This window comes from Megascapheus bottae, chromosome 16 (assembly GCF_031878675.1).
Source record: "Megascapheus bottae isolate mThoBot1 chromosome 16, mThoBot2.hap1, whole genome shotgun sequence".
In the NCBI taxonomy this organism is placed as follows: Eukaryota; Metazoa; Chordata; class Mammalia; order Rodentia; family Geomyidae; genus Megascapheus; species Megascapheus bottae.
Genome location: NC_143524.1, coordinates 28,156,259 through 28,228,347, shown reverse-complemented (window position 1 = coordinate 28,228,347; position 72,089 = coordinate 28,156,259). Strand labels below are relative to the sequence as shown.

Here is a 72,089-nt window from a genome sequence, read left to right as displayed (position 1 = left end):
ATGAAGGAGATAGCATGCATACCAACTTGGTAAATTATATGTATACGCATACATGCACACACAAAGATATCTACATAGGTTCTATCCTAGCCTCAAAACGGATATATTTTGAGTTTAGTTCTGTCCTCATTTCTGTCTAAAATATGTTCTACTGTCCATTTGAACAGTAATAAGCAGGAACCAGGAAAACCTGTACATTCCAATACCCAGATGAACAGCTTGGAGTGGTAAAGATCACCTGCCCCACCCATTCAAGGTAGGAGTCAAATTCCAGCCTCAGCTTTTGAGGAAAAATCTAAAGCTGTACCCTATAACTGAGAAGGTGCAAAATCAAAAGGACACTTAGATGGCATGTGATTCAGTATGTACACATTATTAGTGTTTTTATACATGTACTAATCTGTATATGAGAAATAAATCCTCAAAGACTTCATTATCCCCCACTTCCCAATATTATTGCAAGGGAGATTATAGCTGCAACATATGAAACTGGAAAGCACATTCAACGCATACTGTATGTAATGAAAATGGCAATGTATCTAAATGATGAATTGCATTTTATCTTTTTTCTAATGTTTTGATTGTGATATTGTCATTGTAGAGGATTCTTTGTTTCTTCTATACTCAGTTTTCAACACAAAATGCCTATAAATATCCATGCTTACCAATTATGCCAAAATACCTGTTAAATTATTGCAAAAATAATTTCAGTGTCATAAGCTATATTCATTAATGGCTTTGTTAAATGACAACTCCTTTGTAAACTACTTACTAATAGATAATAATAGAAAGAAAAATAAAAAGATACAGAATATATGATCCACTTTACATATATTCCCTTTTTTTAGCTTTTTTATTGTCAGGATAATGTTTAAAGGGGTTACAGTTACATTTGTCAGGAAATGGATGTGTTACTTCTTGAACCTTGATACCCCTTCTTATGTTGTCTCTCTTCCCCTTCCCCAATCCCCTCCCAATCATCTTGTTTTCCCCCTTCCCTTCCTTATTTCAAATAAATAAACATGTACAATAAACCAGGTAACAAAAATGCAGAAAAGTGTTTGAAATAGAAAAGAAATATTCACTTACTGAATGTGTATTTGTCTAAATCTAATTGTGTAACAATATTAGAATTTGAGGATATGTGTATGTTTATCTTCCCTTGTCCTAATGAATAAAATTGATAGTTGTTTTAAAATGACCATAATGTTTTACATGAATATGACAAATTTTGTAAAAAACTGATGTTTTATTAACAAAGTAAGAATGTCAAGCATGATAAACTATGACATAATTCTATAACAAAAATCACAAGTTCAAATGTTTGAATTTTAGAAATGCAGTTTTCTTCTTATATATATATTCCTCCAACTACTACATAGTGAAACAAAATATAAGGCTAAATGTGGTGGTTAACTCACTTATTTGGCTTGAGGCTAGCCTCATGACAAAGAAGATGAGTATGTTATTAGATGCCTGTGATCATGGCTAGATAGTATGTGTGTGTGTTGGGGTGGTTCTAGAGAGTTGCTTGAGGCTGGCACCTGTATAATATGTAAGATCTTATCTTAAAAAAAAACAAAGAAAAGATTATTGGAAATATGGTTCAACTACTACAGAATTTATTACAAAGCATGATTAAAATCAAGTACCAAAATCAACAAAGGAAACAAAATCTGTAAGTATATATTGGCATTGGAACAATGCATACTTGAAGGGTACCAAAAAATCTGCAAATGAATTAAGCATTTCAGTTTCTCTCTCATTCTACAGAAACAAGAGTATATTTTATGGAATAAAACAGGATCAGATTTCATTTCCATTTTATGAAGTTGTTCTCTCAATCTGAAAAGCTACTAGAATGTTAAAAATGAAAACACTTTAATGTGGCTATAAACTTTAGTTGCCTTTTTCTCTGTTCCAAAGAACCACCAGTCCCAAGTCAATTAAAGTCAGCCACCTACAGACCACAGAGCAAACCTACAAGAGGAGTCCTGAATGCCTTGGAGAGCGCAAAGACGAGTTACCACATATATAAATAATCAAAGTCCCACACAAAGCCCAAAGGGAAACAACAGTGAAGGGACCAGAGAGATGTCACCATCCCAAGTAATGACACCTGAAGAGACATGATATATAACTCTATACAAGGAGATGTTTTTTGAAAATGACCAAAGAAATTAAAGCAGAATTCCAAAAACAAAAGCAGGAAATTACCAAGGAGCTCTTCGAATTCAAAAGAGAAGTGGAAGAAAAGTTCAATACCCTCTCAGCAGACATGATCAGCTCAGTGTCCACACTTCAAGCAAAAATGGAGGCATTAAGCAGCAGATTGATGGAGCAGGAAAACAGAACATCAGGAATGAAAGATAAAACACAAAAGCTGGAACAGAGAATCATCAGCCTGGAAAGATCAGTCAGAATCCACCAGAGAGAACTCCAGGACCTGGCAGATGCAGCCAAGAAATCTAATCTTCGTATAATAGGGATTGATGAGGGCGCCGAATTCCAGGACAAAGGAATGCAACCCTTATTCACCAACATCATAGAAGAGAATTTCCCCAACCTCAAAAGGGAAAATACTCACATTATGGAAGATTTCATGACTCCAAACAGGCAAGATCCTAGAAGGAACTCATCTAGACACATCATAGTAAAGACACTCAACCCGAATACCAAGGAATTGATCTTAAATGCTGCAAAAAAAAAAAGAGAAAGAGCTGTACTATAAAGGGAAAAAATTAGACTTACAGCAGCCCTCTCCACTCAAACCTAAACGCAAGAAAAACGTAAAAAAAATCATTGATGTCCTGAAGACCAACAACTGCCAACCCAGACTGATATATCCAGCAAATCTAGCATTTACATTTGAGGGAGAAACAAGAATATTTCACTCCAAAGAGAAGCTACATGAATACGTGCCCACTAAACAAACATTACAAAAAATATTAATTAATCGAGAACACATTGTAGAACATCAAGAACCCCCATCAAGAAGCAATTAGCTATAATTCACTAAACACAAAAGGGGGAAAAAGAGAGAGAAAGATACTTAAAAGTAAAAATAAATAATGACAGTGGACACTGACTACTTCTCCATAATTTCTCTAAATGTGAATGGGCTGAACAATCCAATCAAAAGACACAGAGCAGCAGACTGGATTAAGAAACACCACCCATCCATATGTTGCCTCCAAGAGACTCACCTCACCGCCAAAGACAGAAACAATCTCCAAGTGAAAGGATGGAAACAAATTTTCCACTCCAATCACCAAGCAAAAAAGCAGGAGTAACAATCTTAATCTCCGACAAAATTAACTTCTCAGTAAAATCAGTATATAAAGATAGAGACGGCCATTATGTATTAGTAAAGGGTACAATCCATGCCCATAATATTACAGTTATAAACATTTACTCCCCCAACACGGGAGCACACAAATTCGTCAAACAAACTCTCTTAGAATTGCAGAACAAAATAGACTCAAACAGAATCATAGTGGGAGACCTCAATACACGACTCTTAACAAATGACAGATCAACTCAACAAAAGTTAAGCAAAGATACCATCGACTTAAACGACACCATAGCCCAACTGGGCTTAACAGATATACACAGAGTCTTCCACCCAATTGCAAAACTTTTTACATTTTTCTCAGCAGCACATGGAACACGCTCCAAAATAGATCATATAATACTTCATACAGAAAACGTAAGCAGATACAAGAGGACTGATATAATCCATGCATTCTATCTGACCACAGTGGAGTCAGACTAATTCTGAACAATGGAGTCAAAGTCAAAAAACATTCAAACACTTGGAAGCTGAACAACATGCTTCTGAATAACTCCTGGGTTACAGATCAGATCAGAAAAGAAATTCAAAACTTCCTTGAATGTAATGACAATCAAGAGACATCACAAAGGAACTTATGGGACAAAGCAAAGCAGTTCTAAGGGTCAAATTTATCATACTAAGAGCACATATTAAAAAGACAGAAGAAGAGCATGTAAATAACCTAAAAAAGAAACTAAAACACCTGGAGGAGCAAGAAAAAGTTAATTATATAACAACTAGAGGGACAGAAATAACAAAAATAAAATCAGAAATATCAGAGACTGAAATAAGATCTACTATACACAAAATTAATAAATCAAAAAGTTGGTTCTTTGAAAGAGTCAACAAAATATACAGACCCCTGGCAAGATTAATCAAAAGGAGGAGAGGGGAGTCTCAAATAAACAAGATTAGAGGCACCATGGGAACAATCACAACTGATATCCAAGAAATTCAGTCCGTAATGAATGAGTACTACCAGGCCCTACAGTCAAAAAAACAACAAAATCTAGTAGAAAAGGATGATTTCTTAAATGAATATAGGCTATCCACACTGAACAAGGAAGAGGTAAACAAACTTAACAAACCAATTTCTTACAATGAAATTGTGGAAGCAATCAGGGAAATGTCAACCAAAAATTAGCCCAGGTCCTGAGGTTTTTCACTGCGGAATTCTACAAGAAGTTTAAAGCTGAAGTAACACCTATACTCTTGAAACTCTTCCGAGAAATAGAACCAAAATGACCAATACCAAACTCATTTTATGAAGCTAATATTACTCTCATCCCCAAACAAGGGAAAGACCCAACAAAAAAAGAAAATGACAGACGTATCCCTGTAATGAACACAGTACAAACTCCTCAACAAAACATTAGTCAAGAGATTCCAGAAACAAATTAAAAAATATATACACTATGATCTAGTAGGCTTCATTCCACAAATGCAAGGCTGATTTAACATTCTCAAATCAAAAAATATAATCATATCAATAGAGCTAAGGATAAGAATCATATGATAATTTCTCTGGATGCAGAGAAGGCATTTGACAAAATACAACATCCATTCATGTTGAAAGCACTAGAAAAAATAGGAATAAGTGGTACATTCCTTAAAATAATTAAAGCCATATATGACAAACCTACAGCCAGTATTATACTAAATGATGAAAGACTGGAACCATTTGCCTTAAAATCAGGAACTAGACACTTCTCTACTTCTCTCCACTTCTCTTCAATATAGTGCTGGAACCCTTAGCCAGAGCAATAAGGCAAGAAAAGGATATCAGAGGGATCCACATAGGGAAAGAAGAAATTAAACTATCCCTATTCACAGATGACATGATCCTCTACTTGAGTGACCCAACAAACTCCACTCCCAAACTCCTAGAATTAATAAACCACTTTAGCAAAGTGGCAAGATACAATATTAACCTCAGAAGTCAGTAGCCTTCTTGTACACCAACAAGACACAAACAGAAGGACAAATCAAGAAAACGATCCCATTCGCAACAGCCCCCAAAAGAATAAAATACTTAGGAATTAACTTAACTAAAGATGTAAAGGAATTATTTAATGAAAATTATAAAAGCCTAATGAAAGAAATTAAAGAGGACACTAGGAAATGGAAAGACATCCCATGCTCATGGCTAGGGAGAACCAGCACAGTTAAAATGGCTATGCTGCCAAAATTGATATGCAAATTCAATGCAATTCCCATCAAAACCCAAAGACATTCTTTACTGAAATAGAAAATATAATCCAAAGGTTCCTATGGAACAAGAAAAGACCTAGAATGGCCAAAACAATTCTAGGCAAAAAGAGCAATGCAGGTGTATTCCAATACCAGACTTCAATCTCTACTATGAAGCCCTAATAACAAAAACCACTTGGTATTGGCACAAAAACAGACCATAAGATCAGTGGAACAGAATAGAAGACCCAGAAATAGATCTTCATACCTATAGTCAATTTGTATTTGATAAAGGAGCTAAACATATACAGTGGAACAAACACAGTCTATTCAATTATTGGTGCTGGCAAAACTGGGCAGCCACATGCAGAAAACTAAAAATTGAACCTCGCCTTTTGCCATGCACAAGCATTAACTGAAAATGGATCAAAGACCTCAATGTTAGATTGGAAACCATGAAAATGTTACATGATAGAGTAGCAGAGACACTGGAACTCATAGGCATGGGCAAAATATTCCTGAACAGAATCCCAGGGTCACAACAGATTGGAGAGAGACTCAATAAATGGAACTACATAAAAACAAAATGTTTCTGCACAGGTAAAAGCATAGTCACAAAAGTAAAGAGAAAGCCAACCAACTGGGAAAAGATATTCACTAATAATACATCTGACAAGTGCTTAATATCCAGTATGTACAGGGAACTCAAGAAATTAATCCCCTCCAAACCCAACAAACCATTCACTAAATGGGCAAGGGAACTAAAGAGAGACTTATCAGAAGAAGAGATTAAAATGGCAGAAAAGCATATGAGAAAATCTTCATCATCTATGGTCATAAAGGAAATGCAAATGAAAACAACCCTAAGATACCACCTTACCCCAAAAAGAATGGTGAAGATTTTGAACTCAGACAATGACAATTGCTGGCGGGTTGTGGAGAAAAAGGAACCCTACTACACTCTTGGTGGGATTGTAAACTAGTTCAGCCACTCTGGAAAGCAGTGTGGAAGTTTCTTTCCTCACTCTTTCTGAGTGTTCTTGGTGTGTTTGTCTCCTGTTTTTCATGTGTTTCTGGTAGCATTAAAGCTAATGTACTATTGAGTTTTTCTGAACTTATATTTTCTTGGGATGGGGGAATATTTTTCAAATCAAATGATATACTGTTTTGTTTTTTTTTAAATCTGAGAAATTGAATGAATGAACTATTAGCATGATGTAATAATCTAGGAAAAACAATGATACATTTGCTCATAGAAATAAAAAAATCATGTAGAAATTACATCTTCTGTCAAACTTCTATACCTACACTGAAATTAATGAAGTTACTTTAACTTGTATGCTCACTGTATTCTGATGTTTCAGCTCACTTAGTGAAGAGTCACAGTGGTGGGAGGCAGAGGGAACAAAAGCTGGAATTGTTGAAGAAACTTTCTAAAGTTTCACCTTTGATTGTATTTCCAGTTAAAAGGTGTCATTATTTCCTAACATTTCTAATTTATATTTTTTGTTGTTGCCAGTCCTGGGGCTTGGACTTTGGGCCTGAACACTCTCCTTGGGCTTTTCTTAAGGCTAGCACTCTACCACTTGAGCCACAGCACCACTTACAGCTTTTGCTATGTATGTGGCAGCAAGGAATAAAACCTGGTCTTGGTGCATCCTAGCCTAGTACTCTACCACTAAACCTCACTTTAGCCCCATTTTCTAATATTTCTTGAAATAGAATTCTCACAAAGCCAAATCTGCAATAGAGAGAGTCTGCATTTTACAAGTTCTATAAATACCTGGCTCCTATCTATGGTTTATAAACACATACACAATAAGTTTAATGCAAACGAAGAAAACTTTCTTTTCCTTTTACCGTAAACATATTTAAACAGCACATACTGGCTCATATAATTTCTACTACGTTCAAAATAGCATCATAACATAAGTATTTAGAATATGCACTTTTTTGAATTATAGAGCTATAGCTAATTCTAAATTTTCAAACTCCTAGATACAAGAGACTCGTTCAATTACAAAAAATTTTTGCGAATGTTATGAGTTAGAAAACTCATAAATTGTTTCTTAATTTGAATGTTAAAGAGTATTATAACCCCCAAAGGTTATAATTATTGCTATTTAAAATGTTTGATTAGTTGGACTGTTCCATCTCATGTTTGACAGTGTATGCTATTCCATTCACTTAGACAAGAAATTGGTAATAATGCCATAATGGTGTTACAGTGCTGGATATTTAACTTCATAGCTGAGGTTGAGGCTAACAAGAATCTCATCAGTTAAACACATTTTTTGTGTGTAGTAATTGTTTCCCAGAATGGCAAATACATGATGGGTTAATTTTATGTGTAAAAAGGTGCTTGAAGATAAAAGTAGTACACTAAAGAACATATGAAGACTGACCTTTACAGAAATTTTCTTTTCCCTAATATTTCCTTTAAGATAAAAGAGAAGGAAATTTTAAATTGTACTCAATGAAAAGAGAGATTAGATGCAATTCTCAAATTGAGGTAATCCTGAACATTTCCATCACTTTCTATCTCCATTGAAATGTGTATCTCCACTGAAGTCAGATGACTGACAGCCTGAAATAATGCTAGAAATAAAATTTAACAACAATCAAAAATTTTTAATTGAATTACTTAGTGTAATGATTGCTAGGTACAGGTGGCCCATAACTGTAATATTATCTACTCATTAGGATGAGATCTGAGGATCACGGTTTGAAGCCAGCTGGGGCAGAAAAGTCCATGAGACATAAAATTACTCAGAATATGCAGGTAGTTTCAATGTGGCTAAAGTGGTAGAGTGCTAGTCTTGAGCAGAAAGAACCTCAGAGAGAGTGCCAACATCTTAAGTTCAAGTCCCAGTATGAAGCAGGGTGGGGTGGGGGACAAAAAACAAAAAGAAAACAAAAATAACTGAAGCAAAATGGTCATAGGAATTCAAATGATTCAACATGACTATCAGTCACATCATTTGAAAACATTTATTGTATATTCATATAAATTTGAGCTTGTGTTTAATGTGTTTTCTAAATATTCACAATATGATGTTCTTCTCCTATAATGTCCAAGGTGAAAATGTATAGATTTCTAACTTCTGAATAATCATGGAAATATATGAATGCATATCACTGAAAGAAAATTTTTCTAAAAGTGATAAAGATATACTGGAGACTAAATGTATTTCTTTTTTTTTGTTTCTTCAAAAGTTTGGACAAGTGAATTATAATTTAACATGTCCATCTAAGTGCTTATCTCATCTTGATTAGCCAAATCCTCATATCTCTTCCTCATCCCTTGTGTCCTTTTTCTTTTATCTCATGTACACATTGAATATTCTAGATATATCTGTCAACGGGTTCCCTCACTTTTCATTCATCTACCCACTCCATCTCTGTGAGTTCATTTGAATATTAAATGAGTATGCTATGACAAGTTCAGATTTTACTTCAATTTATTAAAATATTAGTGTATGCCTTTCAGATCAAATGTTTTAGCTTTCTCAAAGTGTAAGAGAGAGCTCAAATTTCAGACTTGACAGTTTCATAGCATTTCAGAACTGACTAAAGCTTAGAAAAAATGTGGCATCTCATTCTCCTTGAGCAAATAAAACATACTCAGCAGTTTTTGTATGAGGAAACGATATCTCAAAGTATATTTTAAGAATAAAAAAATACTAGATTTAAAGAAGCCACCAAGTCTACTGACCAGTAAATTTTTTTAACCAAGTTTTGCAATTGCTCCATCATTGTCTTCTGTAAATCTATATCAAATTAATTTCTGTATGTGATGGCTTGTCTGTCTGCTTAAAAATATTGTTTGAATGTTAGCAATATCTAAATTATCACATATGGACAAATAGCAATTTACATCTGTAACTACCTAGGAAGCTGAGATCTAAAGGATCACAGTAAAAAATTAGCCTAAACATAAAATCATATAGACTCCATCTCCAAAATAAACAGCAGCAAAGAAAGGATGAAAACAGTACAAGAGGATTCATAATAAATGATTGAATTTTTGAAGAAAGGAGAAAATAATAGACACATAAGTTTTGTTCTGAGTACCATGGGAATAGATGATATATTACCCTAAAATGTCATTCTAATTTTAGCTTACAAGTGGTATTTTCAATAAACCAATAACATAAGTTCAGATACATATTTGTTGCTTTTGTAATTACCAGAATTTTAGAAGTATCAAGCGTATTTTTCCCATTAGAGATTGAACACAAATAGACATAATAAAATCCTAAAACTCTTTACGCCTTTAAGTACAAATGCTGTTATGCATTGTTTATTTTCTATAATAAACTTCTTAAATTTTCCAAAAAAGGGAGAGAGCACCAAATGAACAAGTTTGAGTCCAGACTCCAGTACTACCACATAAAAGATTCATAAAGACAAAGAATCCTGTTTCTCATTTTCTAAAGAATTCTCTAGTCTCTTTTGAGTGAGGTGTTTTTCCTTTTATTTATGTTTTATTTTGAGGGTGATGTATGGAGGGGTTCCAGTTACATTTATAATGTAGTGAGTACATTACTTATTGAACATTGTTACATCTTCTCATTTTTTTCCAGCTTTCCCTCCCCTTACTCCTCTCAAGTTGTAAAGTTCGTTTACAGCATATTGTCTTGAGAATATCACTGTTACACTGGTTCATCCTTTGTCCTTTGTCTTATCATCTTGTTTTCCCCTTCCCTTCCCTGCTGCACATAAAAAATAAATGTGTACACAATACAACAGGTATTAATGTCAGATACAGCAGCAATAGAGGATAATCCATAAGAGGGAGGGTGGGAAAAAAAAGAAAAAGAGAAAAAAAGAATAAAGAAATAAGTTCATATAGTAAATTAAAAATAATCACAAGGATAAATCTCTTGTTTCTCTACCCCACAGTTCATTTCATTTAGCCTCATTCTTTTTTTCTTCTTCTTTATTTTTTATTGTAATTAATAGAAGGGTTACATGCCAGATAGAAGGTGCATTAATTCATATACATTGATACCCTTTCACATAATTCTTAAAACGGTATATAAAAGGTCTGGGAGTCTGGCCTAGTGGTAGAGTTCTTGCTTAGCATGCACAAAGACCTGGGTTTGATTTCTCAGTACCATATGCATAGGAAAAGCTGGAAGTGATGCTATGACTCAAGTGGTAGAGTTCTGGCCATGAAAAAGTCCAAGGATAGTGCTCAGGCCCTGAGTACAAGTCCAAGGATTGGCAAAAAAGAGTATATAAAAACCTCATACTGGAAAGAGTGAAAGTATGGACAAGTAGGTGGCAAATTTCAGCAAAAACAAAATAAAAAGTAAAAGAAATAGAACTATAAATGCTTGAAATGGACATGAAATGAAAATGGAATAAAATGCCATTATCCACCACATTTTCAATTTTTCTTTTTTTCATATATTTTTATTGTGATTAAAAGAAGGGTTACATGATATTTGCCAGATAGGAGGTACCCTTTCTCATGTCTTGGTCCCCATTTCCCTTCCCCCCATCTTGTTTTCCCCCTCCCCTATCCAATTTCAAATAACTAAATACAAATATATCCAATATATCAGATAATAATGTGAGATACTATAACAATATGAGTTTTTGTCAAGTACCAGCTATACCTTGGTTGTCATCTTTCAAGTGTCTGGAGATACGTCTCAGAACATTTTTGTGAGAACATTTAGCCTCATTCTTTATGGCCATATGCATATAGCTTTTGAGCTATTGTGCTCCTCTGCTAGGAAAATCCTAGATACATACTCATGATTACAAATGAGGAACTTGGAGCCTATGTTCCTTTGGGTCTGGCTTACTTCACTTAATATGATTTTATTAAGCTATTTTTCTTAATCTCTTAATGTAAGTGATAGTCATGGCTTAGTAGGTTAATGTTATCTTCTATGACTATTGAGTCTAAAATGCACAGGTTTTCAAGCATAGTTAAATTTACTTCTCCAAGAAAAATCCAAAAGAAATGCACCTGAAAGGTTCGTAGGTTGTGAAATTCAGAAGCTTTTTCCTGCTCAATTCTGCCTTCCATAGTCTCTATATGACTCCAAAGTTTTTTTTTTTTGTCATATTAGTTTCCTCTCAGGATAAAGTTAAAAGCATTGACACTGGATATCCTGTTCGTAGAGACCTTGTCTGAAAACACCATGTACTCCATCCACTCCCTTCATACTTGATTTACTAAAACTCGATCATGCCCACAAATAAATGTGATCTAAAAGCAATATTGTTGTACTTTCAGAAGGAAGATGAGTTTAATGTTACATATAGTAAAAAGGTTTATTACAAGGAATTTCATGTTCCCTTAAAGTTACAGCTTTCACTCTATGAATTATTTGTTGATTAAGAGGCATTGTAGTCGGAAACTGACATGTTTTGTCTGTCCAAAAAGAAACCTAAATCAATGCTCTAGACTTAAGGGTGTACCCCACCTTGTGTTTAGAAGAGGAAATGAATCACAGTAGTGTGTGAACGGTCACATGGGATGATGAGTCTCTACATGACTGCTATTTACTGGGAGAACAGTGAGGATTACCCAAATCACATTTAAGTAACTGATGAGATAGGAATTAATGCATTCTAGCATTTCCAACATTTGGAAGCTGTAATTGCTCTTTTCGCTTTCTGCTATCAAAATCCTTTCATAGCTCCCTTGCTTAATGTAAGCATCCATGTTTTAGTTTTAGTTTTGTTTCTAGAAGTCATGTTAGCAGTATACTTGCAACCTTTCCTTTGTCCTACCAGAAAGGTTCATTCTGTGTCTAAGAATACTACCTAAAGGCAATAGAGGCCCAGAAGCTAATTTCTATTTCTATGATATATTCCTAATAGAGATCAGTACTGCATGCCCTGCTCTAGCTGGTTGTTCCAGAGTAGGCTCTGGATCTCCTTTATAGTTCTTCCATGAATTCCCAGACATGGTTGTGACTTCAGATTTTTTATTTTTGGTTTTGTTTTAGTTGGTGTTTATTTGGCAGTCTTTCAAGGAGATGAGAATGGCCACATGCCCATCCAGCAACTGTTACCCAGGAAAAGAGCACTAGTTCACTAAGAAAGGGCCACCTCTGAAAGACCAGAAGAATGAGAATAACCTCACCAAGATGACAATCACCACAGAAATACATTTTGTTGTTTTTGATGCAGTTTATACTTTTAAATTTAAAGATGTGTTGGGGCCAGGAGTTCTGCCTGGTGGTAGAGTGCTTGCTTAGCATGCACGAAGACCCCGGTATGATTCCTTGGTATCACATACAGTCCCTTCAGGAAGTGTCTTGTAAGAGTGGATAGCATAATCTTTTATTTTTATCTCTCTCTATTTATTTATTTGTTTGTTTGTTTGTTTGTTTATATGGTTTACTTGCTTTTTGTGCTTTTGGAAGTTTAACCTATTTGTTCTGCCACTAACTAAAGGCAGAAAAGGCACACGTCGTAATCATAGGACAGAGTAGTTAGTAACGTAGTTACTCAGATTCTTTTCATAGTTTTTTCTTTGTCCTTCTCTTTGTTTTTAAAAGATTCAAATTTTTAACAGGTGCTTTAATGCTTTGTATAGTTCAGGTTCACAAACCACAAGAACTGGAGTTGGAATATTTCATAGAAAACTAAATTGTGGTTCCTCGTGGCTTTTGACTATCGAATAAGTAGGTGGTTCTGAGGTTTCTGCCCTTATTCACATCCCACTTTCATGAACGGATGAGCAAGACCGCCAAGCTTAATGGTCTGGAAACAGTATGCATAATGGATTTTTAAAATTGTGCCTAGCTTCCAAAATAATAGCTAGGTTCAGATTCAGTGACCTTTCGAAGTTATGTGGAGCAGATGTTCCAAAACCACCACTAATAATAAAAAACAAAACCGATATAGAAGTGAAATAAATTAAATACATTTTAAGGAGGCAGAGAGGCAGAGACAGATGGAGCATGATTAGAAAAATAGGAATGGCATTTGCAAAAGTTCTTTTCTTATTGGTTTTAAATTTTCAGATTATCTGTATGGACTCATGTCCCCTGTTTAAAATTCATCAAGAGTAGAGTCACCAACATTATAGCTTTGATATAAACAAAACTTTCCACGGAGTGCTACTGCTGTGGCAATCTTCAACTTGAGCAGGTGTATTAACATTTGTATCAATCATTTGTAACAGAAGCTATCAGTTTTGAAATATTCTTGCTGAGCTTCAACATCGTAAAATAACACTAAGGGCCTGTGATGAGTTCCCAAGGACAATTTTGTCCACAAGGAATAAATTTTTGTCCACAAAAATAAATTGCCAGTTTGTAGATGAGGTTATTTCAACTTGAAACCAGTGCTAGTCCCTTTCATACACCCATGCGTGGTTTTAAGTCAAGATATATAATTGAAAGTATATTTGTGTATCAGAATTTTCATATTGAAGCTATGTATGTATTACTTCAGTATACGTTAGTCCTATGTTCCCAGTAAAATAACATAGACATAAATATTTGTGTAAATGTGTGCATGTGTGCACAAAATTTATTGTGCACTTTTTATGCACATTAATCATAGTTCTATCCTAGAAAAACATAGATAACATTAACTCAAATATGCATCAACTTTTAATAAAATGTTTAATTCATACAATTTAGTATTTACTCATATATGTATGTATTTTTGTACATGTATAAGGTCTATTTGTTTAATGTGGTTCTGTATATATTTTAAAGCTCTAGTCATTCATTATAGTATGAGTAAAATTCTTTATCGTATTCCAGTAGCTCTGCTGCTGAAGAAAATAAAATTTGTAACTATTCTTTTACATAACTTGTAGAATATATTCTTTTACCATCAACCATGCTTTTGTGTAGTGTGTTGAATTAACTGCAAATTGTAATTCTTAATTTATCTCTCAATATTTTGATTTTATTAAGAGTAGTTTATATTTAAGTGTATTTTCGAAATTTTCAAGTTACTGAGCTGAAGCAATAATATTTTTACTTGATCAAATATAATATCCATCCATTCTTTGGAGTTGGCTTTATAATTATTCCTGGGTAGTAAACATTTCCTAATACTTATGCAGCACTCTGTCTATCATTGTCAATAACCAACTCCTCTATATGATTTAGACTCAGGAATTAAATTTAGCATTTCCCATTGCTGAAAAAAATATATCATTCATACATTCTGAATTATGAAACTATTTATGATGAGAAAAGACTAATGCATTTTCCTGTAGTCTAAATTTCAACTAATTAGACCTTTTCAACAATTAGCTTTATTTTTCTACTCATGAGTATGTGGAGTAATGGTAATAGCAACATTCATTATATGATGTGAATATTATGCATCTTGTTGCTAAGTATGGAACAATACTTGGCAATTATACCAGAAAGATGTGGAGAACTACTAAAATGAGGACATGAAGGAAAATTCAGATAATAGAACAGCGATGCACAGAATGCTGTGTTTGGCCCTTCAGTAGAAAGGATGGAAGAATAATATCCACAGAATGTTATAATGTTTAATAAATTAATAAATGAATGGTGAAGTGAAATTTTCTCCTGGTTGAAGTGAAAAGGCAAAGTTAAGAGGAGAGATGGGAAATAAATAGGCGATCGTCACAAAGAAGGAAGTTCTCTGTCTTGCTTGCAGAATCTGACTTCATTGCTCATTTCTTCCAGTTTCCAGTTGGGCATCCTCATCTCCTCTCTGATTTCAGTTCCTTTGTGCTGGATTTAAATTTCTAACTTTTGTCCCTCACACGAAAGTATTTTTTTTACAGTCATTTCCTTTTACTGACTGCTTTCATCATGGTTAAGGGCTTTGAGTCCCCCAAGGAGAAATATTTGTGATAGGAGGGAAAAGTATGTCAACATGATATCAGAGGGCCTGATATACTAGGAACAAATACATAGCCTGTTTCTCTAATGTGTGTTTCTCCTCTATTTTTTTCCTATATTTTATTGTAATTAATAGAAGGGTTACATGATATTTGCCAGATAGGAGGTGCATTAATTCACATACATTAATACCCTTTCAAATGTCTTGATCCCCATTTCCCTCCCCCCACCCTACCCCTCATCTTGTTTTCTACCCTTTCATATCCAATTTCAAATAACCAAATACAAATATATCTGATATATCAGGTAACAAAGTGGGATACTGTAACAATATGAGATAACCAAGGGACATCAAAAGAGATGAGAGATAACATAGTACATTAAGGACAACAATCATTCATTATATGGCTTTTGTTGCTATACCTATAGGTCCTTTCATTTAGTGTCATACTATATATGGCCTTATGTATCTAGGTTTTGCTCTATTGCAAATCTCTGCTAGGAGAGCCCCAGGTTTCTACTGATTATGACAAATGAGGGAAATCATTGAGCCTAAGTTTCTTTGAGTCTGGCTTACTTCACTTAATATGATTTTTTCTAAGTCTTTCCATTTCCTAACAAATGGAGCGATATCATTCTTTCTGACAGCAGCATAGAATTCCATTGTGTACGCTCCTCTATTTTTAAATACTATCAAGGGATCACATTTTAAAACATTGTCAGCTAGAGAGCAAACATGTTAGTTAGAAGAGTTATTTTGAATACATTACTTTCAAAAATACTGCAATTTTTTTTTCTAGAGATCAGGGCAAAGTGAGAGGTATACATTTCAACATCTTAAAGTATATTTAATTTGTTTAGATTACAGAATGGTAAGGTGAATTCTGCCATCTGCACTTCTTGAGTGTTTTCATTAATGACTTAATCTATAAAGTCGCACAAATAATCCAAAAACTCAAAGCAGAGCAGAAGGAAAATACTAAAATTTAAGAGAAGTAAAGTACTTTAGGTTGAAAAAGGAAAAGGATTTACAAATGGTTCTATAAAATGTCAAAGGCAGAGACTGTGGAACATTAACCTTCCATTTCAACTATTTTGGGCCCTAATAGATTGTTAAAATTTTGATGACCTATAATTTAATCTTCCCCCGAGGTGTCTTCAGAGAACAAAATTAAATCTACCATAGACTCTGTCCTTAAATAATTCCAATTAAGAAAAATTGTAGCCAGGCACTTTTGCTTATGCCTGTAATTCTGGAGGCTGAGGTGAGAATCAAGGTTCAAAGCCAGCCTGGGCACAAAAGTCCATGAGACTCACCTCTAATTAAGCACCAGAAAACTGGAAATGGTGCTGTGGCTTAAAGTGGTAGAGTACTATCCTTGAGCGGAAGAATCCAGGGACAGTGCCAAAGCTCAGAGTTCAAGCACCATCATGGACAAGAAAAAAGAAAAAAGAGGGGGCTGGGAGTTTGGCCTAATGCTAAGAGTGCTTACCTAGTATGCACAAAGACCTGGGATCGATTCCTCTGTACCACATGCAGTGCTCCCCTTGAGAAAAGTCCAAGGACAGTGCTCAGGCCCTGAGTTCAAACCCCACGACAAGCAAGAAAAGAAAAAGATGGAAAAAAATTTTAAAAATTCATGAGATATAATACATATAAAGATAAATTTGTTGTATTGATTTGCATTTCTTTTATGACCAGAGATGTTGAGCATTTTTTTTCTTCTCAAGGTACAATTTATTCAGAGGGTATTTGAAATTCGATCAAGCACCAATATGAAAGCATATAATGGTTGAATGACATTAATTAGTTGAATATTGAGTCCAAAAACAACTGAACTTCATCCAATGAATATGTACGTAAGATTTTCATTTCAAGAAGTTCTATAGAAACTATCTGGTGTGCCTATGTTGAGCATTTCTTCATGTGTCTATAGGCCATTTTTGTTTCTTCTTCAGAGAAGATTCTCTTTAAATCTTTGGCCCATCTTTTAATGGGATGATTGTTACTTTGGAGATTAGTTTTGGAGTGATTCAATTTTTTGAGCTGTTGATATATTTTAGATATGAGGCCTTTGTCCGTTGTGTGATTGGTGAAGATCTTCTCCCACTCTGTAGGCTTCCTAATTAATTTCCTAGCTATGTCCTTTGCCATACAGAAGCTCTGCAGTTTAATTGCAGTCCCACTTAGCCAGCCTTTCTCTGATTTGTTGTGATTCTTGGTCCTTATTAAGAAAGTTTCGACCTGTGCCAAGGAGGCCTAGTGTATTTCCTATTCCTTCTTGTAAAGTTTTCAGTGTGTCGGCTTTTACCTCGAGGTGTTTGATCCATTTGGAGTTAATTCTAGTGCAGGGTGACAAAGAAGGATCCAACTTTAGTTTTCTGCAGGTGCTTAACCAGTTCTGCCAGCACCACTTGTTGAAGAGGCTGTCTTTCTTCCATTCTATTTTTTGGCTCCCTTGTCAAAGATTAGGTGGCCATAGGTCTGTGGTTTAATATCTGGGTCCTCAGTTCTATTCCATTGGTCTTCAGGCCTGTTCTTGTGCCAGATAATTATAGCTCTGTAATAGAGTCTAAAGTTTGGAATTGAAATTCCTCCAGAGCTGTTCTTTCTGCTGAGAAGTTTTTTTGCTATACAGGGTCTTTTATTATTCCATATGAAATTTTGGATTGCCTCTTCTATTTCTTTAAAGAATGACATTGGGATATTGATGGGTATTGCATTGAATTTGTAGATAGTCCTTGGCAAGATTGTCATTTTCACGATGTTGATTCTTCCAATCCGGGAGCATGGGAGGTTTTTCTATTTCTTCAATTCTGCTTTAATTTCTTTTTCAGGGTTTTAAAGTTTTCATTAAAAAAGTCCTTTACATTCTTAGTTAAGCTAATTCCTAGGTACTTTATTTTCTTTGAGGCTATTGAGAAAGGAGTTGCTTTCCTGATTGTTGCCTCCTTCTTCACATTGCTGGCGTAGAGGAAGGCAGTTGATTTTTGAGGGTTAATTTTATAGCCTGCTACCCTTCCAAAGTTTGAATCAGCACAAGGGGCTTGGGAGTAGAGTCTACAGGATTCTTTAAGTACAGAATCATGTCATCTGCAGAGAGGGATAATTTTACTTCCTCTTTCCCTACTTGGATCCCCTTTATGCTTGCTTCTTGCCTTATTGCACTGGCTAGGAATTCTAATACTATGTTAAAGAGGAGTGGAGAGAGTGGGCATCCTTGTCTCGTTCCTGATTTTAGAGGGAATGGCTTTAGCTTTTCGCCATTAAGTATAATATGAGCTGTGGGTTTGATACACATCCTTTATTATGCTGAGGAATGTTTCATGGATCCCTAGTTTCTCCAGAGCTTTTAACATAAGGGGGTGTTGGGTCTTGTCAAATGCCTTTTCTGTATGTATTGAGACAATCATGTGATTTTTGTCCTCATTTGATGAGTGGATCAAGAAGATGTGGTATTTGTATGCAATGGAATTCTATGCTGCTCTCAGAAAGAACGACATTGCCCCATTTGTTAGGAAATGTAAAGACTTAGAAAAAATATTAAGTGAAGTAAGCCAGACTCAATGGAACCTAGGCTCAATGGTTTCCCTGCTTTGTCATAATCAGTAGAAACCTGGGGCTCTCATAGCAGAGATTTGCAATAGAGCAAAACATAGATACATAAGGCCATATAGTATGACGCTAAATGAAAGGACCTCTTGTATATAGAAACAAAAGCCATATAATGAGTGATTGTTGTCCTTAAATTACTATGTTATCTCTCATCTCTTTTGCTGTCCCTTGGTTATCTCATATTGTTAAAGTATCTCACTTTGTTATCTGATATATTGGATATATTTGTATTTGATTATTTGAAATTGTATAGGGAAGGGGGAAAACAAGATGAGGGGTGGGTGTTGGGGGGAGGGAAATGGGGACTAAGACATGAAAAAGTGTATCAATGTATGTAAAGTAATGCTCCTTCTATCTGGCAAATATTATATAACCCTTCATTAATTTTATGTCTTTATAAACACATACATTTCTGACTATTTTTGTTGTATTATTAAATATTCAGTACTTTGTTGCTATCTGTATAGAAATCAGTTATTCTTCATAAGCCTGAACAGAAAATTCTGTTTCATGAATTTCCAAGCATGACTCCTTGTGATCCTGTATTCATTATAATAGTTGCTCATCTCCTATATTTATATTATATAATTTGGAGAAAAAATACTCCAAGGCATTAATATTTTATCAATACCTACTTAGGTAGATGCTGTGTTGGGAAATTTAAATATATTGAATTGTATTATGCGATTTTCACAACAATTGCAATTGGTAGGTTTTAGTATGTAAAGCTTATAAATAAGGAAGTGTAGAAGGGTAAACTATATTTTTTAAATTTTTATTACTTTAATATTGTTTTAGAGGTGATATACAGCAAGGCAACCTTTATATATGCCAGATAGATTCCCTACTTAAAAAAAATATTATCTGTTCCTTCAATCTCTCCTGTTCCTTCCCTCTCTCCCATCTCTGCCTACTAGGTGTGTGTGGCTAGGGTCTGGTAAAAAATACAAGATTCTTTTTAGGAATTAAATTATATATTTTTTACCCTTTGAGGAACATTGTAAACCCTTCTCCCTGTGCATAGTGCATTTCTATGGCATGGGATGAGTTTAAATTTGGCAGAATCCTCAGCATGCCTGTCCAAAAGTCTTCCCATCCATCACCTTTCTAGAGCAGGGAAATGTATGCTCAAACAGGATGAAACATCTGACAGGAACTAGTATCTCTGTGTCAAAAGTAACCATTTCCTCTTTTTCTCCCCCACTTGTGTTATTCTGTTATGTTTTTCTTTTTTAACTACCAGAACATCTCTGGGAAAAAAAATAAATCCTCAATCTATGAGTCAACACTCTGCCTCCTGCACGTTATTTATCCCTTATTAGGCTTTACAGTTTATTTCCAGTTTTTTTTTCAGTAGTGGGACTTGAACTCTGGGCCTGGACATTGTCCCTGAGCTCTTCAGCTGAAGGCCACCACCCTACCCCCTGGGCCTGGGCATTGTCCCTGAGCTCCTCAGCTCAAGGCTATTGCCCTATCCCTAGAGCCTCAACACTTATGGTTTTCTTGTGGTTAATTGGAGATAAGAGTCTAATGGACTTCAGTGCCCTTGTTTCTGGTTTTATAGTCTTCTAAATCTGTACTTTTATTTCTTCTCTTTTGTGTATGGTCCTCTTGCTCGGTTACTCTCTTACCCCCATATAAACTTAAAAAAATAAATGAATTGAGTTGCAGAAAACTTGTTAAGGGCTAGAAAAGTGTGTGTATGCTGACAACAGCAATGAGTCCTTGGAGAAGTGGATGCTGCTACTGCTGCTGCTGGTGGCTTCTTTGCAGATGTATTGCTGCTATTGTGCATTATCCCATTTGAAAGTACCCAGGAAGGTCAATCACCAGGATGTCCAAGCATAAATTTGTTATCTTGAGATGTGGAGAGAGGGCTTGGAATAAGGAGAACCGATTTTTTGCAACTAGGTAGACCAGAAACTGGGCAGCGAAGGACTGGAGAAAGCTCAGAACTATGGGAAGCAATTCAAAGCACTGCACATTGAGTTTGATCTTGTGTTCATGTCCATCCTTAATCAATCCATTCACACAGCCTGGCTGATCCTGGAAGAGCTGGGGCAGGAATGGGTTGCTGTGGAAAGGCTCCTGGCATCTTAACGAGCGTCAGTATGGACTTAACAGGGATAAATATGCCATTGAATCATGGTGAAGAACAAGTGAGGCTCTGGAAAAGAAGCTACAATGAGAGTCCACCAATCATTGAGGAATCCGATCCCTACTATCATGAAATCTACAGCAACCGGAGATACAAAGTCTGTGATGTCCCCCTGGAGCCTTTGCCGTCATCTGAAAGCTTGAAGGACGTTCTGAACAGACCCCTTCCTTAGAGGAATGAATAGATTGCTCCCGGAGAGCTAAAAGGCAAACACATTCTGATATCTGCTCTAGGGAACGGCAGTGGAGCCCTCTGGAAACATCGGGAAGGTATCTCGGACCAAGACATCATCGACATCACTCTTCCCACTGGAGTCCCAGTTCTGTAGGAGCTGATGAGAACCTGCATGCTGTTGGGCCTCCACAGTTCCTGGGTAACCAAGAAGCCATCCAGGCTGTCATTAAGAAAGTGGAGGATCAAAGGAAATTGAAAAGAAGCCCTGAAATAAAGTCCTTCACAGCACTGGCAAGGAATAGATGCCAAAGGAGTGGCATCTGGGTGAATACACACACACACACACACACACACACACACACACACACACACACATTATATACATATATAATGTGTATAATATATATTATATGCATGTATATATATTTTTTCCTCCTTCTTTTTTCCTGATCATATGCATTTTCTCTGGACTAGGTCATGTGCTACTGTTGGTGTAAGTAGCCAGATAACTTAGCTAGGCCCAGAAAAGGCTTTAGGATGCCTAAGAGCTTATGTCATGAGCTTTAGGAGTTAGCTTTCCTCACCAAACCAGTAACCAATAGGGTTTAATTGAGGTTGTTTTAATAGGGCCTGAGTGAGAAAAATGACATTTAAGGTATTCAGTGGTATAATCCATCATCACTGAGTAATTGAAAGGTATTCTTCCAGTAAATCCCTTTTTAATAAGACTTTCTGAATTGATAGTTAAGTATTTCTAGGTAATACACTATGCATACATATTTTTTCTAGTCTTTTTCTCTAGGAAAAGGGATGCTTTTGTCAGTGAAGATTAGAAGCCCATTAAATGAGGTAGTCACCAGATGATCCCTTTGAGAAGGCAACCAACGTCTGCCTGAAGAACAGCAGCAAGACCCTTCAATCTTCTTATACAGCAGAGTTTTCCCTGGTGTGACATTCAGTAGAATTCCTCTTTGGCCATAAGAGTAAGCAAGAATATAGATAGCTCTCGTTGTTTATGTTTACTTTTTGTTTTGTTTTAGTGGGTTGATTTGTTTTTTTTTTTTTTTTACTTTTATCTTTTGGGTACTCAGAGTTGGTTGCAAATAAAATTCTGTGTCAAAAAAATGAAAACTTGTTTTTTTCTTTTACTTTTATCTTTTGGGTACTCAGAGTTGGTTGCAAATAAAATTCTGTGTCAAAAAAATGAAAACTTGTTTAGACTTCTCCTTAACATATATTCATGATATTTACACAGGGACACAACTTTATTTCTCTGTCACTTTCTATTTTATTTTTCCCCCTTCAATTGTTTTAACATCAAAAATCTGCTGTAGAAATGTGGCAAAAGGGGAGACAGAAGATGGCGCCAAGACAATAGCGACACTGCCTAGCTCTCTCCCACAAAAAGAGAGAACCAGGGAGTCGCAGGTGACAACTACCTTAAGAAATCCACAACAACAAACTCAAGAAGCAACGTAGAAGGACTCAAACCGGAAAATAAATCCAGATAAAGCTCACATCCAACTTTCTCAAAGAATTTGGGACACGAGGACCCCTCCCCCACCCCTCGCTGCCAGATCTGAGCCTCGAAAAGCAGCGGTGGAGGGCACTGGGCCGCTCTGCCCCAACAGCTACAGAAACCAGCATAGGACTGGGCCAGCAAGCCACAGAAGCAGCGGAACCCAGACGCGGAACCAGAACAGCAAGCAGCGGAACCCAGACGCAGAACACAGGCAGCGGAGACTGAGACGAGTGAAAGACTCCCCACCACCGTGGAACACCCATAGACAAAACGCAGAGGCAATAAGAAACTCAAGAAAAATGTCAAATCAAGGAATAACATCCCCACCCAGTATAAACAGACAATGGAACAGTCAGTGGCAAACCTAGAGGAGAGTCTTCCAAGTGCTACACAAATGCAATTGATAAACATCATTAATGAAAAATGTGAAAATATAAAGAAAGAGACAAGGGAGGAAGCCATAGCTAAACAAGAGGAAACCATAAACAAGGTGATAAGTGAAAAAGAAGAAGCCATAAAGGAGGCCATAATAAAGGTTTTTCAAAGAAAAATTGATGTATTCATAGAATCCACAAATAAAAAGGTGACCGAACTCCAGCAAATGTCCAAAGAAAATAAAGCTACAGAGCTAACCACTCAAATGGAAATCAAGGAGCTAAAGAAATCCATACATGATCTAAAAGAAGAGATGCAAGGCATCAAAAATGAGCAATTAGAAGCAAGGCAGATGAAAAATAAAGTACATAGATTTAATAGTAGGTTAGACAATGCAGAAGAGAGAATTTCCGGGGCTGAAGATAATTTAGTTGTTATAGAGAAAGAACAGAAAATGAGTCAATCCAAATCTAGGAAATATGAGACAGTGCTTCAGGAGGTCCAAGATACAATTAGGAAGCCTAATTTAAGGCTAATTGGTATTGAGGAGGGTCTGGAGAAAGAGGTCAATTGTATTGGAAATATACTTCAGGGAATCATCTCAGAGAATTTCCCAAATATCCAGAAGGGCAGGTCCATCCAGATACAAGAACCTTTTTGAACCCCAAACAGACCTGACCAGAAAAGAATATCCCACCACCACATTGTAATCCGAACTGGATCAATAGACATCAAAGAAAGGATCCTAAAGGCAGCCAGGGAAAAGGGATCAATAACCTATAAAGGCAAACCAATAAGAATAACCCCAGATTTCTCAGCAGAGACCATGCAAGCAAGAAGTGACTGGAAGCATATATGTCATGCCCTTCAGTCAAATAACTACCAACCAAGAATACTGTACCCAGCTAAGCTCTCATTCATAACTGAGAGAACAATAAAAACATTCCATTTCAGGGAAAAGCTGCAACAATATGTAGCAACAAAACCAACACTACAGAAAATTCTCAAAGATGTTCTACACATAGAAAACCAAAATAAATGCAATATAGGGAAAGAAATGGCACCTAAACATCATACCATCTAAGGATCACAAGAACTGTCAAGACACAGGCCCTAATAAAAGCTTTTAAAAATGATAGGAACTATAAATATCTCTCAATCCTAACTCTCAATATCAATGGACTCAACTCTCCAATTAAATGGCATAGTCTTTCTAGTTGGATCAAAAAGCAAGATCCATTGTTCTGCTGTCTTCAAGAGACACATCTTACCCCAAAAAACAAACATCTTTTGACAGTGAGAGGTTGGAATAAACTTTATCAAGCTAACGGCCCCCATAAACAGGTTGGAGTTGCCATCCTCATATCAGATAAAATAGACTTCAAACTAAAATTAGTGAGAAAAGACAAAGAAGGTTACTACATAGTACTAAAGGGATCTTTCCTCCAGGAAGACATAACGATTCTAAATATCTACACACCCAATCCCAGAGCTCCGAACCTCATCAAGCAAACTTTACTTTCACTGAAGCCATACATAGATCGAAACACAGTGATTGTTGGTGACTTTAACACACCACTCTCACCTATGGACAGATCAACAAGGCAAAAACTCAACAGAGAAACCGTAGAACTGAACAACTATATAGACCAACTAGATCTACCAGACATCTGCAGAATAATCTACGCAGCAACAACACAATATACGTTTTTCTCAGCAGCACATGGAACATTTTCCAAAATAGATCACATCTTAGGCCATAAAACAAACCTGGACAGATTCAGAAACACTGAAATTATTCCCTGCATACTCTCAGACCACAAAGGCATCTAATTGGAACTACACACGCATCTCAACCAACGAAAACCCTGTAACTCATGGAGACTGAACAACACATTGTTGAATCACCAATGGGTCATCGAAGAGATCAGAACAGAAATCCAACAGTTTATGAAATTTAACGATAAGGAGCACACAAAATACCAACTCCTTTGGGAAACGGCAAAGGCAATACTCAGAGGAAAATTTATAGCACTGAATGCCTACAAAAACAAGTTGGAAAAATCTCAAACCAACAAATTAATGTGTCACCTTAAGCTCCTGGAAAAAGAGCAACAAACCAACCCTAATCCCAGTATAAGGAAGCAAATTATTAAAATCAAAACAGAATTAAATGATTTGGAATTCAAAAAAAACTATAGAAAGAATCAACAAAACAAGGAGTTGGTTCTTTGAAAGAATTAACAAAATTGACAAACCCTTAGCAAATCTTACCAAAAAATGAAAAGAGCATACCGAAATAAACAAAATCGCAGACGAAAATGATAAAATCATGACAGAAATTACCAAGATCCAGAATATCATGAGGGAATACTTCTCAAACCTTTACGCCAACAAATTTGAGAATCTAGAAGGAATGGATGAATTCCTAGCCAATATTAACATACCCACACTGAACCAAGAAGAACTAACCCAACTCAACAGGCCTATTTCAAGCTCTGAAATAGAAATGGCAATTAGAGAACTTCCACCTAAGAAAAGCCCAAGGCCAGATGGATTCACAGATGAATTCTATAAGATCTTCAAAGCAGAGCTCACACCAATACTCCTCAAGCTCTTCAACAAAATTGAAAATGAAGGCTCTTTACCAAACTCATTCTATGAAGCCAGTATAACCTGCATCCCCAAACCAGACAGAGATTCATCAAAGAAAGAGAACTATAGACCTATATCTTTGATGAACATCGATGCAAAACTTCTCAACAAAATACTGGCCAACCGTCTACAACAACTCATCAAAAAAATTATACACTATGATCAAACAGGATTCATCACAGAGAGGCAAAGCTGGTTTAACATACGCAAATCAATTAACATAATTCACTACATCAACAGGAGCAAGGACAAAAATCACAGGATTGTCTCAATATATGCGGAAAAGGCATTTGACAAGATCCAACACCCCTTTATGTTAAAAGCTATGCAAAAACTAGGAATCCATGGAACATTCCTCAATATAATACAGGCTGTGTATAACAAACCCACTGCTAGTATTACACTTAATGGTGAAAATCTAAAGCCATTCCCTCTAAAATCAGAAACGAGACAAGGATGCCCACTCTCTCCACTACTCTTTAACATAGTATTAGAATTCCTAGCCAGTGCAATAAGGCAAGAAGCAAGCATAAAGGGGATCCAAGTAGGGAAAGAGGAAGTAAAACTATCCCTCTCTGCAGATGACATGATTCTGTACTTAAAGAATCCTATAGACTCTACTCCCAAGCTCCTTGAGCTGATTCAAAACTTTGGAAGGGTAGCAGGCTATAAAATTAACCCTTAAAAATGAACTGCCTTCCTCTACACCAACAATGTGAAGAAGGAGGCAACAATCAGGAAAGCAACTCCTTTCTCAATAGCCTCAAAGAAAATAAAGTACCAAGGAATTAGCTTAACTAAGAATGTAAAGGACCTTTTTAATGAAAACTTTAAAACCCTGAAAAAGAAATTAAAGCAGAACTAAGGAAATGGAAAAATCTCCCATACTCCTGGATTGGAAGAATCAACATCGTGAAAATGAAAATCTTGCCAAGGGCTATCTACAAATTCAATGCAACACCCATTAATATCCCAATGTCATTCTTTAAAGAAATAGAAGAGGCAATCCAAAATTTCATATGGAATAATAAAAGACCCCGTATAGCAAAAACACTTCTTAGCAGAAAGAACAGCGCTGGAGGAATTTCAATTCCAAACTTCAGACTGTATTATAGACCTATAATTATCAAAACAGCTTAGTACTGGCACAGGAACAGGCCTGAAGACCAATGGAATAGAACTGAGGACCCAGATATTAAACTGCAGACCTATGGCCACCTAATCTTTGACAAGGGAGCCAAAAAAATAGAATGGAAGAAAGACAGCCTCTTCAACAAGTTGTGCTGGTAGAACTGGTTAAGCACCTGCAGAAAACTAAAGTTGGATCCTTCTTTGTCACCCTGCACTAGAATTAACTCCAAATGGATCAAACACCTCGAGGTAAAAGCCGACACACTGAAAACTTTACAAGAAGGAATAGGAGATACACTAGGCCTCCTTGGCACAGGTCGAAACTTTCTTAATAAGGACCAAGAGTCACAGCAAATCAGAGAAAGGCTGGATAAGTGGGACTGCATTAAACTGCAGAGCTTCTGTATGGCAAAGGACATAGCTAGTAAATTAGGAAGCCTACAGAGTGGGAGAAGATCTTCACCAATCACACAACGGACAAAGGCCTCATATCTAAAATATATCAACAGCTTAAAAAAATTGAATCACTCCAAAACTAATCTCCAAAGTAACAATCATCCCATTAAAAATGGGCCAAAGACTTAAAGAGAGTCTTCTCTGAAGAAGAAACAAAAATGGCCTATAGACACATGAAGAAATGCTCAACATCTCTGGTCATAAAAGAAATGCAAATCAAAACAACTCTAAGATTCCACCTCACTCCAGTTAGAATGGCCAGGATCAGGAAAATTAATCACAACAGATGCTGGAGGGGATGTGGCCAGGAGGATCACTACTACAATGTTGATGGGAGTGCTAACTCGTTCAACCACTATGGAAAGCAGTATGACAGTGCCTCAAAAGGCTAAACATAGAACTCCCTTATGACCCAGCAATTCCACTACTTGGCATTTACCGAAACATCCAGAATCTAGGGCATACTAAATCCACTACCACAGCAATATTCATTGCAACACTATTCACCATAGCAAAAATATGGAACCAGCCTAGATATCCCTCAGTTGATGAGTGGATCAACATGTTGTGATATTTATACACAATGGAATTCTATGCTGCTGTCAGAAAAAATGACATCGCCCCATTTGTTAGGAAATGGAAAGTCTTAGGAAAAGTCATATTAAGTGAAGTAAGCCAGACTCAAAGGAACTTAGGCTCAATGGTTTCCTTCATTTGTCATAATCAGTAGAAACCTTGGGGTCTACTAGCAGAGATCTGCAATAGAGCAAAGCCTTGATACATAAGGCCATGTAGTATGAAGCTAATTGAAAAGACCTCCAGGATATTGAAACAAAAGCCATATAATGAATGATTGTTGTCCTTAATGTACTATGTTATCTCATCTCTTTTGCTGTCCCTTGGTTATCTCATATTGTTACAGTATCTCACTTTGTTATCTGATATATTGGATTTATTTGTATTTGGTTATTTGAAATTGGATAGGGAAGAGGGGAAAACCAAGATGGGGGGTGGAAGGGAGGGTAATGGAGAACAAGACATGTGAAAGGGTATCAATATATGTGAATTGATGCACCTTCTATCTGGCAAATATCATGTAACCCTTTTATTAATTTCAATAAAAATATAAAAAAAAAGAAATGTGGTAAAACCAGAACATAGATAGATGAAAGTGTCTTTAGATTGTTCCAGAAAACAGTTAACAGCAAACCCTTTCCTCCTACATGTACACACAAACTCACACTGCAGAAATGATATTCATTTGTTTTCCTTTCTCTTACATATGAACTGGCTCTTCTTTTTTTATTTTTTGCCAGTCCTTGGCTTGAGCTCAGGGCCTAAGCACTGTCCTTGGACTTTTCTCAAGGCTAGAGCTTTACCACTTGAGCCTCAGCACCATTTCTGGCTTTTTTTCTGTGTATGTGGTACTGAGGAATCAAACCTGGGTCTTCGTGCATGCTAGGCAAGCACTGTACCACTAGGCCAAACTCCCAGCCCTAAACTGGCTCTTTAACTGGGTTAGAATAAAGGAGTATGGTACCAGCCACAAATGAGAATGCCTCAACTCCTAAGAAAGAGTGGTGGAAGCTTTTGACTCCTTCCTCTTAGAATGTTCTACTGGGTTAGAAAATATCATGTTGATACCCCTGTGCTGTGAAGTGGGGAAGTCAGTAATGTGCATAGCTCACAAGGATAAGTTCAGCCCATGAAGCTTTTTTATGAAAGCTTCCAACTGTGGGCAGATAAGTGGTGACTTACTTCAGCAAATGGTAATGTGGAACAAAACAACATCTTAGCTGAATTAAAAAAAAATCCAGTGGATCCCAAAGAAAAGAAAAACCATGAAATTTTGGTTATTTTAAACAACTATACTCATAGGTACAAAGTAGCCATACATTACACAATTGAAGTAATAATGATTTAACTGTTCGTTGTGCAATGTTTTTAATGTTTTTAAAGACAGAAAATTAGAAGCAAAAATGCAATTTAGAGATATTTTTGTCTTTTTTGTTTTTTATTTTTATATTATAATATATAGAGGGATTACAGTTATATTTCCAGATCTCACACATTGACACCCCTTCTCACGTTTTTGTTAACATTTCCTTCCCCCACCTCCTCCAAATCACCTTGTTTCCCTCCTTCCCTTCCCTACTTCAAATAAACGAATAGAAGCATATATAATATATATGTATATATCCACACTTGCCTTGCACATGTATGCACTGGGAATGGAGAACAAGGAATGGTGACTAATCTGTAACACGTCTACTTGAGGAACAATTTCCAGTTGTGTATTTTAATCTGTACTTTTCATTGCAATAAATAGTAGCCATGATTATAATAGCTTTTTGAGTTTTTCTGAATTTTTAATATATTACTAAACTTATGGGAAGTATCTAGAGCCATTGTCAACAATGACAATATAGAGGATACAACTTGCTTTGCTCTGGGAAGATTCACTTCTAGAAGTAAAAAAGAAACAGAAAATAATTAAATTTAATTTTAAATACCAACAGTATGTGGCTCATATGTGCTTTATGTACATACGTTCACTTGAGTATGTATGTAAGTTATGATATATGTGTTCCTGTGAGTGTGCATTTCGTGTATAATTAACTGAATTTTTAGTTTTATCATACTTGTAAATAAATACATCCTATCGTATTTTATATTACATTGTATTATTTACTCAATCACATTCATTTGATGAGATTTGTATTAAAATATTTAAGTTCATTTCATCGTGATAATGATGGGAAAATAAGTTGCACTTATAGTAGAAAGCATTTCCATATCATTAAAGATTCAGCTATTAAAATCCAGACCTCCTTGTGAGGTAACAAGAAGATGGAAACTTAAAATAGGCATGTTCTTAGAGGTAAAGCCTTTGGAACCAGGTGAGAATTTGATGTTTTAGACTTTTCATGATTAAATGCTAGTGATAGATAAGAAGAGTGATGCCCGGGAATCAAACTGTATGCACATGCATACACAGTTCCAGACTTCCTCCTCCTCATTCTCTCTTCTTCTTTTCCTCCTCCTCCTCCCTCACCTTCTCCCCATCTTCCTCTTCCTACTTCTTCCCCTCTTTCTCTTCCTACTTCTCCCCCTCCTACTTCTCTGCTTCATCCTTCTTCTTGTATCAGGTCTTGAATAACATTTTCAAGTTTCCATTGAATTAGATATGGAAATCTTATAGTCTTTTATGCCTGATCTAACTTTGAACATCTGTCCTCCATGTCTTAGCCTCTTGAGTAACAAGAAACTGATCTATACCATATTGGTAAGTACAATGAACCACCTAAAACTAAAAGAAATTGTCCCAAATTGCAGCAATTGAAATCCACTTAGTTTATCTTTCTTCATATCCTGCATTTCTCACCTGAAACATCATTTAAGTTAAGGAAGGTTATTGTCCACAGCCGGAGGTTCTAGGAATAAAATAGTTCATTTTCCATTCCTAATTTTCTGTTTTCTAAACTATTTCATTTGCTTTTGACTTTGATTTCCTAATTTTTCCATTTAAAAATATGACAAATTTAAATTTGATAATTTTTATGTCTGTTTTGCACTGTATTGGTGAAAATGAAAATTATCCTTTTCCCCTCTCTTCTAAGATCTTCGTCTTTCCATAAAAATTAAATGAGAGACTTTAGTGTTTTTGAATTTTCATACCTAAATCCTATTTAATGTGTATTTTTATTTTCTGTTTTAATTCATCATCTATAATTACGTTAGTTGCCCTTGGAGCTGATGTTCTGAGAAACTCCAGGATGGAGTAAGAGGTTGCTAGGCAACCTCATCTGTTCCAAATGGAATATGGGACCTTTGCCTCTGGAGAATCTTTTTGGTAGATAATCTGAAGGAAAAACTTCTTTTAAATTTTATATATTTAAGCATCAAAATACAGACAGATTTTTGAACCAATGAACAAGAATTTTTAAAAGGATTATCAGAAAAAGAAAAAAGTGGGTAGAATATTTGTGATTTATGTGAAGGATTTTAGTGACTGCTTTTTAAAAGTCCCCTAATACTGTGATGAATTTTTGTCTTTTTATAAGAAATCCCAACAAACTTATCAATTAGAGAAAAATATGTCTGTGTTCCCACAGGTTTCATGAGTTATAAGTCCAAGAATGTCATCCCAGGTTCCAATTTAGAATCTCCAAAGGACTCAAACAATGTACTTGTTTTTGCTGTGGACACATTGGAAGTTCAGAGTTGTCTTTAATATTCTTATGATTATTAGTAGAATTTAAACTCAGCTGCTGCACTATGGTGTTTTACTTCTTCAATGTCACTAATAGAAAAGACAGATTCTCTGCAGGTCCCAATCTCTGAGTTCAGAAGACTAGCATTCTCTTTTAAGTAATTGCACTGGAGACCATTACCCATGAAAAACCTATTATATTTGGCAATTGATGTAATATCATAAAAAATATAGTGAGTCATCTTATTCACAGAAACCCGTTCTGTCAGGAAAAGGGTCATATCAAGATATTACATGTTTAAATACAGTAGATCCAGAACACTAGTGGCTCATGCCTCTAATCTTAGCCACTCTGGAGGCTGATCTGAGAATCACGGTTTGAAGACAACCTGGGCAAGAAAGTCTGTAAGACTATTATGTCCAATGAATCACCAAAAAGCTGGAAGTGAACTTGTGGCTCAAGTGATAAAGCACCAGCCTTAGGCAGAAATAGCAAAGTGTCAGGGCTTAGTCCCTGAGCTCCAGCCTCAGTACTGGCAAAACCAAACCAAACTAAGCATTACAGTGGGAGCTTTGCATCAGTGCAAATCCTTATTAAAAAAAAAAAAGGGTTACGCTTGTAATCCTAGCTACTCAGGAGGCTGAGATCTGAGGATCAAGGTTCAAAGACAGCCCAGGCACAATAATACCTGAGATTCTTATCTCCAATTAACCACTAGAAAATGGGAAGTGGGGCTTGGCTCAAGGGTAGGGCGGTAGACTTGAGCTCAGGAGCTCAGGGACAATGCCCAGGCAGAGTTCAAGGCCCTTGACAACTCCCCGATTAAAATAAAAAAATAAAAACAAAAAAAAATATTTCTGCAGATATATTATGTGACAACTATAATAAATAGTCATATCAGATGAATTTACATAAAATAAAGGCTAGCTCACATGAACAGAAATAGAAATTTTATATGACATACCTTTAAATGTAAATATAAACAATGGAGAGAGTCAGTACTAGATGTGTAGTAAACCAATATTGACTGATACAGACACAAGAAAAATGAAGACTGAAATTTGTCATTAGCTTTGATTTATGTAAGTAGTAAAATTTGTACTTTATTAGCAGACAAATCTCTATGTCAGGATTATAAATCAGATCAATATTTTCTATAAGAGATGAATGAACACAATTTGTATCATTGTGCAGTTTTAATTCCTCTGATGTCAACTCAATACATGGGGAAAATGTGGCTTATAACTGTAAAGTAATCTTTTCAGTCTGCACCCATCGTCCAACAGCCATGAGTATGTTGAACATTTGTTAGTAATCAGTTTTCTGAATCCCAGTAAGTAGAATCAATACATTCATACATACATATATATGTATATTTATACATGAGTGTCTGTTTGTATGTGTATATGTATATTCATGAAAATAATATAGGATTAAGATTTTTGCACAGATACTTGTGAGAAAAAATGATGCATATAATAAAATACATATTCTATGCTCTTCTTACTCAATTTTGACTGAGGTAGATTTACTTCTAAATTAGTTTCAGGACAAGATGTTTATAAACCTCATAAAATATACAGTTTCTTTATACATAAAATGATTCTATGAGATTTAAAAGGGTATTTGTCAAACCTAAATCCTTAGGAATATGTCTGATTATATGCTTTTCTTATCAGGCTGTTATTTTCAGAACCAATTTTTATATAGCCAAGGCAAATGGGAAGCATTGCTCAGTGGCTACTCTCCAACCTGCCTTTCTAATCTCAGTTCTACTATGGCTGCTAAGGGTCAATTCTACATATGAGAATACTAATTCTTGTTAGGCTAATAATTCCTCGTAGGCAAGAACTATTATTCTCATATGTAGGATTTCAAAATTATTTGTTCTAGCTGCTAAAAATATTTTAATTATCTTTGGAAGTAACTTTGACTTGAATCATAAATATTCACTTCTAGATAGAAATGGAAATAAGAAGGCAGTTCTTTACAAGCCATGGTGAACACACACATGAATGCATATGTATTCACATGAACAATCTTTAGAAGAACAGCTAATTATAAACCTTAGCATAGGGGCCGGGACTTTGGCCTAGTGGTTAAAGTACTTGCCTAGCATGCATGAAGACCCGGGTTCGATTCCTCGGTATCACATACATAGAAAAAAGCCGGAAGTGGTGCTGAGGCTCAAGTGGTACAGCTCTAGCCTTGAGAAAGTCCAAGGACAGTGCTCAGGCCCTGAGCTCAAGCCCAGGACTGGCAAAAAACAAAACAAAACAAAAACAAAACCTTAGCATATAAGTAAAATTGTGAGTTAGGAAAAATAAAAGTATGCTGTGTAAAAATAGCCATTCTCCCTGATTAAACACACACACACACACACACACACACACACACACAAAACATATAAATGTAAAAATCTTTAACAACTAACAGTAAACATGCAAGTATATATGTGTGTATATATATATATATACACATTACGTTGTGTCCATTTGTCAATAAAAATTTTGAGAGTGAAATAAATACAATTTAACACGGAAAAAGGCTTTTCGAATACTAAATATTTTATTTTTAAATTTCTCAAAGGTGTTCTGTATTAGTTCTTGGTAACATAGAGTCTTACCTCCACTGGAGTGCTAGAGATAAGCTGGTGGCTTCCTCTACATTTCCTAGGGAGGCTCTCTTATGATATTTTGTCATCTCCACATTTCCCTGCAAATAAGTGTCAAACAGTCGACACTGGGTGTTGACAATCCACTTGCATTGTTGGCATGTCACTGTTGTTTTCTCTTGCAGAGGAATACTGTTTTTTTTTATGGATCATATGTAATCAGCACTCTCTCGCGTATCAATCAGCAGTTAAAATGATCGCCAGAAGTACAATGGTTCTATGGAGACAAATTAGTATTCTGCTGACTATTCCAACTTCATCTCAAAATTATTTCCAGACATATTGTCATCTCAGCTCCAGTAAAGCCAGATCTCCTTAAACATGGTCCCAATAAGTGAAAAATTACATAGACTTTTTTTTGTCAGTCTACAGTTTGAATTCAAATCCTAGGCACTGTTGCTGAGCTTCTTTTACTCAAGGCTAGTACTCTACAACTTGAGCCACAGAGCCACTTCTGGCTTTCTGTGTGTGTGAGTGTGTACTGAAGAATTGAACGCTGGGTTTCATAAATGCTGGGCAAGCTCTCTACCAGTAAGCCACATTCCCAGATCTAAATTCAATTTTTAATGTTTAGTCACAAGCTACTTGTATGTACGATAGATAAAATTACTCAAAATGAAATCTGAAGACTAACTGATGCAGAACGGACTGGGGACATGGCTCAAGTGGTTGATTGGCTACCTAATAAGTGTGATGCCTTAAATTCCAGTTCCAAAAATAATTCCTTAATATTTTGTCGATAGCATATTTAAATCATGTGGGAGAATTACTAGCTTAACGTCTTTTCAATCCAGAGAATATATTAGGGGGAGGGAAGAAGTAATAAATCATTATATCTATTCTGTAACCTATTCTGTATTTAAAAACATGAATAGGAAATATGAATATAACTTTGAAGACTAGGTGATTTCTTTTTTAAAAATATTTTTATTGTAATTAATAGAAGGGTTACATTATATTCACCAGATGGAAGGTGCATTGCTTCACAAACATTGATACCCTTTCTCATATCTTGGTCCCCATTTCCCACCCCCACTCCCACCCCTTATCTTGTTTTCCCCCCTTACCTATCTGATTTCAAAAACGAAATAAGCATATATGCAATATATCACATAACAAGGTAAAATATTGTACAATATTAGATAACCAAGGGACAGCAAAAGAGGTGATTTCTTTTGCTTAACTCCCCCATTCCAAATAGAATTGTCAGAAGTGAAGTTTTTTAAATAAAATATTCAAGCTTGCTTGGGTTTATTTTGCATGTAAATCTTCTATTAATGCAATGCTAATATTTCAATAGAGTAAGTTAAGGAACTATGCCAGGGTAATATAGTTGTGTACTCTGTTCACAGTATCACAAGTTTGAAATAAATTGTCCTTTGAGCAGAACTTCACTCAAATATTTTGGAGTTCAATTTTTAGGGCAAAATTTAGTCCTCTAAAAAAATATGAGTAAAGTTTGAGTGTTCTTGATGATGGATTAGCAGGGCTATTTGGTTCTTCATGGCATCCTTTGTTCATTTCTCCCAAGCCCCTTCTTCTCCAAGCAAATTTACATTTGTCAAAACATTCCTGTCAATTAGGAGTCTTTTATTCCTTCTATTTCTAAACTCTAGATCCTTGTTTGAAGTGCCCCTATGAGCGTAACAACCATATAAAAGATTGCCTCTTCATTTTAAGATCATTGGATTCTAGGCCTTACATGAATGGGTAAAGTCCATTTTTGCTTTTTATGTGATATGATCTTGGCCGTGGTCACATTCATAGTTTTAGTTCACACCCAATAGAAGGGATTTAGTTGAGATGGTACTTACTTTGGTCCACATTTCTAAGAATTCTGCTTACTACAATCATTCCACATACAAATCACAAAGTTTTGGAATGAAAATGAGAAGACTAACATCTTTTTGTCACTTTAGGATCTCCAACAATAATGTTTAGCTTTAAGTGTTAATTACAACAATGTGTGTAAATCCAGGGAGTAAATAGATCAGCGTTTTTAAACCAAGATTTGTTCTTTTTATTGTTTAATTGGATAATGTTTATTTGCAAATATAACTGGTAAGTTGAGAAAGAGAAGAATTACTGGGCCTATATATTATCATTTAGATCATCTTTACTTAGATTCTCTAATTAGCTAATTTTGTTTAACAGTATTCAAACTTTATGCATCTGATTTATTTATTTCCATAACTAAATACTCATTCCTCATGGCAGGAAAAAATAGTTTCATGAGAGTTGCTTAAAATAATTTAGGTTTTATGGCTGAGAGTTTGACCTAGTGGTAGAGTGCTTGCCTAGCATGCATGAAGATCTAGGTTCAATTCCTCAGTACCACACACACATACACATACATAGAAAAATAATTTAGGGTTATAAACTTAAGAAAATGATGCTAATATAAAATTTGGGTATATTTACAATTCTAAGACTCTTTTAAAGAAATGCAGACTTAACTAAGAATGTTGAAAATAAGTGCTAATGTTCACTGTTAAGTAAACTTCATAAATTAGAGGTATCATTATTGTCATGTATAATGCAGAACAATTTAGAGCAAAGAGGGATAGGTGAGTGAATACAAAAAGCAAGGAAGCACGAAGCACAAGACACATCTTTGTGGTGACATTATCTTAAGTCGAATAGGGTTGTAGATAGCAATCACTTGTATGAGAAAATTACTTGCGAGTGTTTCTCATTTACAGTAATTCCAACTTTCAGAATTTTATAGCTTACTGTATTTACACAAGACAATTGATCAGGTAAATAATGTGAAGGATACCTAGGGCTTTCTGTATCTTTACAATTTCTGAATCTAAGACTATTCAAAATAAATGGTTAAGAAAAAATCCTTGTTTTCGAGCCAATGTCTCATTACATATTTAAGGTTAGCCTTGAACTCATGGTCTTTCTGCCTCTATCTCACGATTGCTTGATTACAAATATGCACCATTACACCTGGCTTTAAAATATTTGTTCTTAATGTACTATGTTATTTCTCTTCTCTTTTCCTTGCCCTTTGGTTAATCTCATATTGTTACTGTATCTGACTTTATTATCTGTACATTATTTGTTTATTTGAAATACTAAAGGTAAGGGGGAAAACAAGATGATTGGGAGGGGGTGAGGGAAATGAAAGGGGAAAAAACATGAGAAACAATGCACATACTACCTGGCGAATGTAACTGTAACCCATCTATACATTACACTGACAATAAAAATAAAATTAAAAAAATTTTAAATAAATTAATAGGAAAAAATCCTTTGCTCTTAAATATGTCTGAATTTAGAAAGCTAGGGTATTGTAAACATGTTTCCAAAAAAAAATCCAGAATGTTTGTGAATTTATAGGTAAAGTGTAGTGATTCTAGTTTTAAGTAGTTACTCTCTCATTTAATTTTAAAATATTTATGAACACACCGACATAAGAAGTTTTTTCCCTTCTTATTTCTGTCATACAATAAATAATTTATTTAGGGCATACTTGGGGAAATTAGAATGTGGACTATATATTGGGTTGAGGTAAATTTCAAGATTAGAAATGCTATGAACACATTTCTTCACACGACTAGCAAGTTGTCACCTCACGCTTCCTGAAAAATCTGCTTAGAAAGACCACAAGGATTCTCTGAGTCTCTGTTCTCTCAAGGGGCCAGTAGAGCCATTATTAAGAGACACAGAACTGAATGAGATTGCAAAGGAAGTCCCCAATGATAAGTTTGAATCTCAACTTTTATGTACTCTGACATCTTCGGGATGATATTGAGAACATTTAAAGAAACTTTTACTCTATCAAATTCCCTTTTTTTTGAAGCAAAGTGAGAAAAGCCCTATGGTATTCACAGTCGTAGAGAAGAGACTGTACTGAGCCTTGGTCCTTGGAAAGCAGTGTGGATTATACGGCATTCCTCAGGATGTGTTCTTAGTCACCTTTTAAGAGACACAATAAGGAAAAGGTTCAGAGCTGTGGCATGGACCCACCAAGTTTTCCTCACAATCATATAATCTTAGAGGAGAGTTTTCTTTCATCTTTTCTGCTTTCTGTTTTATACTCATCTGTTCAACATTATCTGACATTCAGTGTGCACTTATTTAAAGATAGACAGTTGTTTTGTTCCCTGATCACGATGAAGGTAAAAGCACCAAGTCACATGTTACCTTCCCTGATGTCTTCTGTAAGAATGATACCTCCTCACTTATCACAGGAACTGTCTTTATGAGAAAAAGGGAAATACTAAGAAGCCCTAAACTAAAGCTATGTAGTAGAGTTAGTTTTTCCCTCTGTCCATTATCCTATTTAAAATTTGTAACATATTTATTAGTACATGCCTGTCTTCCTTGATAATTTAAAACCACATTGCCGAAATTCTGCTTGATGAACATCAAGTTCATTACTATATCCTTAGTGTTTAGCATAGTGCTTAACACTAAGAGAATTATGCAAGCATACTTTGGAAGAATGGATTGCCTCTGCCCCTACAACTCATTTCTTTTTTTTTTGAAATGTAAAGTATATCTTGCTTTCAAATTTGGTACCTCAGAGCCAAGACTTCATCACCAGATTTAACAAAAAAAATAGAGCTCATTTCTTAAGAAAAATACATAAATTTGTTCAGTTAATGGAAAATATGAGTTTGCGAATCAGTGTACACTGGATTGCAAAAAGGAAAAATTCAAGCACTAGACATAATCTGAAGTCTGTGAAGAGAAAACCAAATATAGTTAAAAGAATCAGGCTATTGAAAGTAGCAGGCTCTGATGTGTTCATTTTAGAGTGAATAAAAAGGATCTGAAGCACGTAAGTAAGGCTCAAGACAGCAGAAAACATATAGTTACGAAGGAGATAGTTTAAGCTGTCATTTAGAGAGTATGTTAATTTTCATAAGAACAAGAGAGGTTTTATATATATATAAATATATATATATGCACTTTATGTACTGTGACAAAATTCCCTAGCTACATAACTCAAAAAAGTGGGGATTTATTTTTGCCCGGGCCAATTTATTTTTTTTCATATATTTTTATTGTAATTAATAGAAGGGTTTACATTATATTCACCAGATAGAAGGTGCATTACTTCACAAACATTGATACCCTTTCTCATGTCTTGGTCCCCATTTCCCTCTCCCCACCCCTGCCCCTCATCTTGTTTTCCCCCTTCCCTATCTGATTTCAAATAATCAATCAAGCATATATGCAATATATCAGACAACAAGGTGAAATACTGTAACAATATGAGATAACCAAGGGACATCAAAAGAGATGAGAGATAGTATAGTACATTAAGGACAACAATCACTCATATGGCTTTGGTTTCTATATCCTGGAGGTCCTTTTATTTAGCATCATCCTATCTGGCCTTAAATATCTAGGTTTTGGTCTATGTAAATCTCTGCTAGGAGAGCCCAAGGTTTCTACTGATTATGACAAATGAGGGAAACCATTGAGCCTATGTCCCTTTGAGTCTGGCTTACTTCACTTAATATGATTTTTTCTAAGTCTTTCCATTTACTTACAAATGGGGCAATGTCGTTCTTTCTGATGGCAGTATAAAATTCCATTGTGTATAAATACCACATCTTGTTGATCCACTCATCAACTGAGTACCCAGTCCAATTGCTCCAACACATTGTGATAACATTTTGTAACATTTAGGGCAGTATTTACAATAATATTAGTTCACATAATTGACCACATTTATGCTGATGGATTTCATCCTTTGAATCTTGAACAATTACATTGATGTTTAGGCATAAATGATATAAATTAAATTCTAATAAAATTATTGGATGGATGCATAAGGATATTTCTTGAGTATAGTTTTAATGATGTCATTATTGGTTGATCTAAAAATTAGCACTGCTAGGATAGCATTTTTAAATTCCAATTTTTTTTTTGCCAGTCCTGGGCCATGAACTCAGGGCCTGAGCACTGTCCTTGGACTTTCTCAAGGCTAGAGTTCTACCACTTGAGACTCAGCACCACTTCTGGCTTTTTTTCTATGTATCTGGTACCAAGGAATTGAACCTGGGTCCTAGTGCATGCTAGGCAAGCACTCTACCACTAGGCTAAACTCCAGGCCCTAATTCCAATTTTTTATTACGGGTGTTTTTACTCAACTCTATATAAGGTTTCACATAGATAGTAGTATTCCATACAGGCCTTTTTCATCTTTGGTTTCTTTTGGTCCAATCTCATGTGATTGTCTCTCCACTAAAATACTTTGGCAAGCTCATTTTGCACTTTTTTTTAAAGAATTTATTAATGTTGATTTTTACATCATATTTTAAATGACAGGTTTAACAAACAAGTGTTCAAGGAGGGAATCTCTATTTACAATCATTGGGACTTAGTATTTAGAACTTAATCAAAATTAGGCTAAGGGTTTGTATGTCATAGAAACATATTAATTTAAGAAATAAAACATTATGTCTATAGAGACATAGGTTTTTATGTCTATATAGTTATGTTTATATTTCCATTACGATGTCCATAGCTTTGGGTATGCAGTTATTGAGTCCTCACTCCTGTACTCTTTGGATTTAATAGCCACATATTAAGCATACCATGTACCTTTTGTTTCTTAGGTCTTGACTTGTCTCACTCAACATGATTCACTCTAGGTTCATCCATTTCCCTGCGAATGCCATTATTTTATCTTTTCTATTGGCTATGTAGAATTCCATTGTTTATATATACCACATTTCTGTATCCATTCATCTGCAGTAGGGCATCTGGGTTGTTTCCATCGCCTGGCTATTGTGAATAGTGCAGAGATGAACATAGCCAAGCTGGTGTCCTTGTAATATCTTGAGTCATGATGTTTAGGATAGGTGCCCAGAAGTGGTATGGTGGGATCATAGGGAAAGGCTAGTTTCAGTTCTTTAAGAAACCTCCACACTGCTTTCCAGAGTGGCTGAACTAGTCTGCATTCTCACCAGCAGTGTAGTAGGGTTCCTTTTTTTCTACAACCCTGCTAGCAACTGTCATTGTTTGAGTTCAAAATCTTGGCCATTCTTGTTGGGGTAAGGTGGTATCTTAGGGTTGTTTTTATTTGCATTTCCTTTATGACCACAGATGATGAACATTTTCTCATATGCTTTTCTGCCATTTTAATCTCTTCTTCTGATAAGTCTCTCTTTAGTTCCCTTGCCCATTTAGTGAATGGTTTATTGGGTTTTGGGGGGGGGGTTAATTTCTTAAGTTCTTAAGATACTGGATATTAAGCATTTGTCAGATGTATTGTTGGTGAATATATTTTCCCAGTTGTTTGGCTGTCTCTCTACTTTTGAAACTATGTTTTTATCTGTACAGAAAATTTTTATTTTTAGATAGTCCCATTTATTGAGTCTCTCTTCAGTCTGTTGTGACCCTGGGATTCTGTTCAGGAATCTTTTGCCTATGCCTACGAGTTCCAGTGTCTCTCCTACTTTATCATGTAGCAGTTTCACAGTTTCCAGTCTGACATTGAGGTCTTTGATCCACTTTGAGTTAAGGCTTGTGCCTGGCGACAGGCTAGGGTCAATTATTAGTTTTCTGCATGTGGCTGCCCAGTTTTGTCAGCACCAATAATTGAATAGCCTGTTTGTTCCACTGTATATCTTTGGCTCCTTTGTAAAATGCAAGTTGACTATAGGTATATGGTTCTATTTCTGGGTCTTCAATTCTGTTCCACTGATCTTCTGGTCTTTGTTTGTGCCAATACCAAGCAGTTCTTGTTATTATGGCTCTATAGTAGAGTTTGAAGTCTGGTATTGTAATACCACCAGTATTGCTCTTTTTGCCTAGAATTGTTTTGGCTATTCTAGGTCTTTTGGTTTGTTCAATTTATTTACCTCAGTGTTCAGTGTGGGTAGCCAATATTTATTTAAGAAATCATCCATTTCTACTAGATTTTCTTGTTACTTTGAATATAGGTCCTGGTAGTACCTATTCATTATGGACTGAATTTCTTGGGAATCAGTTGTGATTGTTCCCATGGGGTCTCTAATCTTGTTTATTTGAATCTCCCCTTTCCTTTTTTTGATTAATCTTGCCAGGGGTCTGTCTATTTTTTAGATCTTATTTCAATCTCTGATATTTCTGATTTTATTTTTGTTATTTCTGTGCTTCTAGTTGTTTTAGAGTTATCTTTTTCTTGCTCCTCTAGGTGTTTCAGTTTTTTTTTAGGTTATTTACATGCTCTTCTTCTGTCTTTTTAATATGCACTCCTAGTGCAATAAATTTGCCTCTTAGAACTGCCTTTGCTGTGTCCCATAAGTTCCTTTGTGCTGTTTCTTGATTGTCATTACATTCAAGGAAGTTTTGAATTTCATTTCTGATCTGATCTGTTACCCAGGAGTTATTCAGAAGTGTGTTGTTCAGTTTCCATGTGATTGAATGTTTTTTGACTTTGACTACATTGTTTAGAAATAGTCTAACTCCACTGTGGTCTGATAGAATACATGAGATTATGTCAGTTCTCTTGTAACTGCTTAAGTTTTCTGTATGAACTATTAGATGATCTATTTTGGAGTGTGTTCCATGTGCTGCTGAGTAAAATGTAAAAAGTTTTTCCCTTGGGTGGAAGACTCTGTGTATATCTGTTAAGCCCAGCTGGGCTATGGTGTCGTTTAAGTCGATGGTATCTTTGCTTAACTTTTGTTGAGTTGACCTGTCATTTGTTGAGAGTGGTGTATTGAGTCTATCTTGTTCTGCAATTCTAAGAGAGTTTGTTGGATGAATTTGGGTGCTCCCGTGTTGGGGGAGTAAATGTTTATAACTGTAATATTATGGGCATGGATTGTACCCTTTACTAATATGTAATGGCCGTCTCTATCTTTATGTACTGATTTTACTGAGAAGTTAATTTTATCGGAGATTAAGTTTGCTACTCCTGCTTTTTTGCTTGGTATATTGGAGTGGAAAATTCGTTTCCATCCTTTCACTTGGAATTTGTTTCTGTCTTTGGCTTTGAGGTGGGTCTCTTGGAGGCAACATATGGATGGGTGGTGTTTCTTAGTCCAGTCTGGTGCTCTGTGTCATTTGATTGGATTGTTCAGCCCATTCACATTTAGAGAAATTATGGAGAAGTGGTCAGTGTCCATTGTCATTATTTAGTTTTACTTCTAAGTTTCTTTCTTTCTCTTTTTTTTTCCCTTTTGTGTTTAGTGAATTATAGATATTTGCTTCTTGATGGGGGTTCTTGATGTTCTACAATGTGTTATTGATTAATTAATATTTTTTGTAACGCTGGTTTAGTGTGCACGTATTCATAAAACTTCTCTTTGGGGTGAAATATTCTTGTTTCTCCTTCAAATGTAAATGCTAGTTTTGCTGGATATATCAGTCTGGGTTGGCAGCTGTTGGTCTTCAGGACATCAATGATGTGTTTCCAAGCTTTTCTTGCATTTAGAGTTTGCATAGAGAGATCTGCTGTGATTCGAATTTTTTTCCCATTGTAGTATAGCTCTTTCTTTGTTTTTGCAGCATTTAAGATCAATTCCTTGGTATTCGGGTCTAGTGTCTTTACTATGACTAGATGTCTAGATGAGTTCCTTCTAGGATTTTGCCTGTTTGGACTCCTGAAACCTTCAATAATGTGATATTTTCCCTTTTGAAGTTGGGGAAGTTCTCTGCTATGATTTTGGTGAATAAGGGTTGCATTCCTTTGTCCTGAAATTTGTCCCCCTCATGAATCCCTATTATATGAAGATTAGACTTCTTCGCTGCATCTGCCAGTTCCTGGAGTTCTCTCTGGTGGATTCTGCCTGATTTTTCCAAGGTGGTGATTCTCTGTTACAGCTCTTGTGTATTATCTTTCATTCCTGATGTTCTGTTTTCTTGCTCAGTCAATCTGCTGCTTAATGCCTCCATTTTTGCTTGAAGTGTGGACACTGAGCTGATCATGTCTGCTGAGAGGGTATTGAACTTTTCTTCCACTTCTCTTTTGAAGTCGAAGAGTTCCTTGGAAATTTTTTGCTTTTGTTTTTGGAATTCAGCCTTCATTTCCGAAATCAGCTCTTTGTATCGAGTCATATTTTGTGTCTCTTCAGGTGTCATTTCTTGGGATGGTGACGTCTCTCTCATCCCTTCACTGTTGTTTCCCTTGGGCTTTGTGTGGGAGTTTGATTATTTATGTATGTCCTAATTTGTCTTTGTGCTCTTCTAGGCATCGAGAACTCTTGTTGTAGTTTACTCTGTTGTGGGTAGGTCGCGGTCTTTACTTAGATTGGGACTCGTGGTTCTCAGCCAAATTGATTCCTCTGCTGACTAGGTCAGAGTTTGCAGTTTTTGCAGGTGTTTGGCCTGTTCTCAGAGGCTGTGTGCCACTGTATGACTAGCTCTCAGCCCAACCAGTGGCCTCAGAGTGGGCCGTGGGATGTGTCTGCAGGCTTCAGTCTCAGCGGGCTGGGCAGATGGTTGGTTTTCCTGCTCTGCTTCCAGGGGCAGCCCCCGGCCAAGGGTCTGGAGTTTGGGAGTTTCCAGGGACTCTCAGGTAGGCCAGCTGGTATCCTCTCTGTTCCCACAGGCGGGGCCCAGCTGAGGACATGGGCTCCAAGGGCGGAGTCACGCCTTTCTGGTTCTCAGAAGGCGAGCTCGGCTACTGGTTGGCCCTTCAGTTCCTTGCCGTGTTTCTACCGCTTTGGCCAGGAGTCTGTGGCTGTGGGGGGCCCTTAGGTGCTGTCTTGGTCAGGATTCCTAGCTGGACGGTGCCTGGCTCAAGATTTGAGTGGGGTAGATGCTGGTTCCCAGACTCCCACAGACCATGCCCACTGTTGGAAGGCAAGGTCTCAGTGCCCCCTACTCTCCAGACCTGTTGGGAGTGTGAGCTGGGACACCCATGCCCCCTTTGGTGGGGTGCTGGGTTTTTGTGTCCGCCGGCCTGTCAGTCTCCAGTTAAAGACCTGGGAGAGGATCCTGTTGGGCGGGTGCTATCAGGGACAGCTCTTCCCCCTTTGGAGGGGTGCCTGGTTTTAGCGCCTGCCTGCCTGTCAGTCTCCAGTCAATGGCCTGGGGGAGGGGGCTGGTTGAGTGAAGGGACAGGATTCTAAATTCCTTGCCCCCTGCTCCTGCCAGTCTTTCTTGGGCGGGGTGGAGGGGTCTGAGTTAAGTTCTGTAGCTTGGCACCAGCTCTGCTTTCCTAATGAGTTTGGGGACCCGCTGGGCTACTCACTCCTCTGCATTTGCTGTGGGTGCTGAGGATGTTGGAGAATCATTCACTCCCCTTGAATCTCTGCCTCCACCTGAGGTCCGTGTCTGGGTTCTGCTGCTTGCTGTTCTGCTTCCGTGTCTGGGTTCCACTTCTTCTGCGGCTTGCTGGCCCGGTCCTATGCTGGTTTCTGCAGAGGTCGGGGGTGCCCGGCCCGGTGCCCTTGCCGCCACTTTTGGCTGCTTGGAGCCAGTGGCGAGGGGTGGGGGAGGGGTCCTCGCGTTCCGAATTCTTTGAGAAAGTTGGATGTAAGCTTTATCTGGATTTCTTTTCCGGTTTGAGTCCTTCTCCGTTGCTTCTTGAGTTTGTTGTTGTGGATTTCTTAAGGTAGTTGGCTCGTGGGACTCCCTGGTTCTCTCTAGGCAGCATCCCTATTGTCTCGGGGCCATCTTCCACCTCCTTAAAAAGCTCTCATTTCATACTTCTAACATTTTCCTGCCACATCATCTGGAAGCCTTCATAAATTCTAACTTTTCAAATGAAACGTTCCATGATTGTTCAAGTATTTCAACACATTGTAATCTCTATCTGTTTGAGCAACAGGACTTTCACTCAAAGAAACAAATTTCAAGTGAACATATGTAACAAAAAGATGGCATTTAATATCTATGTCTCCTCTCACCTCAAAATGTACTGCAACACAATATATAGTCCAGTCTTATGCAAAATCAACTGGAAATGAAATGAAAATAACCATTTCAAGTCCTTCCTTTTGACCAGGCCCCCTTAAAGCAGGGTGAAAAAAATGACTTCATTGTTACAGAATGTGTAGAAACCCAGTCTTCTCATCTTCTGTATTCTATTGGAGTATAAGCTTGTTTAAATTCTATGTTTTTTTTTTTTTAAAGTCCATAAAGTCTGAAAGTCTCAGAGAAAGAAGCATACTAGGAAAAGAGTATAGTGGATATTTATAATTTATGTGGAGAAAATATGATAAAGCTTCATAGTCTCCTGAAGAGCCAGAACTGACCCTTCCTTTACCTTTTACAAACTAAAAGTTTATTTAACAAGAATGAAACCAGAGGAAGTTTGTTCCAAAGAACCTAAGTCAGCCAAACTGGTGAGAGATAACAACACTATACTTCATTAGCAGCAATGATACACTTCAAAATAAAGGAAAAAGGTCAAAAAGTACATGAAAGGAAAGGGAAAAAAAGGAAAGCTGAACTGAAAGTAATATAAACATTAGACCTAAATATAAGCAGGGAAGGCAAGAGGTAAAACATAAAAATACATGCTCACTTGCTCTAGCTATCATCAATCTTGAATTACTTCAATGACAAACCTACGCCCTTGACCCTTTTATTTATTATTCATTTGTTTCAGTACTTCCCATACACATACCCATCCTATTTTTGTATGTACTGGTAAGTAGTGAATCACTTTAATTTTTTAACATTTGGTTAACAATTTATGGCTTAGGGAAACAACATTACTACTAAAAATCAATAACAGACACCTTGACGAATAAAAGAGAATAAAGGAGATTTTGCTATTAAACTTTAATAGAAATCTTATCTATATCTTTGTAATACCAACTTGCTTAATTGAAATATTAAGACATGTGAAAGGGTATCAATGTATGTGAATTAATGTACCTCCTATCTGGCAAATATCATGTAACCCTTCTATTAATTACAATAAAAATATATGAAAAAGAAAAAAGATCTCTTGAGGAAATGGAAAAAAAAGAAAATATTAAGACTTCAGTGCATCAACATGTGGTTTTCTAATGTGGCTTTTTTTTAGTATTTTTACTTACAGAGTAATAATTCATGAAAGAAGAGAGAAAATTCTATACAGGTCTTAGTTGTATGAAATAAAATTTGGATGACATTTAATGTCTATATCTCTCCTCACCTCAAAATTTTATAATAACTCTTTTACTCTTTATTAAATTAAATTAAACAAAGGGCCATGGTGACTTAAGTCTATCTAGAATATTGTGTGTGTGTATGTGTGTGTGTGTGTGCATGAGTGTGTGCATCTTTGTGGTTATGTTTATGCTAGAGAAAGCGAGACAGAGAAAGTAGAAGAGGCAATAAACAAAATTAAAATCAGATAGAAAAGTAGGGAAAAATGGCAGAAATTTATAACCAAAGAAATGAAGAAACCAATTCAATCAGTTCCTTAGAATCAAACCCATTTTGATTTATTCTTATTCATCTTCTCAGTACTTTTTTTGTCTTTTCTTCTTTGCTATTGCAAAGGAGAAATCCTGAGAAATTTTTCTGGTCTAAAATCCTGGCTTGCAAAGGCTATTACCAACCTTCTATCCATTGAGCCTTCCCCCACACAGCAATATTATGAGAAAGAAGTGATAGAATTAGAAATAGTTTTCTAAACACCAATGTGCTGAAATTAAAATGAGATGGAGGTATGATACTTAAAAATATATGACACACAGCAATATTATGAGAAAGAAGTGATAGAATTAGAAATAGCTTTCTAAATACCAATGTGCCGAAATTAAAATGAGATGGAGGTATGATACTTAATATATGACATTTAGGGGCCGGGAGTTTGGCCTAGTGGTAGAGTGCTTGCCTAGCATGCACAAAGACCGGGGTTCAATTCCTTGAATTTCCATAGAAGAAAGCCAGAAGTGGTACTGAGGCTCAGATGGTAGAGCTCTAGCTTTGAGAACAGTCCAAAGACAGTGCTCAGGCCCTGAATTCAAGCCCAGGACTAGCAAAAAAAATGACATTTAAATACAGGCTGAATTAAACACTCGGGGCTATTAATGATAAGTGTTAATTGATATAAAGTTTAATATATATTCCAAGTTTACTTCAATTTAAAATTTATTTTGGGGCTGGGATTTTGCCCTAATGGTGGAGTCCATAGCATGCATGAAGACCTAGGTTCAATTCTTCGGTACCACATATATAGAAAAAGCCAGAAGTCGGCTGGGAGTTTGGCTTAGTGGTACAGTGCTTGCCTAGCATGCACGAAGACCAGGGTTTGATTCTTAGGTACCTCGTACATAGAAAAAGCCAGAATTGGTGCTGCTGTTCCAGTGGTAGAGCTTTTACTTTGAGAAAGCCCAAGGACAGTGCTCAAGCCCTGAGTTCGAGCCCCAAGACTTGCAAACAAAAAAAAAAGAAAAGGAAAAAACTTATCCTGATCAATTGTTTTAGAAAATATGAGTTCTTTATCTATTGCTGCATTCATAAAGCTTTACTATTAGTATCAGTCTATCCACCTTTATTCCTACTTTCCTTCTTTCTTTCTCTCTTTCTTTTTCTCTCTTTCTTTCTTTCTTTCTTTCTTTCTTTCTTTCTTTTTCTTTCCTTCTTTCTCTTTCTTTCTGACTGTCTCTCTCCCTGTCTGTCTGTCTCATCTATCTATCTATCTATCTATCTATCTATCTATCTATCTATCTATCTATCTATCTATCTAATCTATTGTATTTCATGGCTATATAGGTGCTGTGTGTCAGGTAGTATGATAGTATGATTAGCAATTGATAACAATAATAATTAAGCAGTCATATTTTCTCACCAGGACCTCAAAATACAATATAGTATAAGTCTACTATTAGTGCTATTCTCCGAGTCTACATATGAAGAGCATCACTGATGATACTTTCCTATAGCTGCAGCTATTATTATAAATATAGTTGTAGCAGTGATTGGATACCCAAAATAATCACTCATTTTTCTAGTAGGTGGCTTTAGAGATTGTTTGGTTTGCACAGGTGTGAGCTTTCATCAAGGATACCATTTCCATTTCTTCCTACACTGTAACCTCCCTGTCCAGACTACAGTTAAAATGTATTGACCTCTAGGAAGGAGAGAGAATAACATATTATGTTTTCATTCTAGAATTTCTTGTACCCTGTACAGCTCATGTTTTCCTGTTAAAGAATCTCTTTAATTAAACTCAAATAGAATTATTTAGTAGATTAAAAAAAAACAGTTAAATGCGTATTTCTGATGGAATCCTGAAATCACTAGCATGCCTTATTCAAAGTCAATCCATCATCTTAGCTATACTGGATTGCTCTGGTATCACTAGTACAAGAGATTTATATACCTGATCACTCCTGTTTGTAACCCACAGCTCAAGAACTATCCTCATGCATATGTTTAAGAGATACCATGCAGTTTGGCCTTACTGAAGAAAGAACTTCTTCTAGACTTCTCAAAATGAACACAATAATAAAATTCCATGCATAGTCTACTCAATTAAGAAAATGGAAGGAAAGAATGGCATCAGGAGGTCTGATAAAGATAAAAGGGGCTACATTGACCCAGGTGCACTGTAATCATAAACTACTTCATTTATGGCAAATTGTTTATATAACTACTTGGAAATAATTACAAAAAACTTAAATATGTATTGCTCAAGATTATGCTCTTTAGGGTTTCCTAGACCTGGAACCTTCCAGACTACGTAACATGTAATCTATCACTCCACCTCTTTGATACTTCCTAGCTGGGTACTTCCAAAGATAACTTTTAAGTGAAAATTTCCTTAGGGTTGACATTTTAATTATATGGTTTGATATATGGAGAAATATGTAAAACATTTAGAGTGGTTAACCTTTAAAAGGCAACTATCATGGTGGAAGGCTTAATATGAATGGTGTAGATAAATGATTTATTCAGAAGGTCCATGTGATAGTTCAGATCTTAAGTGTACCACAAAAACCTGTGATATAAGGAGTTACTCTCCAGTTTAGCGTATTTGTAGGTAGTAAATATGTTAAAAAATGATACTGAGCACTAGTGGCTCTAATGCTTGCTACTTAGGAGTCTGAGATCTGAGGATAGAGGTTTGAAACTAATCTGAATGAAAAGTCCTCCATGAGACTGTTATCTTGATCATAAGTGGAGCTGTGGCTCAGTAGTAGAACAATTGTCCTCGAGCAAGAAAGCTCATGCATAGCACTCCAGGTCATGAGTTTAATCCCCAGGACTGGCATGGAAATACGTATAGAGAAATGAGTCCTTGTGGGAGAACTTAGGCCATTGGAGGAATGCCCTCAAAGGTGATTGTGAAATGCTGGATTTAATTTTTCTTCTCTTTCTCCTTTTTTCCCAGTTGCCACGAGATGAACCCACTGCTCTTCCACTTCCTCCTCACATGATCACCTGTCTTGCCACAGGCATCAAAACAACAGCACGAATCAGTTCATCATAGACTGGATCTTCCAAAACTCTAAGTCTAATTCAAACTAGTCTATTTCAAGCTGATTAATTTCAGATATAGGAAACAACTGATGAATGCATTAAAGCTTTTCATATTGATTATTCAGCAAGCTTGGGATTTCTCTAGCATAGATATTTTGGAGGTTTATAAAGAAAGCCTCTTACTAGTGTTTTACTAGACACATTTTAGATCACTTTGTGGTTTATTTTCATATCTATATCTTGAGCAGCACATCACATTTCCAATTTATGAATGTGCTTTTCCTAAAGATGGATGTATTTTCTGGCTACTGCTTTCAATAGTCTGTCTGAATTTATGATTTAAATTAAAAAATCTTTATGATAGTCATTCCTATTTCAAGACAAGAATTGAGATACAAATATCGTTTATTGTTTTCTGTATTCTTAGAGGGATGACTACATATATGTTAGAATCTACACGAAATGATTTTGTTTCTATTAGAATGCAATATTTTTGAAAATTTTACTGGACTGTCTACTGTTTACTTTGTAAAATATATTTTGAAAACATATGAGGACAATATGGCTGGTTGATTTGTTTCTTACGGTTAAAGTGTCTTTTATTGGAATGTGATAATAAAGCGCACCTCTAATGAATTACTACCCTGGAAACATGGTTTAATCGCCACTCAGAATGAGATCTAGAGTATCCACTCTGCAGATGACCTTATGCTAGCTGAATTTTTTAAAAAGTGTTTTTGTTACTCTCAGAAATCATACTGGATTTACTGAAAGCAGTTAAGAGTTTCTTGAGACTTTATGTTTTTGTCCCCATTTCAAAACAGTAACCTTAAGATAAATGGAAAAGGAACTTAAAAGGTTTACCAGCTGTGCCCACAACTCAATTGCTTCCCATCTACTTCTCAAACTGCACTTTGGAAACAGCACTACCACAATATGAGTTCCGCTCTTTGTAAAGATTCCCAGGGGGATTCTTCTCCAAGGGTCCTTTAGTCTCGCTTAGTCCTCTCAGGCCTGGGAGAATAAATTGCCAGAAGGCAAAAATATCCACAGTCTTGTATTTACTTCTCTTTTGAACTCAGAAAAGGGCATACATTGGTAGAGAATTATTTCCTTACTTCCTTTTGTATAGTTCCTTCCAGGATGAAAGCAATGTACCAGAATAGAATAGCTCTTGAAGGAAGCTGGAAATCTTATGTCTATCCACTAACTTCAGTCTCAGAATGAAATTTGTTGTGATTTTTTTTTCCTCTCATTTATCATGGGTCTCCAAGTCACTGATCCGTGCCTCTTTGAGAAGTGGAATATTTTGCTTTTAGATCATCAAAAGGAAAAATAAACTGATGCACAAATTTCTGACTTCCAAAACCCAATTGACTATATACTAGGTACACACTTTTCAAAATGTCACTTTCTATACCCTGTTGGAATGAGGAAGATTAATAATATCTGAATTTCTAAGATGAAATTTTTGCATAAACCATTGAATACATTTCTTGAAGGTTTGTTAAGGTCTAACACAGAATAATTGTGATGCAAATACATCTGTGTCACTGCACACAAACACATACTCATTTAGTACTATGATCAGTAATTTGAATTTATGGCATCATTGTCAGATTTTTTTTAAAACTCTCATTAATCACGAATTGGATAAACTAATGCAAAAGAATATCAGGTAAAGGTTTACTATCTGTAAATGTTCCATGGTTCAACACACCACTTAGCCCAATATTTAGAGTGTTCTGTGAATTTTTTTCTAAATCATTACTTTGCCCAAACATTGACCCTGGAGTATAGCATAAATAACTTCCTAGCCAGACGCAGTGGTACATACCATCATTTCATGACTTGGTGGACTGAGGAAAGTGGGTTTCAGCCCAACTGAGCCTACAGGGTGAGATTCATACTGAAAGTTTGCCCCACCCCAAATCTTCCCCAGTCAATGATTCCTTGTAGTTTAGTGACTGTTATTTACCTGTGTACCTATCAGCCCTCATTCCTGCTGTTAAAAGGGAAGGATATTTACTCCAGCGTGTCATTGTGAGGCCCTTCCCTGTAAATCTTTGCCACTCATTCATCTGCTGTGGGAATTCTGACTGAGAGAGATATTTCTTGCAAAGGATAGACATGTAAATATTTGGCTTGAATTACCTGTTAACTGAGGATTTTTAGAAACAGTAGGGGCTTCCATGTATAATGGCAAACCAATCAGAGAACAGAAACTAAAGTCCCAAGCAGATGTTTGTCACCTTCCCCATAGGATGCATATTTTCTCATCGTGTTTTAGTTACTACCTGGCATTTGAGTTACTTCTGCCTAGTTTCAATAAATCATAGATAAAAAACATGAACCTCAAGGAAAAATAGGCTAGGCATCAATACTCTTTTTTATCTGCTATTCAATCTGTAGTCTACCTAGAGCCCTTTAAGTAACTTTCACATAAAATGACATTTAATACAGTGTTTATGGTGATCATAACAAAAATGCCAAACGGAATAACTTAGCACATTATATATTATCTTGTTGCCACTGAAATGGTGATGTCTACTTAATATAAAATAGAAAAATTATGATCTCTCTTCTCTATATGTTTGATGTACTGTTGAAGTGAAATTTTTTATACTTGGGAAGGATGCAATCTGAAATAATTCAACATGACACAGGCAACTTGGGGTTTTAAATATGTGGAGATCATGCAATTTTTTTAGCATGTATAGAATCTCTAAATTCAAGCTATGGTGGAGACATCTCTGGGTTCTTCCTTTCTTACATCTGGTACCTAGAGAGTAGTGCTCAGAATAGACTGCTTTCCTGGCTTTGGATTTTTACCTCCATGTACTCCAAATTCTGTCTAGTTACTTTCCTCATTCAATGCTTTGGAAGATTATAATGACTGATACCCTTAAACTCACCCTTTTTGTTGTTACTCCTTATTACAATTACATTATTTTTAGAAAATAATTGTTTCCTTACGGTAACTTTTATCTTTTTGAGCCAAAGTGAATGTTGCCAAAATTGTTCTTTAACATGCAGATGCTTTTTAAATAATTCTTTTAAAGCAAAGTCTGTTTCATGTATGACTCATCCTGATTTTCACTTAAATTGAAGCCTTCTACCTAACCCACAGCTTCTTAAATATATTAAAATTATGTGTCTTTAAATTAGAATCATCATCTTTGCCAAACTTAATAGCAGGGACTTATTCTGCTTATTTACACTTCTGGAAAGATGCCAGAAAATTTTAGCAGTGGAGTCATCATGGAATCACCTACTTAGTCCCTGTAGCAAATACTATAAGTGTGATAGAAAAAGCAAGTCCTTAAGTGACTCTTCCAAGACAACTTAGCTATTTACCTGAAAAGCTCTCCATTTTGAACTTCTTTCAGTATGTGATCTTTAAATAACTCTTCTCCCTGTCTTTCTTATACTTCATTCTCCCCTGATCCAAAACTTCTGTCATTAAAAAGATTCTGCTTTGTCAGCCTGGAAACATTCTTTCTCATCAAGTTATAAAAAGCAGAGTTTTAATACCACAATCTGACACCACTTTAGAGACTTACTATTGTGACCTTGCCCAAGATTTTTATGTGGAGAAAGGCTGTCATTGAAAATTGGTATAAGTTTTCATGTGTTAAACAAAGTTGGATGGCTGGTAACTTCTTCCACATCTTACTACTGCTAAAATTTCACATTTAGGCAACACAGTAGCTAACATTTATTCATAAGGTCAAATGAGTAATTAGAAGCAACTGTACTTGTTAAGAATTTTGTATAGGTATCTACATAGAAGTTATTTTTTATGTTGACAGCATGAAAAATCTACTTATTTGATTAATTATTGAGACTTAAAAAGTTTTGTATCACATCTATGATTCAGTATGATTCAAGTCATACTTGAGAGTTAGCCAGATGATGAGGTGATCACCCAGTAGTAAGAGGACATTAATTTGCTTTGTGATAGTAAATGTATTCTCAGCATTATAAGATGAATTCAAACTGAGTGTTGTGTGATGTGTTCAAGATTCCCAGGTATGAAATGGTAATTGTCATACTGTTACATACTAAGTCACAGCTTGGGAGGAGATTCAAGTGGTTTCTTTGTTTTAATTGGAGTAAAACTACAGGGTAGAGCAGTTATAAGATTGAGCTATTATCACACATAGATTTTAATATTGATCCTAAAACAGGAATCCACAAGTCCTAAGCTAGTTTTATTCACTTGTATCAGGATCTGCTTTACATAGTTTGGATCAAACTACTTTTTATGAAGTTCATAGAAATACAGATTACTCTAAAATATATGCTGACCTTTATTTTCTGTGATACGGTAGAAAAATGTATGTATGTATTAAAAGACTCAGTTTCTTGATTATTTGTTGGTTTTATGTTTAATTAAAAAAAATAAGGGCCAGGTAACAAAGTGAGATACTGTAACACTATGAGATAACCAAGGGACAGCAAAAGAGATGAGAGATGACATAGTACCTTAAGAACAACAATCATTCATTATATGGCTTATGCTTCTATATCCTAGAGATCCTTTCATTTAGCGTCCTACTATATGGCCTTTTGTATCAAGGTTTTGCTATATTGCAAATCTCTGCTAGGAGAGCCCAAGGTTTCTACTGATTATGACAAATGAGGGAAACCATTGAGCCTAAGTTCCTTTGAGTCTGGCTTACTTCACTTAATATGATCTTTTCTAAGTCTTTCCATTTCCTAACAAATGGGGCAATGTCATTCTTTCTGACAGCAGCATAGAATTCCATTGTGTACAAATACCACATCTTGTTGAGCCACTCATCAACTGAGGGACATCTGGGTTGGTTCCATATCTTTGCTATGGTAAATAGTGCTGCAATGAGCATTGTTGTGCTGGTGGATTTAGTATGTCCTTGTTTCTGGATGATTGGGTAAATGTCAAGTAGTGGAATTGTTGGGTCATAGGGAAGCTCTATGAGGGGGGTGTGAGGGGGAGGGAAATGGGGACCAAGACATGTGAAAGGGTATCAATGTATGGAAATTAATGCACCATCTATCTGGCAAATATTATGTAACCCTTCTATTAATTAAAATAAAATTATATAAAAAAACCTGGTCTGAATTTTCTTAGACGATGTAGTCAATAAGGCAAGTCAACGCCTCCAAAATAACTTTTGATTTACTTATTTGTGGTAAAGTTTAAAGAAAAAAACAGGAGGAGGAGGAGGAGGAGGATGAGGAGGAGGAGGACGAATAATGACAAGCCAAATTTGAAAGAGTAAAGAGAAACAGCAAAGCTGACAACAAACAGGATAATGGTTCTTCTCTGAGTTGGACCCTTTAGTGGTCAACAAGACCTGAGTTCTAAACCCATGTGCTCAAAACCAGTCTCTCTTATTCCATGGACTCTGTCCAGGTGGTCCAAGAGCCATTGGATGTGAGCACCAAGAGGAAAGTGCAGTAGAAGGTGAGAGAAAGTTACACAGAAGAAGCAAGAAAATGGTAAAGATCCCATTTGCCAGAACTAGGCCTGTAGCCAGGCACTGGAAACTCTCCAATTGGCCTTTTGCTGGGAATCCCCCTCCCCCGCCCTGGATTAGCTGCATAGCACTATTGCTCAGCAATAGTGTGGGTTCTGGAAGGTCCCCAAACCAGCAAGAAAGCCCTAACATTTACAAAACCAAAGTGGTAAATTTCAAGTTCTAAACAACTGTTTCAGAAATAGGAACTTGGGAATGGCCTCTGTTCAAAGGTGGAGACATAACAGTGGTGAGATGTTGTTGGTGGAGTTCAAAACACTGCTGAGTCTGTTCAAGAAACAGTTGCTGATAAACTTCCATATACTGTACAAAGGACACACAAAAAGCCCAGTGGCAGAAACTTTGTTCCAAATAAATACAATACAAAGAGAAAAACCCATTAAGAAAAGTCTGTAAAGGTTGTGAACATGGTGCAGATGAAAGCATGATATCTTTGTTCTGAAGGACCTATACATATATTCTTGCACAATTCTTGAAATAAAACTCAAGCTCCCAATTCAAAAAAAAAATAATAAGGGCCAGGAGTTTAGCCTAATGGTAGAGTGCTTGCCTAGCATGCACAAAGACCGGGGTTTGATTCCTTGGTACCACCTACATAGAATGAGAAAGGGTATCAATGTATGTGAAGTAATGCACCTTCCATCTGGTGAATGTAATGTAACCCTTCAATTAATTACAATAAAAATTATATGAAAAAAAGATGATGTAAGTGAAATGAACTCCAGGATATGTAAACAAGAGGTATTACTTTGAAGTTGATGTTTTTAAGGTACTGTGTGAAGTTATTTCGTTCTTATTTTCTTTATTTTGCCCCAGTGCTTTATTCCCTTTTGTCACTATGTCTGATTTGGGAACCTGGTATACAATATATCTGTTTATTTGAATTAGGGAAGGAAAAGGGAACAAAAAATGGTGAGACAAAGGACAAAGGCTGAACCACACATGTCAATATGTTGGAAATGAAGTCTACAATTTGGGGGGAGGGGTTGGAGGAAGGAAAAGTAGGAGAAAAACATTGAAGGATTAACAATTTCCAACAAGAAATGTATTAACTACTTTATGTATGTAACTGTAACCACTCTGTACATCACCCTGACAATGTAATTAGCTAAAAAATAAAAAAAGATGCTTATCAAAATGAACTCCAAGAAATTTTTACTATACCGTTCATGTTTTTATTTTTATTTTTCCCTTTAGGTGCATTTTTAAAAAATTTCTGTATCCTTTTACTTGTTTATTTTTTTAGCTTTATTAATTTTATTATTATTGTTAATGTGATTTTTAAATAACTGATACATGACACATCAAATAAAGGATATGTCAAATATATGAGAGGAAGAACAAAGAAAAAAAAGGTAGTCAGGAAGAATAGTTTCAGAAACCAGGTGAATCAGCACCATGTTGCAATTCAGAAATTTCTTGGAATGACTCAGATGTACATTAGTGAAATACCTCAGCACCCATTATAGACTTTGCCTTCCTACCTATGTGTAGTAAACACTACTCAAAGAGCATAAGAAAATGGAAAATAAACATGTATAAAGAATATTAGGAAGACAAAGCCTTTGACTTGTTTATAAGTTTATCTGAGTTGAGGAGAAAGAAAGCACAGAAATTGTGAGACAGAGAACTAATTCAGCAGTTATATGCAATAGACATAATGTTGGAAATGAACTATACAACTTTAAAGAGGGAAGTCTGGAGGGGAAAAGCTGGCAGAAAGTGAGGCAGGTGGATGATATTGTTCAAAAATGAATGCACATGTTACCTGATTTATGTAATTGTAACTTCTTTGGATATAACCCTTACAATAAAAATTTTAATATATTTATCCATAAAAAAAGAAAAAACTGAAAGTGGTGCTGAGGTTCAAGTGGTAGAACTCTAGCCTTGAGAAAGACTAAGGACAGTGCTCATGTCCTGAGTTCAAAGCCCAGAATTGGCAAAAAAATAAATAAATAAAAATAAACTGACCATTTGTAATAGACTTCCCTACCTTTGAAATTGGATAGGGAAGGGGAGAAAACAAGATGAGGGGTGGGGGTGGGGGGGAGGGAAATGGGGACCAAGACATGTGAAAGGGTATCAATGTATGGGAATTAATGCACCATCTATCTGGCAAATATCATGTAGCCCTTCTATTAATTACAATAAAAATATATGAAAAAATGTGTATACTCATAATTCAGCCTGAATATAATAAAACATCCTATGTAGTTTGATTTTATAGTTGTTGATGATGAGGATGATGCACTTATCCATTGAGCCTTTTGAATATGTGGCTTGGTGACTGACATTAATTATAGGGAAATTCTGTTACTATTTTTCTTTCATACTGGCAGGTTATCAGGTACGAAATTTTACACAGTTTATGTTTTCATCTTGACTTATCTACCAGGAATGCATAGAATACATGCTATTTCTGTGAACTGTTGATTACTCTTTATTTATTCACCTTCTCTTGCCTCTGTCCCTTCCAACTTTTTTTCAGTCTTAACGTATGAAGGAAAATATACAGCATTTTTTTCCTGAGGCTAGCTTCTTTCGCTTATCATGATGATCTCCAGTTCCATCCATTTTCCTCAAATGGAACAATTTCATTCATTTTTTCATGTCTGAAAAAAACCAAACTTGGTTATGTGCATATACCACACTTTCTTTATCCACTCACATACTCATGGGTACTAGGCGGAATCCTAAGGTTATTATTGAATCTGTTTTTTTTTAATCTCCCTCTGAATTTCCTATTAAATATAAGTTGCTATTTTGTAGTTTCTCACAACGCTTGAAATGTCTTGGTTTTCTTTTTGATATTTATGGTCTTTGCATAATTTTGTTTTCAAAAATAATATAGTCTCAAACTCAGAGAGTCTTCCTTCAACAACTTTTATTCTAAAGATCATCCATTCTTCAGTTTCGTTGGAATGTTTTAGATCTCGCATATTTCCCACTCTCTTTTTTTTCTCCTGTATGTTAATAGTCTAATTACATTACATATCTTTTTTTCTTTGTTTGCCAGCTGGGGGCTTGAACTCAGGGCCTGAGCACTGTCCTTGGGCTTTCTCAAGGCTGGATTACTACCACTTGAGCACCACTATTTCCAGTTTTTCTACGTAACAAGGAATTGAACCTGGGTCTTCCTGCATGTAGTCAAGCACTTTCCCACTTCCAGGCCTTATATTGGATATCAGTGTTTCCTGTCTACATTTTCTTCTGGATCTCTTAACATAATAGTCATAACTGTCTTAAATTTCCTTCCCAATAAATTCCAACACATCTACTACCCAAAATTCTTATATTAACTTTGTTTCTTCAGATTGTATATCTTACCTGTCACTGTACTTTATTATCTGTTCTTGACATTCAAGAAGGAAATACAGATCAAAGTAACAGAATGTAGATGAAAGAAGTTATTTTACACAGGCTTTTAGCAGTGAATTGTGGTGAGATTGCAATTAGGAAGTGAAATATACCTCTTAGATTATATTTTCTCACAGAACTTTTCCATCTGGACTCTGACCTTTTGGCCTAGGAAAACTTAATTATCTCAACTGCTTCCCTCCCCTATCTTGGGAGAAATTAGTTTATCCTATTTCCAAATACAGAGTGCAGAGTGCTCTGGAATATTTGAAATAAGGGTTCAATCTTCCCTGCTCAAAATAGAAGCAAGATGAGGGTTTTCTATAATACTTGCTTCATTGATCTGGTTTTTCTAATGGTCTACTTAACTACCAAGCGCTATCTACCTTATCTACTTTATCTACCTGGTCTATTTATGTACCTTTTATTTTTATTCTTATTTTTTTTGCTAGTCCTGGGGTTGAGCTCAGGGCCCGAGCACTGTCCTTGCACTTTCTCAAGGCTAGAGCTCTACCACTTGAGCCTCAGCATCACTTCCAGGTTTTTTTCTATGTATGTGGTACTGAGGAATCGAACCTGGGTCTTCGTGCATGCTAGGCAAGCACTCTACCACTAGGCCAATCTCCCAGTCTTATTATTATTATTATTATCATTATTATTATTATTATTATTATTATTATTATTATTATGCCAGTCCTGGGCTTGAGCTCAGGGCCTAAGTACCGTCCTTGGACTTTCTCAAGGCCAGAGCTGTACCACTTGAGCCTCAGCACCACTTGTGGCTTTTTCTATGTATGTGGTACCCAGGAATCAAACCCGGGTCTTCATGCATGCTGGAAAGCACTCTACCCCTAGGCCTAACTCCCAGTTTATCTACCTTTTGAGCAAGTTTCTTTAAATTTTTCTACTCCATCATTGGTTCCTGAAATACTCTTCTGTAGTATTTTGCTTTCAGCTATCTCTGCTCTACTACAATGTTGCTTCCCATTAGCCTGTCTGCTTTTCCAATTATGAACAATTAGCTTCCCTTGTGAATACTTCCTTAAAGATTCATGAAGCATTATTGATCTCTTTTTGGTATGTTGAAATTTTCATTAATTGTTGAGGTGTTGACTTCCAAGTTCCTTGCAGAAAGAACTAGAAACTACAAGTTCCTAGTTGTTGCTGGTTTTTTTTTTTCAATAATATTAGGGTTTTTTTTTCCTTAAGATTTTGTATTTTTGTCTATCTTGCCGATTCACCTGAGGTATGAACAGGAAGACTTCTCAGGTACTCCAGAGGAAGACTGAATCTCCATAGATGAACCTTTCATGATTGTATGAGGGCAACCAAACTTTGGATGTGGATCCAATTTGCTTCTTGGGATGGAGATTGTGAGATACCACCTTGCCCTGATGCTTCTCTGGCCCTATCAATTTTTGCCAAATCTGAATTTCTATCTCACTTCTAATAGTTACTGTTTATATACTTTCTGCCTTCTAAGGTTCTGCTTTGTTAAGGGACAGATCGTGTACACTATCTTTGTCTTCACTGGAGGTCTCTGAATTTAGTTTCTTCTCACTTATAATGAGGCAAAAAATATAGCCTAAAGCTTGTTGAAAATTTTTATTCTAGTCTCAAATAATTTAATGCTATGTTACCAGCTTTCTATGCACTAAGTTTTATGATTAATGAGTAGCAATTTTAGTCCCAATTAGAATACTGTACTGTTTAATTAGCTAAGTTTAATAAACCTCATATCAATTTGTGGGCCAATTGTTAAGTTAAAGGTCAAAAGAAGAAAACAAGGAAGAATATTAATCAAAGAATAAAAATGGAAAAAGTATACGCTGGTCTTTAGTAGATGGCTGGTACTGACTTTTCCTAAAGACTCAGGAGATGAAATTGTCCTAGTAGAGTGAAGATGCACATTCCCAGGCATGTTCCAGTCATAGTAAACAGAGAATTATGGGGCAGATATAAAGATATTATAAGTATTGTTTACATGTCAATGGAATCAAGGTGTAGTTATTATTTTTTTATAATTCCTTTGCAAAATTGGGAATGACTAAATCATTTGAATAATCCTAGTTGCATTTGTAGTTACTCATTGTGGCCTAGGGAAGGTCACTAACCAACCAACATAATAAGTCTTAGTTCTTGAAATTCAGAAGTTGAAGTAATAATAGAAATATTGCCATAAGCTTATATGATAATGCAATGCCTACAGACCGCAATAGGTTATTATTATTATTATTTTAATTACACTTTCTGTAATCATGTTTGCAATCAAATCAAGTCAATTTGAGTCACAGCACAATTAGCATTAGGATCAGGGGGATAACCAAATCTCTATAGGTCATCTATTTCTGTAATAGCACTATTAACAGTAGCACAGTTAAGAAGCTCTGAGATTCACTTACTGGTATTAGTTAGGCTCATATATAGACGAGTGATTAGTGAGAATCTTTCTGTGAACTAACAATCATATTTTGATTTTTATTTCGTTTTTGTCAAATTATATACTTTTTTACATAATATAGTAGGTTACTTTTTAAATTTTATTGTCAGGGTGATGTATAGAGGGGTTATGGTTACATTTGTAAGGTAGTAAGTACATTACTTCTCAAACATTGTTACCCCATTCATGTGAATATTCATTTTACATTCACATGTAAAGTTAATTTGTCTTGTGGTGACCATTTGTTTTGAAGCCAGGCATGAGTGGATGAAATAGTTTTGCTCTCTTTATACAATATCTGGCCTCTGAAAAATATAAGCAGGGTATACGTATGGGACAAATGGTATGCCCTAAGTTAGCTCATATTAAGTCATATTGGTAAGAACTATAAAACAAGAAGTGCTTATCTAGAATAACAACAGAAATTTTTGGAAGCAGGCTAATAAGTAAGATTTGGGTCAATTTTATTAGTCAGAATAATTGGATCATTATATTGGCTTTTCTATTTTCTGTTACAGACTCAATGATGCCAAACATGAAAAATGATCAAACTCATTATAAATTGATCCCCTAAGTTTAATAGTAACAAACATACAGATTTTCTTCCCATTCGAATTCACTTATGCAAATGGCAATGTGCATGTATGTGCACATCAGTATATAGATACACATGTGTGTTACATACACATGTAAAGTTAATTATCTGCATTCATTAAACTTTACAGATAGTTGTTTAAAAGTTTCATAAAGCATTATCACATTTCTTCCTTCCTACAAATTCACAATGACTAATTGATATTGAGTTCATAAGAGAGCTCTGCATTTAGATATATGAGTTTGCAGGGCTTAAGAATTTGAAAAATTGACTATTAGTACTATACTATAGCTTGATTTGTAAGATCTGCTGTTAATTGCATATGATTAGCAAAATCTGTGATACACATTGAGATCAAGTAATGGATCTTGAAGAACAAACAGGACCTAAATAGACAATAGCAAACAAGTTCATTATCATTCACACTGTGACAACAGAAAACAATTCAGAAAGCCATGACAATTCTAGAATATTTGTTTTTCTTCATATAGGTATAAATTTTGTCTCCTTACTGAGCCAAGATAGTCACATTCTGAAGGACAGGTATCTTGATGGTTGTCTAATTATTATTTTTATTATATGTAAGTAGTTGCAAAAAGATTTCATTTCCACATGTCATAATACATCTTGATCAGTGTCATCCTGTCATCATTCCTGCATATTCTCTTTCTATTCCATCCACCTCCACAATTTATCTATTTCCCTTTTCATATATGCACATATGACTGCCTTTCCCCACCCTTCCTGTCTCCACTCATCTGCCACCATTTTCCTTGATTTCCAGTTATTTTTCATTTGTTATAACTCAGTTGTAACCAGCTCTTTGAATACTTGATAGGGCAGTGTAAAGTCACTAAACTCTTGTTCTTCATGAGTAATCTTTCTATTCCCCGGGAAGGCACTTTACATAGTGAGACTCATTATAGTCTGACACTTCATTCCAATCAAGTTGTCCACTGCAATTTCTAGGGCAGAAGCTGTGCTCAACCATCAAAGTAGGGCACTAATCTTCTTTTGCTGTCTACAGAATAGCTCACAGAGAATTAATCTGTGCCCAACATGATTTCCCTGGTGTATTAGATGAAAATGACAATACTATGCCTTACAAAATTGACCAGTGCTCCCATTTGTAGTTAAAAGGAAAGCTCCCATAGGAAGGAGAGATGTCAGATTTAGACTTTGCTTTGGCTACTGTGGGCAGGACAGAGGATTTGATCTCAGGAATGCCAAAAGTCAGAGCTATTCTGCCATTTATCAGTTACGCACTTGAAATTATTGACATTTATGTATCTGTGTCTTAGTTCTCCTTCCCACTAAATGGATCTAGAGTACATAAAAAGTGGGTTCAATATCATCCACAAATATGACCATGTGCATAAAATATTTTGTCAATGTAAAACAAATCTAAAAACTTGCTTTGTGTATTTTTATATTAGATATTGTAATATGCATTGGAGTGGTCTATTATAAACATTTTCACTCTTTATCTGAATGAATGGTACAGTGTTCTTTTTTCTAATTCCTGTACAATGTTATATGACATATTTTTAGAACTCAATTCCCCCATCACTAGAAGATGCATGGGTTCATTAGCATTTTGCCATTTTTTTCCCCTTTACTCCAAACATTCTACTGTCTAATAAGTTTTATGATTTTGTTTGTCACATTTTTATGGGCCAGAGTGAAATGTACTGTTCTATAAATTAATATATTAAAATTCTAGCTCTTTTTCAGATTGCATTAGTAAGTATGGCTTGTAAGACCTAATTAAGTCACAGGGTTTGGATTAAGGTAAGGAGTATGATCAGGGTCAAGTTACTGTTAGGGTTAAGATGGTTTGGGTTTAGGTTTATTATTAGAACAAGCATTAGTGCAAAGGCCCTGTCTCAGGTGAGATTTACCTCTAGTGTCAGGATCAGGTTATGACTAGATTTAGGTTAAGTTCTAGGACTGGGGTTAAGGCTTGGGTTAGTTATAGAATTAATTAAAGCTAGGGCAAAGATTAAGATTAGGGCTATGTTTAGGGTTACTGCTAGGGCTATAAATCATGCTATAGCTAGAACTAAGGTTAAGTATAGGCTTAGGTTAGGGTTAATGTTAGGGTTAGGGCTATTGTTAGGTTTATTTATCGTTAGGTATACAGAACTAGGGTTAGAGTTAGTTCTAGTGCTAGGGATAGGGTTAATGATAGCACAGGCCTAGGGCTAGGATGAGGTTTAGGGGTAAGGATACTCAAGTTCTCTCTGTGCATTTGATTTAGGCCTAAGGCCAGGGTTATAATTTGTGTTTTGGTTTAGGTGTGGGTAGGTTTTAAATACTCTGCTAGGTTTTGTGTTGTTTAAAGATTGGGTTAGGGATAGCTATGGCATATTTAGTACTAGGCTTAGCATAAGTGACAAGGTTTATAATTATAATTACTATTTTCATCTTATGCTTGCAATAACCCTTACATAAAGCCCTAGTCCTAGCCCTAAACATAAACCAAGCCCCAACTCTATATTGAATCCAGATCTAAACCTGGCACAAACTCAAGTCCTAACCTTCATGCTAACTGTAATCACAACTGTAGCCCTAATAACATTTGTAAACTTATTCTACTTATAGACCCATCCCAGCACTGCGTAAATGCAACAGCCCTATCACTAGATTCATGTTAGAACTTTGGATTTGAATAGATTTCCTTCTGAATCTAGTTATGTCTAAGGATAATGTTGGGGCTAATGTTTATATTAGTCTTGGGTTTGACCTAAGATTGAAATCGTCCAGAAAAAGGGCTAGGCATAGTTTTAAAGCATAGGGGTAAGTGGGCTAGCTTTAGATTTAGTGTTAGGCTTAGAGCTTGTGAGCTTGTTCTAGTCTTAGGTTTAGAACAAAATGTTTAGCATTACATGGTTGTTTATGGCCTGATTTCAGCAACATGTCTCAAAACAATAACAATAATGTGAGTGATTTTGATGCAAATGTAGAAACTACTCCTGATTTTTTTTTGTTTTGTTTTACTAAACTGTTCTGGACTTGTTGCTTCAAAGTCCGCCAAATTCTAGAAAGTCAGCATTAATTATAGCTTATGTAAGTATGAATCTGGGATTCCTTCCATTCCATTCAGTCCATTCTCCTTTTTCCCAGGGCATTTCCTCAAGGTATCTTTCTAGTATTCAAAGATCAGTACTGTAAAATGACTGCAGTCAGAGATATATTGACCTTCTAGCAGTTCACTTAATGGCAACAGTATAAATGTTCTTGCTCTGGGAGAGATTGAGCTATGCTAAGGGAATCAAAGATTCAGGGAAATAATCTATAGTCTCCTGGATCACTTTGGAGGAAGAAAAGCTTTTTATGTTTCTCTTGTACTTATCTTCCCAGGGCTAGGTTATTTTATGAATGAAGTCAACACTGTTTATAATTGATGATAGTTTTAGCTACATAACTAAGAATAATGTGAAAATAAAAAATACTCTGTAACTCAATATTTTACAAAATGCCTACAGCTGAATTTCTGGTTAAATATTGTCACCTAAGATACACTAAAATTTAACATACCATAGACAAATATCTTTCAAAACAGTAACTGAAATATTGACCTTAAAAATGAGAAATCACTGAGTCGTTAATAGCAGATTCACATACAGATACAATAGCCTACTTTGTAATAAAACTACAGTAATGAGAGCCATCCACAACTTTAAGCTTTTAATGAAAATTATGCTGGCATCAATTATAGACAATTGATCTAATTTAATTCAAATATACAAATATGTATTTTTAAAAAAGAAGATCCTAGCAGGGTGCTGTGGCTCACACCTGTAATCTTAGCTATTCAGGAGGCTGAAATCTGAGGATTGTGGTTTAAAGCCAGCCCAGGCTCTGAAGAACAGAAGGCTTTTACCTCCAGTTAATCATGAGAAAATGGGAAGTGGGGCTGTGGCTCAAGGGTAGGGCAGTAGCCTTAAACTGAAGAGCTCAGGGACAGTGCCCAGGCCCAGAGTTCAAGCCCCATGACCCACTAAAAAGAAAAAAATCCTTTCTTTTGTTCTCAGGTAATAAAATCAATATGTTTAGGAAAGACAATTAATAATAATGTGATTCTCAAATTTTTTATCAAATAGGTTTTGCTAATTCAAAATTCATAAGATTTTTTTTTCTTAATAAAAATTACTTGACTCAGGGCCAGGAGTTTGACCTAGTGGTAGAGTCTTTACCTAGTATGCATGAAGCCCTGGGTTCAATTCCATGGAACCACAAAAAAAGCTGGAAGTGGCTCTGTGGCTTAAGTGGTACAGTGCTAACATGAGCAAAAGGTGTCTAAAGACATTGCCCAGGCCCTGAGTACAAATTCCAGGACTGGCAAATATATATCTGTGTGTGTGTGTGTTTGTGTATGTGTTAAAAATATTAAGCGCTAATTTTCACAAGCTTTTTGGATCTTTTTGTTGAGCAAATCACTTTGTTATAATGGTCAGGGAAAAAGTCGATCATGAAGTTCCAATGCTAAAATTAGTTCAACAAAGATTGCTTCCCATGCAAAGGTTATTTTAGAACCCGAGGTAAGAAAATAGGAGGGAGTCTGCTCTTTAATTGGTGAAACCGAAAACATAACAAAAGAGAGCAAATCCTATTTGTAGGATTTCTTCTAAGGAGAAAAGGGAACTCTCACTTATTTTATTTCTCACACATATTGTGGCAGAGATACCATATATTTTTTATATTTTACCTAATATACATTTGCTAAGTATATGTTCTTGTATATAATTGTCATTCATCCATAGTTATTTCAGTGACCATACGCATATAATAATTTCATGTAAGGTTACATTAAAATTTTTTTCATAGATTTTTATTGTAATTAATAGAAGTGTTACATTATATTCACCAGATAGAAGGTGCATTACTTCACATACATTGATACCCTTTCTCATGTCATGGTTCCCATTTCCCTCCCCCTCGTAAAATTTACATAATATAGAAAATAGGTAAAAAGAGTGTTATGTTTCACAATAGAAGCATAGTAAGGAAGTATTTCTAAGAAACAATGGAACAATTTAAAGCTCATTATACTTAAACTATTATAGAAATTAATAGTAATATTAATTCTTTAAGAGATATTCAGTGCATTAATTACATGTTAGTCCTTGTTACTGATCTTCAGTAGAGGTAATATTATCACTACTTAAGTAGTGAGGAACTGAGGCTGATGTTATGCAATCAGAAAGGGAGGGAGAGCTAAGAATATAAGACATGCATCTTGATTTCATAGACTTGGGCCCAACTATTGTTTTTATGTAAATGAATGAAGGAGTTTGGACAAATGTCACATTAGTAGAGGTTAACTATATGAAACAGAATTATGCTTTTGGAGAACTGAAAATTTTTCTGCCTATGGGAAGCAAAAGGGTCTGTCTGGAAGAATGAAAGGTCTATTGGATGGAAGTATTAGAGGGAGGCCAGGTTCAGTGATAGTTCCATGAGCAAAGAAGAGAGATGTTCATACAGGAAGGGGAAGAGATCAGTTGAAATAGCCAACTAGAGAATGATGGCTGCCTGGAGTGAAGCAAAGGAAGATAGAAAGATGGTACCATATTCTTGTGTGTTACATTTATTATGCCTGTTACTTTTGCTTTGTGCAGGAGACTAGAATGACTACTAGGATTACAGCAGTCAGGTGTATGTACATTCAGAGCATTCAGATGTAATTTCAGAGCATAAGGGGAACATGAAGTTCTTCTGCAACTACAGATTACTTGATTCTATTGGGCAGGCAGTGTAAACTCACAGGAAAAAAAGTACAATGTTATGAACTTCTTATGTACACTATGGACCAGGAAAATCTGTCAACTTAGTTTGAAAGCAAAGCAGTCTTTGTTTTCAAATACAAGAATCAAATAACTTGCAACTGTAATCTCATAGAGAGCTGTATCAAGTCTATGAGGTGGATCAAGAAGCAATTTATATTTATTTTTCTTTTTTTATTGTGATTAATTGAAGGGTTACATTATATTCACTAGATAGAAGGTGGATTACTTCACAAACATTGATACCCTTTCTCATGACATAGTCCCTATGTCCCTCCCACCCTCCCTCTGCTCATCTTGATTTCTCCCCTTGCCAGTCCTGGGCTTGGGCTTGGGCTTAGAGCCAAAGCACTGTCCTTGCTTGAGCTTTATCCAGGTTAGAGCTCTGCCACTTGAGCCACAGCACCACTTCTTGCTTTTTTCTATGTATGGGGTACCGTGCATGCAAGGCAAGCACTCTACCACTAGGCCAAACTCCCAGCCCAATTTTGTTTATTTTTAAGGTTGTCTGTGCAGTATTGGGATAGGGGCTTAAAATCTTGATCTTTTCATACTTGGCTCATGAGTGATACTGCCACTTGGGTAACACGTTTGGTTTCAGCTTTTTTTCTGGTGATTTGGAGACAATATTCCCATGGCCTTTCCTGTCTAGGGTGTCTTCTACTCTCAGTCTTCTTATTTTAGCCTCTCAAATACGTAGGATTATCGTTTTGAGGCACTAGAGCACAGTGCAATGTCCATTTCTGTATTTTTCTATTCTTAAGAAAGAAGAAAAGGTTGAGTCTGGGATTTGGTAACAGAAGGTTGGGTTTTGAAATCATTTTAATGTTTTTAAATGCAATCACCAAATGGTTTCGTGTGTTTCCGTGAACTAGAGTTCATTGATACTGAGGGGCTGACAGCCCTAGTTTGCTTGTACAGTAAACAGTAAGGTTAAGGACAACAAGTTAAAAAGAAGAAACAAAAAAGCCAACCACTTGAATGTTACATTTTTGTAAGGATTCCTTCTCACTTATGCTTTTCTGGAAGCAAGAAACTAATATTCACTATGAGATCTTATATTTTATATCAAATTTTATATTTCATAATATACGGCATACTTTTCTAAATCATCTCACTGTTTTCTGTTTAATTCTCATCTCTAAATTTTAGATTCACATTTGAAACCAATGACGTAGATCTTGATGGACTCATAGGCTTCTCAAAATGATTGCATTTAAACTTAGCATAATATTAGCATAATCATCATCCATTTTTTTCCATCTACACTTTTCTCCAGTAGTTAATGATAGCTTTGTTCTTCATATACAGCAGTTCAAAATCATGTTACCAACCTTAATGCCACTTCTTTACTCAGATGTAAAATTACCCTGGACTATGTTTTAGCAGTTGTAGTTTAAAATCTATTTGTATATTAGCTACTAACTATATGAACTCTTTCCATGTCTACTACTTCACTAGTTCAAGCTTCCCTGACATAACAGCCTTCTAACTTGTCTTCCTTATTCTATTTTGCGTCCAGAATCTATTCCCCAAACAGTTACCGAGATCTCTTGTCTAAAATGTGACAGTGTGCTATTCCTTTAATTAAACAGTCCACTGCCTTTTCTTCGACCTTAAAATCAAAGTCATAGTTTTTATTAGGATATGCATCACCTTAATTGATCTTGCTCCACCTCTGTCTGAATTCTTCTGCATTTGATGTAGCTTATTTCTTTCTGCCTTTTCTCAAATTCTCCAGACATGAGCCAAATTCTTATTTCAGGACCTTTTCACTTAGGATCCAATCTTCCTGGAATAATATTTCACAAGCTTTTATATGACCTAATCTCTCATGCATTTCCAGTATTGGGTCCTTGTTTGAGGCCCCCCCCACAACTGCTTGCTAAAAATAAGTAAGTAAGTAAATAAATAAATAAAACCTTTATTCTGCATATCCCATCTCTCTCTGCTATGTTTTTCCACTTAGATTTTAGTGCTACTTATGATAATTAAGTGGCCACCCACTACTTAATGATAAAGGTATGTCCATAAAAATACATCATGAATGATTTCATATTTAAGAGAGTATCATAAACTATACTTTTGTGTACAATCCAAGATGATCACAATTTCATAAAGTGATATTATGTTATCACTTATAGAAAGAACCAAAATGTCACTACATAGTACATGACTTATATTTGATATTATTATTTGTTAGTAGAATTTAAGACCCTAGAAACAGATTGTTTTTTAATGATCTTGCTTGTTTCATTTAATATTCTGAAATATATTTCTTACCTTTCTTACATGATATGATAAAGGGGAGAACTCAAACAGTACAGTTTCTTAAAAAGTCAAAATCATAGTTCAACACAATAAACACCAGGAATTTAGTACTTGAAAAGGGGGAAATAGGATCAAGGGGACAGGGATGGACAAATGAAGACAACAAGAAGGAAATGAAGCCAAAATGCAATGTCTTTCTTGTAAAATTAAGAAAAATGAAGGACATGGCTGGTCAGGGGAAGGGGGGAAGAGATGAGTAAAAATTTTGGAAGAGGTGATAGATCAATATACATTGTACTGCTTTGTTGAATGGCAATGCCTGCATGCATCTAGTCAAAGATAATAAAAAATAGTTTAAACATAAAAATAAAAGCTACATTGACTAGACAAATATACATATTAGATATATATGCTATATACACAAAGAGTATATTAACAATAGACATATACATGCATGCCTACCTGTAAATATGTGTATATGTGCCCACAAGTAAAACTACGGCATTATATTCATCTTCTAAAAAGTCCAGGTCACAAATGAAAGACACCAATGCAACTTTTTATTTTAGTTTTTGCCAGTATGGAGATTAAACAAAAACAGGAAGAAGGGGTGGGAGGAGGGGGCAAAAAACATGAAAAGAGGTATCATGTTTTAAGAAGTAGTATACGCATTACCTGGGAAATGTAACTATAACCCCTCTATACATTACCCCAACAATAAAATGCAATTAAAAATAAAACTTAAAAATTACTTTTTTAAAAAAGAAAGAAAATGTGTTCACCCATTCATGCTGATGTAGGGAATTCAGTAACCTTTCCTGAAAGAGCCATGTTCAACAGTGTTTTCCAGCCACATAGTTGCACAGATGCGGTTGTCTTTGTCATGTTTGTCAAATTGATATTGCAGATGCAGACTACAAAATAATGCAATGTGGTGGTCAATGATGCTTGTTCTCAATGTTTTACAGACAGTCAGAGCTAGTTTATAATAATATCACAGAGATCTGCAGTGAAGAGAAATCTCTAGTGTGGTGACTATTTTATGTATTTTCATCGTGTTTAAGGAAAGGGAGGAGAGGAAGAGACGCTCACTGCTCCTCTGGTTCCAGCCCTAAAGCATCTTATTCCCTTTTACCACAAGGAAATAAAATCAGATGAGGAGAGGAAGATATGGCAAGTGAAATTAAAAAGAAAGAAAGTTTCTATATGACAGATTATGGATTCTGGCGGATGATTAATGATACTAAGTGTTAGGAGTCCTGATCATCTGATTTCATTATATCTTCTGGCATTGTTTATCCCACTAGCTAAATTTAATTAAGCACTTCAATTAAAAATCTTCTTGACTGCTGATAATCAACAAGATATTTGGAGTGCCCAAATTAATCTCTAAGGAAACATCAAAATTGATTAATTCCATTTGTTGGCCCAGTTCTCTTTCTCTCCCCTTACCTTTCTTTCATGCATGT

General features: G+C 35.8%; 1 pseudogene; it reads left to right on the top strand.

The window, feature by feature from the left end:
• The first annotated feature begins 20,789 nt into the window (after positions 1 to 20,789).
• LOC150053054 (bisphosphoglycerate mutase pseudogene) lies at positions 20,790 to 50,650 on the top strand (annotated as a pseudogene).
• Positions 50,651 to 72,089: the final 21,439 nt, after the last annotated feature.